This window comes from Rattus rattus, chromosome 3 (genome assembly GCF_011064425.1).
Source record: "Rattus rattus isolate New Zealand chromosome 3, Rrattus_CSIRO_v1, whole genome shotgun sequence".
NCBI lineage: Eukaryota > Metazoa > Chordata > Mammalia > Rodentia > Muridae > Rattus > Rattus rattus.
The window spans coordinates 75,390,987-75,463,075 of record NC_046156.1 but is presented as its reverse complement, the minus strand read 5'-3'; positions in this window follow the sequence as shown (position 1 = coordinate 75,463,075).

Genomic DNA, 72,089 nt, shown 5'->3' with positions numbered 1-72,089 from the left:
TAATGTATAAGCAAATATATTATAATTTAAATAAAATATATAGCTGTAATATATGAGCAAAATCCCATAAAGTAAACAAATGAACAAAGTATTATTTGACAAATATCCACAATTATCATTGAATTCATTTTGTTTTGTAAATATACTACTGAGATGGAACCTGCCTTTAAGTAGGTTTATTGTATTAGAAAGTACAGTCTTTGCTACAAGAGGAGGATATTAAATACAACTAAGACACAAATAATTTGATCCAAAATAATAGCATGTGTACATGATACACTTAAACAATAGTTGTACAAAAATTGTAGAAGTAACTACTCTTTGATCAGATTTAAAGTCCACTCCATGGGATTGAAACCATGTCTGAAACTGGGTAGCTATAAACCTGATTATTATAGACCATAATGTTACAGGAAAACTCAACACTAAGGTTGTGATATGAGAACATGGCTGTAAATGATACCTAGGAAAATTCAGCTATAGGTCAGTGTCTTGTTTATCCATCATCAGAGAAGCTACACCTTGTTGTAGATAGGAACTTATACAGAGACCAAGATATAAAAGTTGTCAAAAACCGAGAGACCTTGGAACACTAGGTCTTAAATGGAAAGTCTTCATCAATCTTCTATCATCAGGGTTCATGGAACTACTTCGAAGAGGATTCAAAAAGATTATAAGAGGTAGAGGTGGGTATAAGACACCAAGGAAACAGCACTATCAAAACACAGCAGGAATGATGTATATATGAACTCAGAGAGACTATAGTAACATGCTCAGTGCCTATCAAGTTTCAAGCTAGATGAGTTCTCCTATCCATAACTCAGAAGCTGTCTCCAACTCACAGAGGAAAAAATTGTTCAACATTATAACAATTCTCAATCTTCTTTGGCTACCAGTATGTGTGAAAGATCAGTACTTTCAACAGATACAACAGTGTCATATTGAAGACCTTTCTGTGAGATGAAGAAAAGTGATTTCTGTATGATCCAAGGTCAATTCATTACTTGAGTTAGTAATCACATTGCCGAAGACAGTATTATCTGAATCAACACTCAGTTTTAATTTTATGAGAAAGCTGTCCTGATCACCTTTATTTCATTTTACAGAAAGACACTTAGATATAATTATTTTTCTTTCTATAGCTGTTACAGGTGAATAAAAATATGTGTATGTTTCAGACTATTTGTATGGCTAGAGAATGACTAAATTCTATTTCTCTCTGTTTAATTTCCCACTCCTTTTAATTACATTTTGCAGCACATAAAACTATCACTGAATTAGTCTTGAAATCATCATTTGAATATTTCAATATACCTACATAATCTAACATACTTTAATTTGTCAATTATGTTATTTACTATTCAGAGCTCTCCTTTTGGGAATAAGTATAATTCAGAGTTAATTATAATTAAGGGTATTTTAATGTCAACATTTAACAACTTAAAGCCACAATGATGAATCAAGTCTGAATGCTGTTAGAGAGATGCCCTTGACAAATATATAAGCCAGCACATCAACTGGATTGGCAAAGGATAAGACTGACAGTTGCCATTATTTGCTGTGAAAATGGTTACCATGAATCTCTGCATTTTATCTTATTTCAGTGGAGTGTGAGTTTAAGTACCTAGAGTAATTATCTGAAGGCTCAGCAGATTGGACTTTGCCTTCTCATCTGCACTCAGTGACACTGTGAACAAAAGAAGATAAACATAAGAAGGAAAGAAAATAAAACACTGATACAGGAAAAATATGCTGTTTCTTAATTCTACGAAAAAGGTGGTTTGTGTGACAGATAACTATTGAGTTCAAGATATATCAAGATTGTACATGGCTGGAACATAATTGCTTTGAAGTTCTTTAGTTCTCTTTCATATGATCTTAGAACATCTTTAAAAAAATCAAGATCATCATATGAAGGCTGATTAAGAGCGAATTATTGTAGCCCATCTGTAGTCATTAGCTGCAGATGTAGCATCAAAAGTAGAGATCTCTAGTGTAACAACACCATAATAGAAAAGACGGCCCACTTTGCAGAACTTAAATAGATATAATAATGCAACAAAACATAGCTGCATGACCCTTTTCCCTTACTGCTTTTAATATTCTTTCTTTATTTTGTGCGTTTGATGTTTTGACTATTATGTGATGGGAGGTGTTTCTTTTCTGGTCCAATCTATTTGGAGTTCTGTAGGCTTCTTGTATGCTTATGGGTATCTCTTTTTTTAGTTTAGGGAAGTTTTCTTCTATGATTTTGTTGAAGTTATTTACTGGTCCTTTGAGCTGGGAGTCTTCACTCTCTTCTATAGCTATTATCCTTAGGTTTGATCTTCTCATTGAGTCCTGGATTTCCTGTTGGACCAGTAAAGGCAGACCTATCAGAATTACACCAGACTTTTCGCCAGAAACTATGAAAGCCAGAAGATCCTGGACAGATGTCATACAGATCCTAAGAGAACACAAATGCCAGCCCAGGTTACTGTATCCTACAAAACTCTCAATTAACATAGATGGAGAAACCAAGATATTCCATGACAAAACCAAATTTACACAATATCTTTCTGCAAATCCAGCACTACAAAGGATAATAAATGGTAAAGCCCAACAAAAGGAGGCAAGCTATACCCTAGAAGAAGCAAGAACTAATTGTCTTGGCAACAAAACAAAGAGAAGAAAAGCACACAAACATAACACATCCAAATATGAATATAACAGGAAGCAATAATCACTATTCCTTAATATCTCTCAACATCAATGGCCTCAACTCCCCAATAAAAAGACATAGATTAACAAACTGGATACGCAACGAGGACCCTGCATTCTGCTGCCTACAGGAAACACACCTCAGAGACAAAGACAGACACTACCTCAGAGTGAAAGGCTGGAAAACAACTTTCCAAGCAAATGGTCAGAAGAAGCAAGCTGGAGTAGCCATTCTAATATCAAATAAAATCAATTTTCAACTAAAAAGTCATCAAAAAAAGATAAGGAAGAACACTTCATATTCATCAAAGGAAAAATTCACCAAGGTGAACTCTCAATCCTAAATATCTATGCCCCAAATACAAGGACACCTACATACGTAAAAGAAACCTTACTAAAGCTCAAAACACACATTGCACCTCACACAATAATAGTGGGAGATTTCAACACCCCACTCTCATCAATGGACAGATCATGGAAACAGAAATTAAACAGAGATGTAGACAGACTAAGAGAAGTCATGAGCCAAATGGACTTAACGGATATTTATAGAACATTCTATCCTAAAGCAAAAGATATACCTTCTTCTCAGCTCCTCATGGTACTTTCTCCAAAATTGACCATATAATTGGTCAAAAAAAGGGCCTCAACAGGTACAGAAAGATAGAAATAATCCCATGCGTGTTATCGGACCACCAAGGCCTAAAACTAGTCTTCAATAACAATAAGGGAAGAATGCCCACATATACATGGAAATTGAACAATGCTCTACTCAAGGATAACCTGGTCAAGGAAGAAATAAAGAAAGAAATTAAAGACACTTTAGAATTTAATGAAAATGAAGGTACAACATACCCAAACTTATGGGACACAATGAAAACTGTGCTAAGAGGAAAACTCATAGCGCTGAGTGCCTGCAGAAAGAAACAGGAAAGAGCATATGTCAGCAGCTTGACAGCACACCTAAAAGCTCGAGAACAAAAAGAAGCAAATACACCCAGGAGGAGTAGAAGGCAGGAAATAAACTCAGAGCTGAAATCAACCAAGTAGAAACAAAAAGGACCATAGAAAGAATCAACAGAACTAAAAGTTGGTTCTTTGAGAAAATCAACAAGACAGATAAACCCTTAGCCAGACTATTGAGAGGATACAGAGAGTGTGTCCAAATTAACAAAATCAGAAATGAAAATGGAGACATAACTACAGATTCAGAGGAAATTCAAAATATCATCAGATCTTACTATAAAAGCCTATATTCAACAAAACTTGAAAATCTGCAGGAAATGGACAGTTTCCTAGACAGATACCAGGTACCGACATTAAATCAGGAACAGATAAACCAGTTAAACACCCCCATAACTCCTAAGGAAATAGAAGCAGTCATTAAAGGTCTCCCAACCAAAAAGATCCCAGGTCCAGATGGGTTTAGTGCAGAATTCTATCAGACCTTCATAGAAGAACTCCTACCAATATTATCCAAACTATTCCACAAAATTGAAACAGATGGAGCACTACCTTCTATGAAGCCACAATTACTCTTATACCTAAACCACAAAAGACCCAACAAAGAAAGAGAACTTCAGACCAATTTCCCTTATGAATATCGGCACCAAAAATACTCAATAAAATTCTGGCAAACCAATCCAAGAGCACATCAAAACAATCATCCACCATGATCAAGTAGGCTTCATCCCAGGCATGCAGGGGATGGTTTAATATCTGGAAAACCATCAACGTGATCCATTATACAAACAAAGTGAAAGAACAAAACCACATGATCATTTCATTAGATGCTGAGAAAGCATTTGACAAAATTCAACACCCCTTCATGATAAAAGTCCTGGAAAGAATAGGAATTCAAGGCCCATAACTAAACATAGTAAAAGCCATATAAAGCAAACCAGTTGCTAACATTAAACTAAATGGAGAGAAACTTGAAGTAATCCCACTAAAATCAGGGACTAGACAAGGCTGCCCACTCTCTCCCTACTTATTCAATATAGTTCTTGAAGTTCTAGCCAGAGCAATCAGACAACAAAAGGAGGTCAAGGGGATACAGATCGGAAAAGAAGTCAAAATATCACTATTTGCAGATGATATGATAGTATATTTAAGTGATCCCAAAAGTTCCACCACAGAACTACTAAAGCTGATAAACAACTTCAGCAAAGTGGCTGGGTATAAAATAAACTCAAATAAATCAGTAGCCTTCCTCTACACAAAAGATAAACAAGGCCGAGAAAGAAATTAGGGAAACGACACCCTTCATAATAGACCCAAATAATATAAAGTACTTCGGTGTGACTTTAACCAAGCAAGTAAAGGATTTGTACAATAAGAACTTCAACACTCTGAAGAAAGAAATCAAAGAAGTCCTCAGAAGATGGAAAGATCTCCCATGCTCATGGATTGGCAGGATTAATATAGTAAAATGGCCATTTTTTGCAAAAAGCGATCTACAGATTCAATGCAATCCCCATCAAAATACCAATCCAATTCTTCAAAGAGTTAGACAGAACAATTTGCAAATTCATCTGGAATAACAAAAACCCAGGATAGCTAAAACTATCCTCAACAATAAAAAGGACTTCAGGGGGAATCACTATCCCTGAACTCAAGCAGTATTACAGAGCAATAGTGATAAAAACTGCATGGTATTGGTACAGAGACAGACAGATAGACCAATGGAACAGAACTGAAGACCCAGAAATGAACCCACACACCTATGGGCACTTGATTTTTGTGGAGCAAAAACCATCCAATGGAAAAATGATAGCATTTTCAGCAAATGGTGCTGGTTCAACTGGAGGTCAACATGTAGAAGAATGCAGATCGATCCATGCTTATCACCCTGTACAAAGCTTAAGTCCAAGTGGATCAAGGACCTCCACATCAAACCAGATACACTCAAACTAATAGAAGAAAACCTAGGGCAGCATCTCAAACACATGGGCACTGGAAAAAATTTCCTGAACAAAATACCAATGGCTTATGCTCTAAGATCAAGAATCGACAAATGGGATCTCATAAAACTGCAAAGCTTCTCTAAGGCAAAGGACACTGTGGTTAGGACAAAACGGCAACCAACAGATTGGGAAAAGATCTTTACCAACCCTACAACAGATAGAGGCCTTATATTCAAAATATACAAAGAACTCAAGAAGTTAGACCGCAGGGAGACAAATAACCCTATTAAAAAATGGGGTTCAGAGCTAAACAAAGAATTCACAGCTGAGGAATGCCGAATGGCTGAGAAAAACCTAAAGAAATGTTCAACATGTTTAGTCATAAGGGAAATGCAAATCAAAACAACCCTGAAATTTCACCGCACACCAGTGAGAATGGCTAAGATCAAAAACTCAGGTGACAGCAGATGCTGGCAAGGATGCGGAGAAAGAGGAACACTCCTCCATTGCTGGTGGGATTGCAGACTGGTACAACCATCCTGAAATCAGTCTGGAGGGTCCTCAGAAAATTGGACATTGATCTGCCTGAGGATCCAGCTATACCTCTCCTGGGCATATACCCAAAAGATGCCCCAACATATAAAAAAGACACGTGCTCCACTATGTTCATCGCTGCCTTATTTATAATAGCCAGAAGCTGGAAAGAACCCAGATGCCCTTCAACAGAGGAATGGATACAGAAAATGTGGTACATCTACACAATGGAATATTACTCAGCTATCAAAACAATGACTTTAAAAAAATTAAGTAGGCAAATGGTCTGAACTGGAATATATCATCCTGAGTGAGGTTACCCAATCACAGAAAAACACACATGGTATGCACTCATTGATAAGTGGCTATTAACCCAAATGCTTGAATTACCCTAGATGCCTAGAACACATGAAACTCAAGACGGATGATCAAAATGTGAATGCTTCACTCATTCTTTAAAAAGGGAACAAGAATACCCTTGGCAGGGAATAGAGAGGCAAAGATTAAAACAGACACAGAAGGAACACCCATTTAGAGCCTGCCCCACATGTGGCCCATACATATACAGCCACCCAATTAGACAAGATGGATGAAGCAAAGAAGTACAGGCCGACAGGAGCCGGATGTAGATCTCTCCCAAGAGACACAGCCAGAATACAGCAAACACAGAGGCGTATGCCAGCAGCAAACCACTGAATTGAGAATAGGACCCCAGTTGAAGGAATCAGAGAAAGAACTGGAAGAGCTTGAAGGGGCTCGAGACCCCATATGTACAACAATGCCAAGCAACCAGAGCTTCCAGGGACTAAGCCACTACCTAAAGACTATACATGGACTGACCCTGGACTCTGACCTCATAGGCAGCAATGAATATCCTAATAAGAGCACCAGTTGAAGGGGAAGCCCTGGATCCTGCTAAGACTGAACCCCCAGTGAACTAGATTGTTGTGCGGAGGACTGCAAGGGGGGGAGGATGGGGAGGGGACCACCGATAAAGAAGGGGAGGGGGAGGGGGATGTTTTCCCAGAAACCGGAAAGGAAATAACACTCGAAATGTAAATAAGAAATACTCACGTTAATAAAAAAAAAATAGCTGCGTATTTATTCTATGAAGTACTTAAATAATGTATCTTATAATTTCCTTTCAATATAAAGATCTCTGTGATCAACCCAGCTAACAATGAAGGAAACCATATGCTTTAGTTTTTAACTGAAATTTTTTGGGACAGGTAGTTATTTTATCCATGAATTTGAGAAAAAATATGAACTGCATTTACTTTCTGAGAATTCAATCTTGTAAATGGTAAAATAGATGAAAATTATTCCTTACAGAAAATTGCTCAGAGATATATAAATTTCAAAATTTTGTCCCTAATTCAAGAAATTGATAAATTTTGAATGGAAAATATTAAGTGTAATATAACAGGAGGCAGAATTATGAATGAGCTAACCATGTTAGTACAGTTTGTATCTGAAACAACCCTTTGCTTGTATACAATGTACAAAAAAAATAAACCTGCATATTGTTCAATTGTGGGACTTTCTGTTAATCTTATCTATTAAATAAAGATTTTTAATGAGGTTTGAGTGATGCAATGAGTTTAGTAATCATTAGGAATCATTTTATTGATATTCATTTTGTTGAATGACATTTTTGGTGTACTCACTCATAAAGGCTCTGTCTTTGTCATGCCCCATCTCTTCAGGACTCAGGATCCCCACAGAAGAGGAAGCCGACTGATGATCAGAACCACTGGTAGCAGGTGGCTCCAAAAACAGTGTTTTCCAGATGCAACGTGTTGTTATACATATGAGCTCACAGAGATTGTGACAGTATGCACAAAACCTTCAGAAGCTCAAAAAGACAAACATTTAAACACAGAAAAGTAGTGGACTTTTCCATCCATATCCAAGAAGCTATTTGCAATTGATACCAGCCGGGAGAAGTCAAATTATGCTCTTCACTGGAGTCAAACTGTATATATTAATCACAATCCAGGGCAGACCTCATGCTCAAGAGAAGTTAGCCAACAAAAAACTTAACAAAAGACACGCTAATGAATTTTTTTAAAGTAAATCTGAGACATGTGAAAAGGTACTGTGCTGGCCATTTTTTTTAATTTATTTTTTTTTATTAACTTGAATATTTCTTATATACATTTCGAGTGTTATTCCCTTTCCCGGTTTCCGGGCAAACATCCCCCTCCCCCCTCCCCTTCCTTATGGGTGTTCCCCTCCCAACCCTCACCCATTGCCGCCCTCCCCCCACAGTCTAGTTCACTGGGAGTTCATTCTTAGCAGGACCCAGGGCTTCCCCTTCCACTGGTGCTCTTACTAGGATATTCATTGCTACCTATGAGGTCAGAGTCCATTTTTTTAATGTCAATTTGGTACAAGCCAGAGTCATTTGAAAAGAGGAAGGCAAAATTGAGAAAATGCCCACACTAGTTTAGCCTTTGAAGTAGTCTGTGATACATTTCCTTTATTGATGTTTCATATAGGAAGGCCCAACACACTATGGACAGTGATTCTCTTGGGCTTGTTGTCTTGGAGGCTACAAAAAAGGCCTAATGAACAAGCCTTGAGGAGCAGGTCAGTAAGCGGTGCACATCCGTGGGTGCTTCATCATCTTCACCCTCTCAGGTTCCTGCTCTCTTTATTTTCTGGTTTATATTTTTCATGATACATTGTGATGTGGACCTACAACCTGAAACAAAAGGTTTCCTCATCATGGTGCTTTTGGGCAGTGTTTTATCACATCAATGGGAACGTAATCAATATAGATATTGCTTTTCCTGGATACATGTTACACACATTTAGAAATACTTTGCCATACACTAGGTTGATATGATAGTCAAGCTTTCCACTCTTGTCACAAGGGTGTGAGACAATGTATATGATAATTTAAAAAGTTAATTTTGGCTCCCAGTTAAAGAGATTACTATTTAGTTAGATCAGCTGTTGTTGGGCCTGTGATAAGTTAGAACATCACAGCAGGACCTGAGTGTTACAAGAGCTACTCATTTCTGTGTAGCCTGGAAGCAGAGAGGGAGAAGAGGGCCTCAAAGCATGTTCAGCCACAGTATATTTTAAGGACTATTCCCAATGACCCAATTTCATTTCAGCAATTCTCATATCTTTTTTTCTCAATATTAAACATGACAACACAAAGTTTAATTCATCGTCCACTTAGTAAGAGAAGGTTATTCTTTTTTTTTTCATTTTTTTCTCCATCTTTATTAACTTGGGTATTTCTTATTTACATTTCGATTGTTATTCCTTTTCCCGGTTTCCGGGACAACATCCCCCTAACCCCTCACTCACTCCTTCTCTATGAGTGTTCCCCTCTCCATCCTCCCCCCATTACTGCCCTCCCCCCAACAATCACGTTCACTGGGGGTTCAGTCTTGGCAGGACCAAGGGCTTCTCCTTCCACTGGTCCTAAAGTGTCAACTTCTCAATATTACCACAGACTGGGAACTAAGCCTACAATATATGAATTTTTATGGGACACTTACATAAAACTTAGCAGTAATAGAGTACAAATGAAATTATAAATGATGCAAATGCCTTAAATAAAAAGAGTGCTAAATAATCTCCAGAAAAATTACAAGATGAAGGAGTATAAATCTTTAAAATACCAGACAGCATACACCAGCTAAATGAGGCTCCCAATACATATACAGCAGAGGACTGCTGCGTCTGGACTCAGTCAGAGAAAATACACTTAAGCTTCAAGAGACTTGTTGACCTAGGAAGTGGGCAGGGTTTTTGGTGTTGGAGTGCTAGGCAGGAGACATACTCTTGGAGACAGGGGTAGGAGGTATGGGATGTGGAATACTCAAAGGGTGGACCAGGAAAGGGATAAAGACTGGACTGTAAAAAAATTAAACTAAATTAAAAAGCTGAAAGAAAAAATAAGTAATTCAGGTATATATAATATGCAATTCTTTTTTTTTTTTGTTCTTTTTTTTTGGAGCTGGGGACCGAACCCAGGGCCTTGTGCTTCGTAGGCAAGCGCTCTACCACTGAGCTAAATCCCCAACCCCATAATATGCAATTCTTATAATGTGTATGTATTCTGTGGATTCAGGGTAGAGCATTAATCTACATGTATTCATATTTAAAAACCCAATGCTGTTTTTCACATATAAATATCACATATAAAGACAGGAGTTCTTAATCCCTGGAAAATAAAGAATGAGAATAATGTGTATAGGGACAGTCCTAATGATTTCATTTGTGTTTTAGAAAACTAAGGTTTCCCTCTGATGAAATACTGTACTTTTAATTTTATAATACCTATTGTATTCATTCCTGTTTTTATCAAGTTTTCCTCTGTATCTTTTTTATTTTCCAAGAAATCTACACTATTTTAAGTATATATGTGACAGACTCAGAGAATTATTACTGACATTGTCTTGCAAACTAATATGTTATTTTATAAGAAATGTTTTATGTGTAATTCACTAGCTTGAAAAATTTATTTCCAGAGAATGTCTCATGTTTAAAGTGATTCAACATGAAAATGATACACATTGAATTCATACTTCTAGAAAACATTTATGATGAATTTTAAATGACTGCCCTGAAAGCATTTAAAATATTTAGCATAATATTGTTTTAATATAATGACCCCATTATTATGATTCCCCACTCCAGAATTCTGCTTTTAAAATGACATAAAGAAAATCAGTTGTGTTTTCAATTAAATATTCAACTGAGAGGATCCATAATTAAAACAACCATGGAAGAATGCATATAGATATATTCTTGTGGCTTAAGGTTTACATTTTATTTTATTTCTGTGATTAAGGATGTTCAAGTATTTAATATTGAAGCAATAATAATTTTTGAATTGATCATAAGTCTAAATGTATATCATGTCAATAAAAGATCTTTAACTTGCAAACACAAAATTTAGTATAAAAAAGCATTTGAATTATAAAACCCATATCAATTTAGTATTGAATTTTGTTTTCATGACATGGGGAAATATATCAATGTGATATGTTCCCAATTTCTCTCAACTTTATCATTATAAATATAGAGTTAAGTTGGATAATGATATAGAAAAATTGCATGAGGTGTTAGGGAGGCTTAAGTCAGGGCAACCCTTGTGCTACCCTGGTAAACATAATAAGACCCATCCAACTCAAACAAAAGAGTGCAAAATTAAAATATCCATGGAGTAATTCAAGAGCTTTCACTCTGGATTGCAAACATAATACTAGTGTTTTTTCATGAAAATAGCAAAGTTTGAAGAATATTTTACCTTTTGCAATCCTTAACACTTAAAGACTACGGAAAATAACAATATTCAATAAGCAAACCCAATTATGTAATTGAAACGAAGAGAAAAACTGGAACTCAAAGACTGTCAGCTTTTGGTGTGTTAGAAGCACTTAGGTAGTTGTACTTACAGACAGGAGACTAAGCATGGCTATCCTCTGAGAGCTTCTACCAGCAGCTGTCTGAGACAGTTACTTAGAGCCAACCATTGGACTGAGGTAAGGGATCCCTATGGAAGAGATAGGGGAAGAAATGAAGGAACTGAAGGGGATGATAACCCCATAGAAAGACCAACAATCTCAACTAATCTGGAAAACTGGGAGCTCCTAGAGTCTAAGCTACCAATCAAAGAGCATACATGCACTGGTCTGTGAATCCTGGCACCTACATAGCAGAAGACTGCCTTGTCTAGATTCAGTTGGAGAAGATGAGCCTAATCCTGTAGGTACTTGAAGTGACAGGGAAGGTAGACGCTAGGGAAGGAGGGTAGAACCCTCTCAGAGGCAAAGGTGTGGGGAGTAGAATACAAAAACTGTAGGAGGGGCAATAAGGAGGTAGAGCAACATCTTGAATGTAAATAACTAAAATAATTATTTTTTTAAAAATGGAAAAAAATCAGACAATTCTCAAATAAGGAAATAATAGGGAGTTTTTCATTAGAAGAAACTGGGTAGAACATTTAGGAAGGTGTGATACACAACAGTGTCAAATAATACAGAGAAAGCATGTTTGCAAAACAATTTTTCTTCAAAAGCTATTTTTCCTCTACCTTCTCTAATTAAGTAATGCTTATGACATTCTTAAAAAAGCAAAGTGTGCCTAATTAAACCATGGAAATATTTGCTAAATACTTACATCTTAGACAGATACCAGATATTTTTTATCCTAAGCAGAATCATTAGAAGTAAGATTTAATCTGATTGAATTCTAAAATCAGAAGCATAAAGCTATATATTACATTCAAAGTAATTTTTATATAAAAGATAAAGAATACTTTATTAAGAAGACATATATTTCTGATACATAAAGAGAATTAATTAATGGTTAATATTTAGATGAAAGAAAGTTGAATTATTAAAAAGGAAATTTATTATGTGAACCCAGGACTTGTCTGTAGTTGTAAAAGACTAGAAACTTTAATGATTGAAACTAGATTTAAATGAGTAAATCTTCTTATCTTTCATGAGATATTTTAGAATGTGATGCTACCATCTAATCCTAGTATAGAACTATTTCCTTAGTGAGAGTGAGGCAAGGGAAAGAATCAATGTTCACGTCCCAGTTGTCAGAAATAATTATATTAATCTCCTTCCTGTTACTAAGGTGTCATCATGTTCTGGTTAACACTAAGGAAGTGAAAGAGGATCTGACAGTTCTTAATCTTTGTATCCAACTCAAATAGTTACACTCAATAATCAGCAACCTATGATGTAAAACAAATGTTTCAATTCTGTTTCTATTAATACATCAAACTCCAAAGAGAAGATGATTTATCAGGAAAAGTATAAGTTGGCTTGTAGTCTTATGAGCTGGTATTTCAAATAGAATAGTATTGGCAATGTAGAAGGACAAGAATAATACTAGAAGTCTGTATTGGAGGAAGCAATTACATGGAAAGCAGTGATTCTAATTGCATTCTAAGGAAAGGATTTGGATATTTCATTTTGTTTTTTACTTGTTTTTGTTTTGCTTTGTTTTTGTCTCTGTTTCTGCTTTCGTTTTATTCTTTGAGAGTGTTCCTCAGTGTAGGCTGTAGCCCCCGCTGTCCTGATACTCATGCTGTAGTACAGGCTAGCCTCAAACTCGGGGGACTGCTTTTCCACAACCTTGAATGCAATGAAAAAGGCAAGTATCACCAGGCCAGTCAGGGATTGCTATTACCACACCTCACTGGGGAGACATTCACTGTTTCCAGGGAATTTGCTTTGATCCCTTATGAGGGCAGCTGTTCAAATGAATAATAAAAAAAAGTTCATTAAAGCACACATCACAAAGGTCCAATCACTTCCCACATTGCTTCCCTGGGAAATGAACCTCTGAGAAAAAGTCTTGAATAAAATCCTAATAACAGCAATATTTAAAAGAGTTTTAGTGTCTAATAGAAGATCACAATGACTAGCAATACAGAGACTTGAAAAACTCCTAATAGGATAAATCACTAACAAAGATTGTATGGAAAAGGTTTGTGTCTGAGTGTGACAGGAAGGCTTTTGTCAGGGTATTGTTTTGGATTTGGGTACTGATGTATTGATGAGGAAATATGAATAAAATATTGGGAATGCTATAAAGATTTTACAAAATTTTGGGAGTACAAAGCCTGCTGGTTTTTAAAACAATCAGAAATCCAGACTGACCAATCAAAAGGAAGGAAAATTACCACAAAAAAGCAACAAAATAACAGGAATCAATGAACACTGCTAAGTGATAATTCTGAAGATTAATGGCCTCTTTTCCCAAATAAAAAGACACATACTAGCAGATAGAATTTAAAAACAAAACAAAATAGTATCTGTCATCCTTTTGCATCCAAGAAATGCATCTTACCATTAATAGTAGACATTTTTCTAGGGAAATGGAAAAGTATATGCCAAGAAAATATCCTCCAAAGCAAACCAATGTAGCCATTTTAATATCTGACAAAATAAACTTCAAATCAAACCAAATCAGAATAGGTAGGAAAGGATACTATATACATATCAAAGAAAAATTCCACTAAAAGATATTATAATTCTAAATGTATTTACCAACAAAACAGCACCCAAGTTCAAAATAGAAACACTAATATAGCTATAATCACGTTATGAACCTCACACAGTAATTGTGAATGACATAAATACCCAACTTTTGCCAATAGACAGAGCATCCATTCAAAAACTGAATAGAGAAAGACTGGAATTAAATGACACTACAAATTAAATGGACTTCGTAGATATTTATAGAACATTTTATGCAAACAAAATATAATATACATTCTTCTCAACACATCATGGAACTGTCTCCAAAATTTACCACATACATGGATACAAGAAAAATTTCAACAAGTACAATAAAATTGAAATAGGATCCTATAGTCTATCAGATCATTATATATTGATGCTGGATATAAAAACAAAATAAAACAAACAAACAAAAATATCCCACTCCTTTTTGGTGTGCACTCCTGCCGGGGCAGATCTGTATGTCTACCCCTGTCAATACTCCATAGTCTGCATGTCTCTGAGGTGATCTGCTACAATCAGGGACACAGGGAACATGATCCAGCCAGAGGCACCAAGGCCAGTTATAACCAGAGAGAACCAGATGGAGAGAGTCAAACATAAGATCGTAAGCAACAGAAGCCAATATACTGTGGCATCATTACAACCCAGCTGTTCTACTACAGCAAGTCCTGCATACCACCAACACACCGAAAAAGCATAATGCTGACAGAAAATTACATCTCATGAAGATAGTAGAGACCTTAAAGAGGATATAAGTAACTCATTTCAAGAAACACAGGTAAACAAAATCAAACAGGTGGTGGAAATAAACAAAGTAGTCCAAGACCTAAAAATAGAAGTAGAAACCAAATGGCAGCAACCCTGGAAATGGAAAACCTATGAAAGAGGTCAGAAGCTACAGGTGCAAGTTTCACCAACAGAATATAAGAGATAGAAGAGTGAATCTCAGGCATAGATAATACCATAGAAGATATTGACACAATGGTCAAAGACATTACAAAGCATAAAAAGTTCCTAACCTAAGATTCCAGGAAATCCAAGACTCAATGAATAGACCAAATATAAGAAAAATAGGAGTAGAGGATAGCCCAGATTCCCAGCTCAAAGAACCAGAAAACATCTTCAACAAAAACAGAGGAAAACTTCCCCAACCTAAAGGAACAGATTGCCATAAATGTGCATGAAGCCTACAGAACACCAAATAAATTGGACCAGAAAAGAAAACACTCACATCACATAATAACCAAAACAATAAATATACAGAACAAAGTAAGAGTATTGAAAGCTGTAATAGAAAAAGGCCAAGTAACACATAAAGGCAGACCTCTCAAAATTATATCAGACTTCTCAACTAGACTCTAAAAGCCAGAAGTTCCTGGATAGATGTCATCTAAACCCTAAGGGAACACAAATGCCAGCCCAGGATACCTTTCCCAGAAAAGGGCTCAATCATCAAGAGGAAGTCTCAATTCTAAACACTTATGCTCCAAAGTCAAGTGCACCAACATTCATAAAAGAAACAAAGCTCAACACACATTGAACCTCATACAATACTAGGAGGAGAATTCAACACCACACTCTAAGGAGTAGAAAGGTTATTTAAACAGAAACTAAACAGAAACAAAATGAAACTAATAAAAGTGAACCAAATGGTCTTATCAGCTATATATAGAAAATTTCATCCTAAAACAAAAGAATTTACCTTCTTCTCAGCATCTGATGGTACCGTCTCCAAACTTGACTGTACAATTAGTCACAAAGCCTCAATAGATTAAAGAAGATTGAAATAATCCCATGATCCCTGTCAGATTACCATGGTCTGAAGCTAGACTCCAATAACGAGTAAAACAACAGAAAACCCACATACCCATGGAATCAGAACAACTGTCTACTCAATGATAAGTTGGTCAGGGAAGAACTAAAGAAAGAAAGAAATGACTTTCTAGAATTCAATGAAAATGGAGAAACAGCCTACCTAAACTTATGGGACACAATGAAAGCAGTGCTAAGAGAAAAATTCATAACGCTAAGTGCTCTTTTAAAGAAATTAGAGAGATCCTACACTAGCAGCCTAACAGCATCCCTGAAACCTCTAGAACAAAAAGAAGCAAATACTCCCAAGAGTATAGGGCAGGAAATAATCTAGCACAGGGCTGAAATCAACCAATTAAAAACAAATAAAATGGTACAAACAGTCAAAAGAACTAAAAGACAGTTCTTTGAGAAACCCAATAAGATAGAACAAAGTTTGCCAAAAAAGGACACAGAGAAACTATTTAAATTAACAAAATCAAAAATGAAAGGGGAGACATAACAACAGAAACTGATCAGATTTTAAAAAATTATTAGATATTAAAATAAAAGACTACTTAACAAAACATGAAAAACCTAGATGAAATGAAGGACTTTATAGATAGATACAATTAACCAAAGTTAATTCAAGTGCAGGTAAACTATTTAAACATGCCCACATCCAATAAGGAAATGCAAAACATCATTAAAACATTCCAAACAAAAAAAGTACAAGACAAGATGTTTTTAGTGCATAATTTTACCAGACCTTCAAAGATCTAATGCCAATATTTCTCAAACAATTCCATAAAATAGAAAAAGAAGGAAATGAACTTAATTCACTCTATGAAGCCAATGTTACTCTGATTCCTAAACCACACAAAGATCCAACAGAGAAAGAGAACTTCAGACCAATTTTGCTTGTGAATGTCAATTCAGGATCACATCCAAACCATCACTCACCATGATTAAGTAGGCTTCATCCCAGGGATGAAGGGGAGGTTCAATATACAAAATCTATTAATGTAATACACTATATAAACACACTCAAAAAAATCTCATGTTCATATCATTAGATACTGAAACAGAATTTGATAAATATAACACTCATCCATGCTAAAAATATTGGAGAGAACAGGAACTCAACGCCCATACCTAAATGTAAAAAAGCAATATTTAGCAAACCAATAGCCAATATCAAATTAAATGGGGAGATACTTGAAGCAATCTCACTAAAATCAGGGATAAAACAAAGCACTCACTCACCCTATATCTATTTAATATATTCTAGCTAAAGCAATAAGACAACAAAAGGAGAACTTGGCAAAGAAGAAGTCAAGGTACCACTGCTTGCAGATGATATTATAGTATACATAAGCAGCCCCAAAAATTCTACCAGAGAATTTCTATAGCTAATAAACAACTTAAGCAATGTGGTTGGATATAAAATAAACTCAAACAAATCAATAGCCTCCACTTATACAAATGATTAATGAGATATTTTCTTTCTAACAAAATAGGGATGGAACAGACTTCAAAATACTCACAAATAATATAAAATATTTTGGTGTAACTGTAACCAAACACATAAAATCTCTGTGTGACAAGACCTTCCAGTTTCTCAAGAAATTTGAAGAAGACCTCATAAGATGGAAATATTGTCCATGCTCACTGATTAGTTAGATTACCATAGTGATAATGACCATCTTACTAAAAGCACTCTACAGGTTCAGTGCAATTCCCATCAAAGTTTCAACACAATTCTTCACAGACAATTAAAGTAAAATTCTGAACTTCAAATGGAAAAAAAAAACATGGATAACAAAAATGATTCTTAACAATTAAAGATCTTTGTTGGGGATTTAGCTCAGTGGTAGAGCGCTTTTTTTCCTAGCAAACACAAGGCCCTGGGTTGGTCCCCAGCTCGAAAAAAAAAAAGAAAAGAAAAAAAAAAAAAACAATTGAAGATCTGGGGAAGTTACCATCCCTAACCTTGAGCTGTGTGACAAAGGAATAGTGATAAAAGTTGCATGGGATTCGTAGAGAGACAAACAGGCCAATCTATGGAATATTAATGAAGAACCAGTAATAAATCCACACATTTATGAACACGTGATCTTTGACAAAGAAGTCAAAAATATGTATGGAAAAAAAGTATTTCTATAAATTTTTCTACTCTACCTGGCATTTTCTACATAGAAAAATGAAAATATATCCATATTTATCAACTTGCTTAGAGCTCATATCCAAGTAGTTCATGGACCACAACATAAAACCAGATCCACTGAATTTAACAGAAGAGAAACTAAGAAAGATCTTCGAACTCATTGGCATCTGGGAAAATAGAACATATCTTCCTGAATAGAATTCCAATGGCTCAGGTTCTAAGACCAACAATTGACAAATGGGATCTCATGAAACTGAAAATCTTCTGTAAGGCAAAATATACTGTCAATAGGACAAATCAGCAACCTACAGATTGGGGAAAAAAAATCTTCACTAATGCCACAACCAATACAGAGCTAATACCTAAAATATATAAAGAACAAAAGAAGATAACCTCAAAACAAAAAAAAAAAACAAACAAACAAACCAAAATAAATAACCCAATCAAAAATGGGATGCAGATCTAACCAGAGTATTTTCCACAGAGAAATCTTAAATTGTCAAGCAGAACTTAAACAAATGTCATCAGGGAAATTGCAAACAAAAATGACCCTAAGATCCTACCTTACACCAATCAGAATGGCTACGATCAAAAACTCAGGTGATGGCAGATGCTGGGGAGGTAGCAGAGAAAAAGTAATATTTTTCTTGCTGGTGATTTTGCAAACTTGTACAACCACACTTGAAATCATCTTGGAGATTCCTCAGAAAATTGGAAAGGGAACTACGTGAAGACCCAGCTCCAATATGTTCATAGAGGCCTTATATGTAACAACCTGAAGCTGGAAACAATCTAGATGTTTCAAAAAAATAATGGATATAGAAAATGTGTTTCATCTACACAATGGTATACTTTTCAGCTATTAGGAACAAGGACATCATGAGTTTGCAGGCAAATAAATGGAACTAGGAAATATTATCCTGAGAGAAGTAACCGACACCTAAAAGGGTATGCACGGAATTTCCTCACTAATTAGGCCAAAAACTACAGAATACCTAGGATACAACCCACAGAACTTAAGTTTAACAATCAGAAATGCCCAAATGAGGATACTTTAATCCCACTTAGAAGGGAAAAGAAAGGTAGAGGGAAGAAAGGACAAGGTGAAAGAGGGGAAAAGCGGAATAGGATTAAATATGGTAGAGGAAAAAGGAGAGAAGCTCTTAGGGCCAGAAGAATGAATAGAAATATGCAACCTTGGGTTCAGGAGAGAGGAATCTCTAGAAAGAAGCAGAGACCTGAGAGGTGAGAGACTCTCTGGACTCAATAGGTGTGACCTTAGATAAAATGCCCAGCAGTAGAGAATGGAACTGAAGAGTCCATCACCAGTAGACAGATAGGGCTACAAGTATAGTGATATAGTTACTAACTCACTGTCAAAATTTCTGATCCAGAACTGTTCCTCTCTAAAAGACTTACAGGGACAAAAATAGAGACTGAAGGAAATGGTGTCTAGTGACCAGCCCAACATTATGAATGCCAGAAGATCCTGGGCAAATGTCATACTGAACCTTAGAGAACACAAATGCCACCCAGGCCTACTATATCCAGCAAAACTCTCCCTTAACATAGATGGAGAATCCAAGACATTCCATAGGAAAACCACATTTGCACATTATATTTCCACAAATCCAGCCCTATAAAGGATAATAGATGGAAAACTCCAACACAAGGAGAGAAACTACACCCAAGAAAAAGCAAGAAAGAAATCTTTCTGCAAGGAAACAGAAGGAAGAGAGCCACACAAACATAAGCACACCTCAAAGAACAAAAGTAACATGAAAAAACAATCACTATTCCTTAATATCTTTTAATGTCAATGGACTCAATTCCCCAGTAAAAAGACATAGACTAACAGACTGGATACCTAAAGAGGACTAAGAATTTTCCTGCATACAGGAAACACACTCCAGTAACAAAGACAAACCTTACCTCAGAGTAAAAGGCTGAAATTTTTTTTTCTAAGGAAATAGTCCAAAGAAAGAAGCTGGAGTGGTTATTCTAATATCGAATAACATTGAATTTCAACCAAAAATTATCAAAAAAGATAAGGATGAATAATTCATATTCCTCAAGGTAAAACCAACCGAGATGAACTCTCAATCCTGAATATCTATGTTCCAAATGCAAGGGCATCTACATTCATAAAAGTAACCTTATTAAAGCTCAAAGTACATATTGTACTTCACGCATTAATACTGGGAGATTTCAACACCCAACTCTCATCAATGGACTGATCATGGAAACAGAAACTACACAGAGACATAGAGAAACTATCATAAGTTATTAAATAAATGGAGTTAACAGATATTTGTAGAATATTTCATCCTTACATAAAAGAACATACCTGCTTCTCATGACCTCATGGTAAATTGAACATATTATCAGTCACAAAACAGGCCTCAACAGATACAAGAAGATTGAAATTATCCCATGCAACCTATCTTGTCACCAAGGACTAAGGCTGTTTTTCAATAACAACAAAAGTGACAGAAAGCCCACATATACAAGGAAGTTGAACAATGATCTACTCAAAGGTAACTTGGTCAAGGAAGAAATAAAAGAATTAAAGACTTTGTAGAATTTCATGAAAATGATGACACAACATACCCAAATTTATGGGACATAATGAAAGCAGTGCTAACAGAAAAACTCATAGCTCTGAGTGCCTACAAAAAGAAACTGGAGAGAACATACATTAGCAGCTTCACAGCATACCTAATGGCTCTGTAACAAAAAGAAGCAAATACATCCAAGAGGAGTAGACTGCAGGAAATAATCAAACTCAGTGCTGAAATCAACAATATTGAAACAAAAAGAACTATAAAAAGACTCAACAAAACCAGGAGCTGGTTCTTTGAGAAAATTAACAAGATAGATAAACCCTTAGCCAGACTAACCAGAGATCACAGAGAGGGTATCAAAATTAACAAAATCAGAAATGAAAAGGAAGACATAACCACAGAATCTGAGGAAATTAAAATAAAATCATATTCTACTACCAAAGCCTATATTCAACAAAACTGGAAAACCTGGAAGAAATGGACAATTTTCTAGACAGTTACAAGGTACTAAAGTTGAATAAGGGTCAGATAAACGATCTAAACAGTCCAGACATAACTCTTAAAGTAATAGAAGCAGTTATGAAAAGTCTGCCAACCAAAAATTCCAGGACTGGATGGGTTTAGTGCAGAATTCTATCAGATCTTCGTAGAAGACCTCGTACCAATAAATTTCAAAATATTCTATAAAATAGAAATGGAAGGCACTCTGCTCAATTCCTTCTATTAAGCCACAATAACACACCTAAACCACTCTAAGATCTTACAAAGAAAGAGAAATTCAGACCAATTTCCCTTATGGATATCAACACAAAAATACTCTATAAAATTCTGGCAAACCAAATCCAACAACATATCAAAACATTTATTCATCATGATCACAGGCTTCATCACAGGTGTTCAGGGATGATTCGACAAATGGAAATCCGTCAATGTAATCCACTATCGAAATAAACTAAAAAAATTAATGATCATTCCATTAGATGCTGAGAAAGCATTTGACAAAATTCAGTACCCCTTCAGGTTAAAAGTCTTGGAAAGATCAGAAATTCAAGGCCCATACCTAAACATAATAAAAGTAATTTACAGCAAACCAATAGCCAAAAGCAAACTAAATAGAGAGAAACTTGAAACAGTCCCACTAAAATCAGTGACTATACAAGGTTTCCCACTCTCTCCCTACCTACCCAATATAGTATGTGAAGTCTTATCTAGAAAAATTAGATGACAAAAGAAGGTCAAAGAGATACAAATTTTAAAGAAAGAAGTCAAAATATCACTATTTGCAGATGATATGTTAATATAATTAAGTGACCCCAAATATTCTACCAGAGAATTTCTACAGCTGACAAACAACTTCAGCAAAGTGGCTTTATAAAAAAATAAATCAAACAGATCAGTAGCCTTCCTCTACTCAAAGGATAAACAGACTGAGAAAGAAATTAGGGAAATGATACCCTTCACAATAGTCACAAACAATATAACATACCTTGGTATGATTCTAATCAAACAAGTGAAAGATCTGTTTGACAAGATTTTAAAGTCTCTGAAGAAAAAGCTGAAGAATATCTCAGAAGATGGAAAGATATCCTATGTTCATGGATTGGCTGGAATAATAGAGAAAAAAATCATCATCTTGTTGAAAACAATCTACAGATTCAATGCACTCCTCATAAAAATTCCAAATCAATTCTTCATAGAATTAGAATATTTCCAAATTTTATTTGGAATAACAAAAAACCCAGGATAGTGATAACTATCTACAACAATAAAAGAACTTCTGTGGGAATCACCATCCCTGACTTCAAGCAGTATTACAGAGCAACAGTGATAAAAACTGTATAGTATTGGTACAGAGAGAGGCAGGTAGATCAGTGGAATAGAATTGAAGACCCAGAAATGAACCCACACACATATTGTCACTTGATCTTTGACAAAGGAGCTAAAACTATCCAATGAAAAAGATAACATTTTCAATAACTGGTGCTGGTTCAACTGGAGAGAAGCATGTAGAAGAATGCTAATTGATCCTTTCTTATTGTCCTGTATAAAGCTTAAGTACTAGTGGATCAAGGACCTCCATATCAAACCAAATACACTCAAACTAATAGAAGAAAGAATGGGGAAAAGTCTCAAACACATGGGCACTGGGGAAAATTTCCTGAACAAAACACAATGGCTTATGCTCTAAGATCAAGAATTAACAAATGGGACCTCATAAAACTGCAAAGCTTCTGTAATCCAAAGGACACTGTCATTAGGACAAAACAGCAACCAACAGATTGGGAAAAGATCTTTACCAAACCTACATTTGATAGAGGGCTAATATACAATATATTCATAAAGTATTCATGAAGTTAGACTCCTGCGATCCAAATAATCCTATTAAAATGAACTGGTTATAAAGCTAGACAAAGAATTCTTAGCTGAGGAATTTTGAATGGCTGAGAAGTACATAAAGGAATGTTCAACATCCTTAGTCAACAGGGTAATGCAAATCAAAACAAACCTGAGAGTCTACCTCACACCAGTCAGAATGGGTAGAATCAAAAACTCAGGTGACAACAGATGCTGGTGAGTATGTGGAGAAAGAGGAACACTCCTCCATTGTTGGTGGGATTTCACGATGATACAATCACTCTGGAAATCAGTCAGGAGTTTCCTTAGAAAATTGGACATTGTTCTAACTGAGGACCCTGCTACACCACTCCTGGGCATATATCCAAATGATGCTTTGACCTCAAACAAAGACACATTCTCCACTATGTTCATAGCAGCCTTATTTATAAGAGACAGAAGCTAGAAAAAAGCCAGATGCCCTTATATAATGATGTACTACTCAGCTATCAAAAACAATGACTTCATGAAATTAATATGCAAATGATGGAACTAGAAAATATCATCCTGAATGAGGCAACCCAGTCATGAAAACCACACACATGGTATGCACTCACTGATAAGTGGTTATTAGCCCCAAATTTGGAATTACCCAAGATACAATCCACAGACTACATGAAGTTTATGAAGAAGGACGACTGAAGTGAGGATGCTTCAGTCGTTATTTAAAGGGGGAACAAAAATATTCATAGGAATAGATTTGCATACAAAGTTACAAAGTTACAAAGTTACTGAAGAATGGCTATTTAGAGCCTGCCCATCCTGGGGATCCATCCCATCCATATCATATATATATCCAACAAAACTAGACAATATTGATTAAACTAAGAAGTGCATTCTGATTGGAGCCTGATATAGCTTTCTCCTAAGAGGCTTAGGCAGAGTATGACAAATTCAGAGGCAAATCCTAGCGGCAAACCATTGACCTGTAAATGGAGTCCACGTTGGAACACTTAGAGAAAGGTTTGAAGGAGCTGAGGGCTCTTATAACCCCATAACCGCAGCCAACCAGAGCTCCCAGGGAATAAATAACTATCCAAAGACTACATATAGACAGACCTGTGCCTCCAGCTGCATATATAACAGAGGATGGCCTTGTTGGGCACCAATTGGAGGAGAGTCCCTTGCTCTTGGCAAGGCTGGACAAACCCCCCCCCCGTATAGTGGAATGTCAGGGTGGGGAGGCGAGAAATGTGGTGTTTGGTAAGTGGGAACACCCTAATAGAAGTAGGGGACGGGGAGAGGATAGGGGGTTTATGGATGGGAAACTGGAAAAACAAATACCATTTGAAATACAAATAAAAAAATCCAATAAAAAAGAAAATCAGTAAAATTGATAATTCTTAACCAAAGGTTACAAAAAGACCCAAAGATATACACAATTGTATAATTTCAGACAAAATGAGGGACATACCACAGACACAACAAAAATCTATATTATCATGGGGATCCATTCTTGAATCTGCTTAGGTTGTCAAGAACCTAAGACTAGACAAGCCAGGAGTATATGGGAAAGTACTCTAGTCCTGCTAAGGAATATACAATAAAATAACCACTAACAATTTTTGAGAATACCCGTAGAAATAGAACTTGTTTTAGTTCAGTCATCATCAGAGAAGTTTCCTTTTACTGTACGAGGAAACTAATACAAAAACTCAGAACTGGAAACTATGACAACATTGAGAGATGTTGAAAGACTCAGTTTAGTTTCCTGAATAGGAGGTCTTCACCAAACTCCTCTTCTCAGGGTTATTGGAACTATGAGGAAGATAAAGCAAATGTTTCTAGGAGGCAGCGGTAACATGTAGTACTGAAAAACATGTCTTACCGACATGGGGAAATGAGTGACAAGTGAATGATCTCAAACAGACTGTGTCAGCATGAACAGAGCCTGCACAGGATCAAGGGAAATGGGTTGTTAGTACTGATGGATAAGGAGACAAGAATTCCCATCCCTAACCAGGAGACAATCTCCAATTTATAACCACTCACAAAAGAAAATATTCTTTTATTCAAGGGATTCTCAATAAATAAGGGAATCAAAATAAAAGGCATAGAATGGTAGCAAAACCAAGTCAATGATATTTTTGGAGGATTTTTAATTGATTAATTAATTAATACTTCATATTGCTTTATTTGGGCCTTTTTATCTCACTGCTCTTTTGTTTGTATATTATCTTTGTTAGTGTTGTGGGTTTTGTGGTCTACATGTGCATATGTGTGTGTGTGTGTGTGTGTGTGTGTGTGTCTGCATTTTAAAGAAATAGAAAAGATCAATTTGGAGTTAGTAGTATGGGAAGGTGGAAAAAAATCTGGGAGGAGATGATATAGGGAATATCATGAAACCATGGCTCCAGCTGCATATGTAGCAGAGGATAACATTGTCTGCCATCAATAGGAGGAGAAACCCTTGTTCCTATGAAGGCTCATTTCCCCAGCGTAGGGGAATGCCAGGGTGTTTAGGTAGGCATGGGAAGGGTGGGAGTAGAAGCATCTTCATAGATGCAGGGAGAGGGGTATGTGTGAGTGGGGAAAGGGGATAACATTTGAATTGTAAATACATAAAATATCCAATAATAAATATATAAAAGAAATATAGAAAATACTTTTCAGTAAGAATGAAAGTGTAACACAATGTATATGGAAGTGTTCTGAGAACAGATTGAAATATCTTTTTTTTTTTTTTTTTTTTTTTCCGAGCTGAGGACCGAACCCAGGGCCTTGCATTGCTAGGCAAGCGCTCTACCACTGAGCTAAATTCCCAGCCCCGAAATATCTTCTTTATATCCACTGATAGCTTGGTCTAGAAGTGGCATAGTTTGGCATAAATAAATCTATAATTAACTGGAAATTATCAATAAAAAAGTATGGACACTTCATGGAAGGCTGAAAGAAAATTCCTACATGAGTTCATGACAGAACATAATATGCTGCAAGCTTGCATATTTAAAAGCATTTTAGAAACTTGTCTTCCTCTGGTAGATTATTTCACAGGAAAAATAGACATCAACCTCTCTGCAGCTCTGAACATGAAATGGGAAATCTTTCCGCAACAGCTGCAGCTGGGCTTGCAAGAGGCAGAAGCAGTGATGCCATAACAGATGCTCTGCATCTCCCTCAGTGACAGAGCATATTGGCGATTTCAAGTAGGGCTGGCATCTCAGAGAAAGCAATTAGGTTCTTCCTGAGTGATGGTGGTGTACAAAACAAAGTAATTAGGTCAGATTAGAGCAAAGAAAGATAAATATCTTGCCCAAACAAAGGTCGGAGCTACATGACCACAATTACTTGGGCAGAAGGCAAAGCTGTTCATATGGCATAGGCAGTTCCATTTTAGTATCCTAACTTTATTTTACATATGATATTTATTGGTAATATTGGATATTTATTAATATGACATAGGACATCATTTTCAACTCCATATCACAGGACTAATTTGATGAGAGTATTTTGCTGTTGTTCTTTGTTTCTTTGTCAATGTTTGAGAATTCCATACATGCGCAAAAAGCATTTTGTTCGCATCTCCCCATCTGCCACTAATTATTTTTTTCTCCATTTTGTAAGCCCATTGAATAAAATTACTGTTTCCTGTATGTAAATGGGCTTTGGAATATCTACTGGATCATTCTCACAGGTGGAGCATCTCTGAAAAAATTGATTTTTACCTTGTCTATTAGCCAAAATTACCAATATTACCTCACCTAGGGATGGAATTTCATGAGACTTTACCTTAAAAATTTGGATATTTTGGATGTCACAACATTTTGCATATCTTGTTCTTACAGTTATAACTACTGTGAGTTCTTGTGTGTAATTATACTGTCATGCCTGGAAAATACAGCATCATCGTAGTGTCAACTGACTGTGGGTGTTCAAAAGTTCCTTTCTCCTCTTCTTTGATATTTTCTGGTGCTTAGCATTCGATACTGTGATGTAGATGTTCCATTTGAACTATGCATTACATATTCCGTTATTATCTTCAGAATGACTAGATATGGATCTCTATACTAATCATCATCTATTGTCAAAAGAGTCTTTGTTAATGAGGGCTAAAAGATATACTAAATTATAGGTATAATGTTAAGAATGTAGGGAGCATTTCAGTACTATGTTCATTAATAAAATAATAGTAGTAGGTTCTCACCTATTGACATGACCTATCAAATATAGATTGTTGGTCCAATAATGCTGCAAGGTATGGTTTTTACCTTGTTAATGGGACTTAATACAATTAGGAATGCAGTTTGTTGTTCCAATAACATTAGTGCCATGAGAGCACCAGTGGCCATAACTTTAAAGAAGCAATATGAAATGGTACTATAGAAGCTTTCTAAAATGCATACTTATAAAGAATGTTTAAATGTAATTACTCTAAAATGGAGGAAAAAAAACACTCTTCTAGAAACTATAGGCTATCAAATAATAAGCTCAGTGTCAGTATTGACTTTTTAAAGTTGTTGGTCAGTGGAGTTCTTTTGACCACACAAAATGATACAGACTATTAAAAACACAACAGATCTTAGAAGATAATTTAGGGATTTGAAACTTATTCTTTAATTTTTTAAAGATATAAATATTCGGTTGGAAGCTGTTAGATTGCACTTTAAGTCCTATTTAATTGTTGAGTATTACCCTCAGTAATACTTGCTGGTAACTATCCAAGAAGAGGTAATAATTTTTACAATTCTATCACAGGACATACAACTAAAAGAATGACTTCACTATTGACTTTTTCTTTGTGTCGTTAAAGAAAACAAAATTAAAATGACAATGATCATGTATTTTTAAGACTAGAAAATTGAAGCATGAAATTAGAAACTGTGAAATGTACAGATTAGGTAGTTAACATAATTTTTCCTTTTGTAGTTTCATCAAAAGAGATAAGATTAAAAGAACGAAGTAGATAATTTGCTACATTTAATAAACTTTTGTTTTTAGATAACTATTACAGTATATAAAGAATAAGTATGGTATAAGATTGGACCATAACCATAGCTTCATATTAAAGCATTTGCCAAGCAAAAGCAAGGACCTGAGATTGATATACAGTATGGCAAACATCAAAAAAAAAAAAAATAAAACAGAGAGGGAAAAGTGAGAGATAATATAAATATATCTAAAGTATAATTTAGGGTTCAGGTTTTTATAAGACCTAAAATGACATATAAAAAGTTTAGCATCTATCATAGACAAATGCTTCAAAATTAAGATATTCCTTTAATTCCAGCAATTTCCATGAAATTTCACACTCACACACACACACACACACACACACACACATTAACTAAAATCCTTACTACTGTTGAATTATGTGTGTGATTTAGGAAAATGACATTTATTTTAGCATGCAAACAGTCATCACGAGAAATATTGAATATTTATGTCAACATAAAGATGTAATACTGGAGCATAATAAAAAACAAAACTATTCAAATAAACTAACAGGAAAGTTTCATGGTACAATGGTATATCTGGCCTTCTCTTGACAGTGTCAGTCATTTTGTGCCATATGAAAAGTGACTAAAGATGAAACAGACGGAACTGAATGAATGCTTGGTTTTCATGAATAAAAGGTAAAAATCAAGTTGGTTCATTTTCCAAGATCTGAAATGTGTGGTAGACACATGCCAATTTGAAATAAGTAATATGGAAGTTATTAGAATGATTGAAGCATTCATTTTGATATACAGAATATTTCCTAATTATGCAACTACAGAGAGATGAAATGAAATTTGAGCCATGAAACATTAGAATTTGAGGTCTACTAGACTGGAATGGAGTTCACACACAGCTGCAGTAACATTCATGAATGTTTTACTAAAAGAATAAACAATTTATAAATGAGTCAAGTGCATCTAGGCCTCTAAAGAGCTGGAAAACAAAAACTAATTTTGTTCCCCACAATAAGAGAAATGATTCTCAAATCAAATCAAGCACTGACATTCAATATCTAATATAGTTTACGTTATCTACCATGGAAATTTAGCAGATAAATACAAATGGCATTGAGAAGTTTATGGAGACAACTTAAAATTTTAGTAGCTGCTATATAAGAAATAAGTTACATCTCTTTTTATTTCTAGACATTCCTTGACATAGGAGGTCAATGTTTTCCCAATGTGATAAGAATTTTTCAAAGATCTATACAATTTTCTTTGCGTTATATGTTGTTTGTAATGTTATGAATACAAAGATGTTATGAATATGCAGATAGAGCCTTCTGGTTGCTGCCCTCACAGAGAACCGAAGCCTATCCCCCAAAGAGCAACTTCAGGCCCGAGACCAGAGGTAAGAACAACTTTTCTGCTCCAAATGACCTGCCTGATGGACTCAGAACACCCAAAGGCAAAATTCCTCTGGAACCGAACACTCCCAGGTTCTAGGTGGCGCCCGAACCTCTCTGATTCCAACCCACAGCTCCCTGCTCCCAAACACTTTGGGAGAGAGAGCTCATCTGCAAGACATGTGGGCAATCCTGAGACTGCATGGCAGGAGAGACCACCACTTCTGTCTACCCTTTCCCACATCCCTGGCCCAAGAAGAAAGTGTATAGGGCCTCTGGGAACAGGAAGATAGGGACAGTCAAGCCGCAAGAGCCTTGTGGTCCAGACTGCGCCCCGATATGAAAGGACCCAGTCAAATAGCTCCCTGCACACAAATCCCACGGGAGGGAGAGCTAGACCTTCAGAGGGGTAGACATGCCTGGGAAACCATGGGAGACTACTCTCTGCTCACATTTCTGACTCTAGAGGAAAACACCTAGCGCCAACAGGGCCCCCTGCACAAAAGGACCCAGAAGTAGAGACAGGCACTTCTGGTTGCTGCCCTCACAGAGAGCTGAAACCGAGCCCTGAGGAGCAACTTCAGGTATGAGACCAGAGGTAAGACCAAATTTTATGTTCCAAGTGACCGGCCTGGTGGACAAAGTACACACTCCCACAGGAACAGCTGAAAGTCAGTGGACAGGAACGACTACACGCCTGGAATCAGAACACTCTGTTACCAAAACTGGCTAAAAGAAAATAGAAAAACAGGTCTACAGCACAACAGACACACAGGCCTATAGAACGGTCAAGCTACTGTCAGAAATAGCAGAACAAGGTAATAACAGAGACACCCTGACGGTGAGAGGCAAGTGCAGGAACCCCAGCAACGGAAACCAAGACTGCACGGCATCATCAGAGTTCAATTCTCCCACCAAAGCAAACACTGAATATCCAAACACACAAGAAAAGCAATATCTAGATTTAAAATCACATTTGACAATGATGATGGAAGACTTTAAGAAAAACATAAAGAACTCACTTAAAGAAATGCAGGAAAACACAACTAAACAAGTAGAAGCCCTTGGAGAGGAAATACAAAAATCCCTGAAAGAATTACAGAAAAACACAATCAAACATGTGAAGGAATTGAAAATGGAAATAGAAAAAATAAAGAAAGAACATAGGGAGACAACCCTGAATATAGAAAACCATAGGAAGAGACAAGTAGCCGTAGATACAAGCATCACCAACAGAATACAAGAGAGAGAAGAGAGAATCTCAGGAGCAGAAGATTCCATAGAAATCATCGACACAACTGTCAAAGATAATGTAAAATGGAAAAAGCTATTGGCCCAAAACATACAGGAGATCCAGGACGCAATGAGAAGATAAAACATAAGTATAATAGGTATAGAAGAGAGTGAAGACTCGCAACTCAAAGGACCAGTAAATATCTTCAACAAAATCATAGAAGAAAACTTCCCTAACCTAAAGAAAGAGATACCCATAAGCATACAAGAAGCTTACAGTATGCCATATAGATTGGACCAGAAATGAAATTCCTCCCATCACATAATAGTCAAAACACCAAATGCAAAAAACAAAGAAAAAATATTAAAAGCAGTAAGGGAAAAATTTCAAGGAATATATAAAGGCAGACCTATCAGAATTACACCAGACTTCTCACCAGAGACTATGAAAGCTAGAAGATCCTGGACAGATGTCATACTGACCCTAAGAGAACACAAATGCCAGCCCAGGTTACTGTATCCAGCAAACCTCTCAATTAACATAGATGGTTTTCCATGACAAAACCAAATTTACATAATATCTTTCTACAAATTCAGCCTTACAAAGGATAATAAATCGTAAAGCCCAACACAAGGAGACAAGCTAGTCCCAAGAAAAAGCAAGAAATTAATCATTTTGCAACAAAACAAAGAGGAGAAAAGCACACAAACATAATATCACCTCCAAATACGAAGATAACAGGAAGCAACAATCACGATTCTTTAATATCTCTCAATATCAATTGACTCAATTCCCCAATAAGACACAGATTAACATAGTGGAAGTATAATGAGGATCCAGCCTTTTGCTGCCTACAGGAAACACAATTCAGAGACAAAGACAGACACTACCTCAGAGTAAAGGGCTGGAAAACAACTTTCCAAGCAAATGGTCAGAAGAAGCAAGCTGGACTAGCCATTCTAATATTGAATAAAATCGATATTCAACCAAAAGTCATCAAAAAAGATAAGGAAGGACACTTTATATTCATCAAAGGAAAAATCCACCAAGATGAACTCTCATTCCTAAATATCTATGCTCCACATACAAGGTCACCTACATACATAAAAGAAACCTTACTAACGCTCAAAGCACACATTGCACCTCACACAATAATAGTAGGAGATTTCAACACGCCACTTTCTTCAATGGACTGATCATGGAAACAGAAATTAAACAGAGACATAGACAGACTAACAGAAGTTATGAACTAAATTGACTTAACAGATATTTATAGAACATTCTATCTAAAACAAAAGGATATACCTTCTTCTCACCACCTCACTGTACTTTCTCCAAAATTGACCATATAATTGGGCACAAAACAGGCCTCAACAAATACAGAAAAATAAAAATAACCCCATATAAAATAATAAAGCTGGTCTTCAATAAAAATAAAGAAAGAACGCCCACAAATACCTGGAAGTTGTTCTACTCAATGATAACCTGGTCAAAGAAGAAATAAAAAAGAAATTACGAACTTCTTAAAATTTAATGAAAATGAAGGTTCAACATACCCAAACTTATGGGACACAATGAAAGCTGTGCTAAGAGGAAAACTCATAGCTTTGAGTCCCTGGAGAAAGTAACATGAGAGAGCATATATCAGGAGCTTGACAGCACTCCTAAAGGCTCTAGAACAAAAAGAAGCAAACACACTCAGGAGGAATATAAGGCAGGAAATAATCAAACTCAGAGCTGAAATCAACCAAGTAGAAATGAAAAGGAATATGCAAAGAATCAACAGGACCAAAACCTGGTTCTTTGAGAAAATCAACAAGATAGATAAACCCTTAGCCAGAATAACCAGAGGACACAGGGAATGTCTCCAAATTAACAAAATCAGAAATGAAAAGGGAGACATAACAAGAGAATCAGAGGAAATTAAAAAAAATCATCAGATCCTACTACCAAAGCCTATATTGAACAAAACCTGAAAATCTGGAGGAAATGGACAATTTTCTAGGTAGATACCAGGTAATGAAGCTAAATCAGGAACAGATAAACCATTTAAACAACCCCATGAATCCTAAAGAAATAGAAGCAGTCATTAAAGGTCTCCCAACCAAAAAGAGGCCAGGTCCAGATGAGTTCAGTGCAAAATTCTATCAGACCTGCATAGAAGACCTCATACTAATAACTATCCAAACTCTTCCACAAAATTGAAACAGTTGGAGTGCTACCAAATTCCTTTTATGAAGCCACAATTACTCTTATACATAAACCACACAAAGAGCCAACAAAGAAAGAGAATTTCAGACCAATTTCCCTTATGAATATTGACTCACAAATACTCAATAAAATTCTTGTAAACCAAATCCAAGAACACATCAAAAAAAATCATCCAACATGATCAAGTAGGCTTCATCCCAGGTATGCAGAAATGGTTTAATATACTGAAAACCATCAAAGTAATCCACTATATAAACAAACTCAAAGATAAAAATCACATGATCATTTCATGAGATGCTGAGAAAAGCATTTGACAAAATTCAACACCCCGTCATGATAAAAGTCCTGGAAAGAATAGGAATTCAAGGCCCATACCTAAACATAGTAAAAGCCATATACAGCAAACCAGTTGCTAACATTAAACTAAATGGAGAGAAACTTGAAGCAATCCCACTAAAATCAGGGACTAGACAAGGCTGCCCACTCTCTCCCTACTTATTCAATATAGTTCTTGAAGTTCTAGCCAGAGCAATCAGACAACAAAAGGAGGTCAAGGGGATACAGATCGGAAAAAAGAAGTCAAAAATATCACTATTTGCAGATGATATGATAATATATTTAAGTGACCCAAAAGTTCCACCAGAGAACTACTAAAGCTGATAAACAACTTCAGCAAAGTGGCTGGGTATAAAATAAACTCAAATAAATCAGTAGCCTTCCTCTACACAAAAGAGAAACAAGGCCGAGAAAGAAATTAGGGAAACGACACCCTTCATAATAGACCCAAATAATATAAAGTACCTCGGTGTGACTTTAACCAAGCAAGTAAAAAATTTGTACAATAAGAACTTCAAGACACTGAAGAAAGAAATTGAAGAAGACCTCAGAAGATGGAAAGATCTCCCATGCTCATGGATTGGCAGGATTAACATAGTAAAAATTTTACCAAAAATTTTACCAAAAGCAATCTACAGATTCAATGCAATCCCCATCAAAATACCAATCCAATTCTTCAAAGAGTTAGACAGAACAATTTGCAAATTCATCTGGAATAACAAAAAACCCAGGATAGCTAAAACTATCCTCAACAGTAAAAGGACTTCAGGGGGAGTCACTATCCCTGAACTCAAGCAGTATTACAGAGCAATAGTGATAAAAACTGTATGTTATTGGTACAGAGACAGGAAGACAGAACAGTGGAATAGAATTGAAGACCCGGAAATGAACCCACACACCTATGGTCACTTGATTTTTGACAAAGGATCCAAAACCAACCAACAGAAAAACGATAGCATTTTCAGCAAATGGTGCTGGTTCAACTGGAGGTCAGCATGTTGAAGAATGGGGATCAATCCATACTTATTACAAAGCTTAAGTCCAAGTGGATCAAGGACCTCCACCTGGAACCAGATACACTCAAACTAATAGAAGAAAAAGTGGGGAAGAATCTTAAACACATTGGCATTGATGAAAATTTCTTGAACAAAACACCAATGGCTTATGCTCTAACACCAAGAATGGACAAAAAAGATCTCATAAAACTACAATGCTTCTGTAAGCAAAGGACACTGTTGTTAGGACAAAACGGAAATCAACTGATTGGGAAATTATCTTTACCAATCCTACAACTGATAGAGGGCTTATATCCAAAATATACAATGAACTCATGAAATTAGACTGCAAGGAGAAAAATAACCCTATAAAAAATGGGGTTCAGAGCTAAACAAAGAATTCACAGCTGAGGAATGTAGAATGGCTGAGAAGCACCTGAAAATATCTTCAGTATCTTTAGTCATAAGGGAAATGTTAATCAAAACAACCCTGAGATTCCACCTCACATCAGTGAGAATGGCTAAGATCAAACACTCAGGTGACAGCAGATGCTGGCGAGGATGTTGAGAAAGAGGAACACTCCTCCATTGTTGGTGGGATTGCAGACTGGTACAATCATTCTGGAAATCAGTCTGGAGGTTCCTCAGAAAACTGGACATTGAACTACCTGAGGACCCAGTTATACCTCTCTTGGGCATATACCCAAAATATGCCCCAACATGCAACAAAGACACATGCTCCACTATGTTCATAGCAGCCTTATTTATAATAGCCAGAAGCTGGAAAGAACCCAGATGCCCTTCAACAGAGGAATGGGTACAGAAAATGTGGTACATCTACACAATGGAATATTACTCAGCTATCAAAAAAAAGACTTTATGAAATTCATAGGCAAATGGAGGGAACTGGGAAATATCATCCTGAGTGAGCTAACCCAATCACAGAAAAACACACATGGTATGCACTCATTGATAAGTGGATATTAGCCCAAATGCTCTAATTACCTTAGAGCCACAGAACACATGAAACTCAAGAAGGATGACCAAAATACGGATGCTTCACTCCTTCTTTAAAAGGGGAACAAGAACACCCTTGGCAGGGAATAGGGAGGCAAAGTTTAGAACAGAGGCAGAAGGAACGCCCATTCAGAGCCTGCCCCACATGTGGCCCATACATATACAGCCCCCAAACTAGATAAGATGGATGAAGCAATGAAGTGCAAGGTGACAGGAACAGGATGCAGATCTGTCCTTGAGACACAGTCATAATATGGCAAATACTTAGGGGAATGCCAGGAGCAGACTACTGAACTGAGAACAGGACCCCTGTTGAAGGAATCAGAGAAAGGATTGAAAGAGCTGAAGGGGCTTGAGACGCCCATATGTACAACAATGCCAACCAACCTAGAGCTTCCAGGGACTAACCACTACCCAAAGACTATACATGGACTGACCCTGGGCTCCAACTGCATAGGTAGCAAATGAATAGCCTAGTAAGGGCACGGTGGAAGGGGAAGCCCTTGGTCCTGCCAAGGCTGGACCCCCAGTGAATGGGATTCTTAGGGGGAGGACTGTAATGGGGGAAGCATGGGGAGGGGAACACCTATATAGAAAGTGAGGGGGAGAGGTTAGGGGATGTTGGTATGGAAACCGGGAATAGGAATAACATTTGTAATGTAAATAAGAAATACCCAATTTAATAAAGATGGGAAAAAAAGAAAAATTAATAGAAGAGAATTTTAAAAAGTCTCAATTGATATTGGGTTGTAAATTTAATAAAAAAAGTGTCTGAGAAAATAAAAGGCAGGCTAATGATGCTTACCCCCACAAAAAAATTGAATATGCAGGTAGAAATTGAAGAATAAACCTATTAGTGTTTTAGGTTAGCTGAATTTATTGTAATAACTGGTCACCCTCCAGTCTGTTTAGTTTCTTTTCTGCACATTATAATATCTGCATTATTGCATGAAAAATATAATGGAGTTATTATGAAAATTTTAATATATTTCAGAGGTTATACATCTATTTTTGGTTTAGCACAGAGCTTACTTAATCCAATATTGGGCTTTTAAGGTACTTTTAGGTCTCAACAATTAGAAAAATCTCAATGAAAATTGTTTGGGCTCCTTGTCTTTGTTAAGATTAGATGATTGTTCTCAATTTTGTGATGTCCTCCTAAGGTCAGTTCAGAAACATGTGCAAGCTAAGCATTTCAAATTAAAGGAAATTAATCTACATAAATTTACTCTACCAATTTTAAATACCACTAGATATAAAATATATATTTTATTGCATTGGAGTTGTATCTATAGAAAATTAACACTTTCAGCACAGATATGTTTGAAATATTCTTGATAAAATACAGAGGATGGATGAGAAGAATTAAATAAAAATGAAAGATATTTAATTGCAATCTTCATTAGGCCAAAGAAGTCACCTACAAGAAGGGATAGATAGACTCATACTTGTAGATGAGAAATTTCTAAAGCTGTTAGTATTTTTTCATATAATCTAGTTGTATCAAATTATATTAATGTAATTACACATAAATGCTTTATTATTATTGTTAGGTGTTTGTCTCCAAAATTAAGCACCTAATTGATACTCAAAATACGGGCAATAGTATATATTTTATTACTTCTAATCATTTAGCATGTTTTTATCATAAATTTCCTAATAAAAATATCATGGCAATTCATTTTATTTCCCACTATGATGATAAATCACATATGCTCTATCCACTGTATTTTAGCCCTCACCTCATATTCTTGTTTTATTTTCCATAATGAATTAAATGGTAGTTTTTCATATAGTTTTGAAAATTGTTAATTATGTGCTTCACAACATATATTTATTTCTTCAGAGTGACATATAATTATGTGATATGGTTAAGGTAAAATAACCTAGAGTGATAACTCCTCAAAAAGCTGAGAGTGTAACAAAATATAAATAGGAAACAGAAGAGGCACAAAGCTAGAGCAACTGCACTTAAAAATTCCCAAGGCAGTAACTCCATGACAAGCATGTAGGAAAATTTCAAATGTAACAGAAATGGTAAAAGTGAAACACTTTAAAAATTATAATTCTTAATTGATGAATTCACATCTCCCTCATTTCTACTCCGTCCTCTATGAGTAAGATGCTTTTGATTATGTAGTTCGTGAGCTCAAAATTGCTCCTCTTGATGTCTCACACTGTAAGTACAGCAGTAGGAAGACCAGATAAGAAAAGTTTCCCTGTGTCCAAAGGCAATTTGATTCAGAGTTCTAGGTCAATTTTGGTTAGAATGAGAAGCTGCTGGAAAAATAAAACAAAATGTATTCAACCTGAGCATGGATGCTTGGGCCTGTGTTTATTTGTGAGAACTTCCATTTTGAGTCACACAATTTTTTTCCTCAAACTCTAGTGAGAGTAAGGATTGAAACTATCAATTCTAGGCAAATCTTCTAATCTTTAAACTCCAATTATTTAAATTATTTTGAACACTTAAAATTTTCCTTACCACAATTGTTGGTGTTGATTTTGATTATTTTCCTGCATATTGAAATTTTGAATGATCATAATCTTGTATCATCTACAAACCATATGTTGTGTTCTTTGAATCTGTATTGTTTCATTAGGAAACATTTTGCTTTTGTGTAATTTTCTTGAGGAGCTGTGAATAATATCTTATCCTAAGACAGTGCAACAATACAAGACTGCAGAAATGACTTCACTCAGTTATAGGCTAGCAAGTTTAACAGTTAGCAGTAAGTTTAGCAGTTAGCTACAGAAGTGTATGGAGAGGTAACTTGAAACCAAAAGACATACATATTTGCATCACTGAATATCTCAGCTCAGTAGAAATGATCATTTAAAAATGCAGAAGCTGGAAAGAACCCAGATGCCCTTCAACAGAGGAATGGATACAGAAAATGTGGTACATCTACACAATGGAATATTGCTCAGCTATCAAAAACAACGACTTTATGAAATTCGTAGGCAAATGGTTGGAACTGGAAAATATCATCCTGAGTGAGCTAACCCAATCACAGAAAGACATACATGGTATGTACTCATTGATAAGTGGCTATTAGCCCAAATGCTTGAATTACCCTAGATGCCTAGAACAAATGAAACTCAAGACAGATGATCAAAATGTGAATGCTTAACTCCTTCTTTAAAAGGGGAACAAGAATACCCTTGGCAGGGAATAGGGAGGCAAAGATTAATACAGAGGCAGAAGGAACACCCATTCAGAGCCTGCCCCACATATGGCCCATGCATATACAGCCATCCAATTAGACAAGATGGATGAAGCAAAGAAGTGCAGACCAACAGGAGCCGGATGTAGATCGCTCCTGAGAGACACAGCCAGAATACAGCAAACACAGAGGCGAATGCCAGCAGCAAACCACTGAACCGAGAATAGGACCCCCGTTGAAGGAATCAGAGAAAGAACTGGAAGAGCTTGAAGGAGCTCGAGACTCCATATGTACAACAATGCCAAGCAACCAGAGCTTCTAGGGACTAAGCCACTACCTAAAGAGTATGCATGGACTGACCCTGGACTCTGACCTCATAGGTAGCAATGAATATCCTAGTAAGAGCACCAGTGGAAGGGGAAGCCTTGGGTCCTGCTAAGACTGAACCCCCAGTGAACTAGACTGTTGGGGGGAGGGCGGCAATGGGGGGAGGGTGGGGAGGGGAACACCCATAAGGAAGGGGAGGGGGGGGGGATGTTTGCCTGGGAAACCGGGAAAGGAATAACACTCGAAATGTATATAAGAAATACCAAGTTAATGAAAAAAAAATGCTGACTCTCTAGACCTCCATGCATAAGGTGCAGGCCTCTAGGCCCATCAGAGATCCTCTCCTCCCCAGACATTAATTAATTAATTAATGTGTTGTAACATTGGTACAGAAACTTGTGAGTCTTAAAACTTGGAGAAAATCCTGTTCTGGAAATTTCTTTAACTTCCGTGTTCCCCCAGATTTAGCCCTCCTGGAAATCCTGTTTTCTCTGAGAAGAAATGGTTCCTCAGTCTATGACTACTACACTGACAGTTCTGGTGGCTAGTGAACATGAATGTTTAGCACACAGAGATCTACTCTCAGTACTGCATTTATGTTTAAAGTACTAAATAAAACGGGTAGTATGTGTTGAAAGAAGTGAAAGTCAATTAGTTCCAACACCTTTGAAGGAATTGAAACAGCATATTGCATCATTTGTAACTTTTACCTAACACCATTCTAATGAATACTACCACCTCCAACGTGTTTAATAGTTTTACAACTGCCCTCTATTCTATTTATTTCCCTATGGAAAACAATTCAAAATAGACCAAATGCAATTAAGCTGTAAAGCCATTATGATTTTGTCTCTCTATGTTTATTTGATGTTTAAGAGAAAATATGCTCACTTAATCAAACATATATAAAGGCACATCTGCAATTTGGATAAAACTCCCTTTATTTTAATGCTGCCCCAGGCATATGAGAAACAAACAAAACTACAAAAAGTCATTGGATATAGGTGTCAGACAATCAGAATAGCAGAAATGAAATCAGAAATCCATCTGAAGAGGTTTCTTTTGTTTCAGAGGTATTTGTCTTAGATTTGGCTTTTTCAGCAGCAACCTTAGAGGTGACAGGTGATCAGAGAACTGAAGGTCACTATTGTTTGCCCATTATCTTTATTTGTTTGTTTGTTTTTTTTTTGTTTTTTCTCTCTCTCTCTCTCTCTCTCTCTCTCTCTCTCTCTCTTCCTCCTTCCCTCCTTCCTCCTTTTCCCCCCTCTCGCCACATCCCAAATGCTGCCCACTCCCATTCTACCCTCATCAAGCCCCTTCTCCCCTTCCCCTTCTTTTTCTCCTCTGATAGGGTGGCCCCCTGCTTGTCTACCCACCCTGGCACCTCAAGTCTCTGCAGAATTAGGTACATCCTATCCCACCAAGGACAGACAAGGCAGCTCTGGTGGGGAAATGCTTCTACAGTCAGGCTGAAGCTTTAGGGACAATCCTAGCTCTAGTTGTCGGTGGGCCTATATGAAATGGAGCTGCATGTCTGACACATATTTGCCATTGGCCTCGGTCTAGAGGGTGTATATTGTTTGGTTGGTGACTCAGTCTCTGAGGTCTGCAGGAGTCTAGGTTAGTTAACTGTTGGTCTTCTTCTGAAGTTTCTTTTTCCTTCAGGGCCTTAAATCTTCATGCTCCTTCATTCCCTATCCCCATGTTTGGTTGTGAGTATCTGCATCTGTTTCAGTCAGTTGCTGGGTAGATTTCTCAGAGGACAGTTATGCTACGCTCATATTTGTAAGCATAGACACATATCATTAATAGTGTCAGGGTTTCGTGCTTGCCCATGGGATTGTTCTCAAGTTGGGTCAGTTATTGGCTGGAGATTACTTTAATCTATGCTCCTTTTTTGTCCCTGCTTTTCTTTTAGAGTCGACAAATTTTGGGTGGAAAGTTTTGTCATTGGGTTAGTATCCTTATCCCGTTACTGGGGATTCTACAGGAGGTGGCATATTGAGGTTCCATGTCCCACTATTAGGTATCTTGGCTAAGGCCAACCTTATTGACTCTGGGCAGTGTCTGGTACTTCCTAGAGATGCCTGCTCTAGACCCATGATTTCTCTTCTCTCTCATCTTCCACCTAGTTCCCTCCCTTTCTGTGCCTCTTATGACTTGTTTTATTCCTTCTCCTAAGTGAGATTCAAGCATCCTTGTTTTGGCCTTCCTTCTTGCTTAATGTATTTGGGTCTATGGGGTCTATTCATGTGTAACCTATGTTTTAGCAGTACCCACTTATCAGTGAGTACATATCATCCATGTCCTTTTGGATATGGGTTATCTCACTCAGGATGATATTTTCTAGTTCTATCCATTTGCCTGCAAAACTCAAGATTTTCTTTTCTTTAATAGCTTAATAATAATCCATTCTGTAAATGAACATCATTTTCTGTATCTACTCTTCTAAAAACTCCAACACATTTTTACAGACATTGAAAAAGCAATTTTCAACTTCACATAGGAAAACAAAAAGAAGCAAGCAAGCAAACAAATAAAACGAAAACACAGAAAAGGTAAAAGAATCCTGGACAATAAAAGAACTTCTGGAAGAATCACCATCCCTGATCTCAAGCTGTATGACAGAAAAAATAGTAACAAAACTGCAATGGTAGTGGTCCAAAAACTGACAGGGTGATCAGTGGAATCAAATCAAAGACAGAAAAAACGCCTTACACCTATGGACACTTGATTTTTGACAAAGACACCAAAACCATAAAATGAAAAACAGAAAGCATATTCAACAAATGGTGCTAGTCTAACAAAATGTGTTCATGTAGAACAATATAAAAAACATCTATATTTATCACCCTGCACAAAACTCAAGACCAACTGGATGAAGACCTCAATAAAAATTCAGATTCATTAAATCTAATAGAATAGAAAGTTGGAAATAGCGTTTGGACACTTGGTAGAGGAGAGAAATTCCAAAACAGAACAGTGATGACTCATGCCTTAAGATCAGCAATTAGTAAATAGGACTTCATTAAACTTAAAAGGTTCTGTAAGGCAAAAGAAATTGTCAATAGGAAAAAAAATACCAGCATACATATCTGACAGAAGGCTAATATCCAGGATATATAAAAAAACTCAAGAAGTTAGATTCCAACAAAATAAATAACCCAATTTGAAATTGGGGTACAGAGCTATACAGAGAATTCTCAAGTATCTGAGAAGCCATTAAAGAAATGGTTAACATCCTTAGTCATCAGAAAAATACAAATCTCTGATATTCCACCTTACACCAATTGGAAAAGGCTAAAATCAGAACCTCAAGTGACAGCACATGCTGGCACAGATGTAGAGAAAGTAGAACACTCCTTCACTGCTGGTAGGACTGCAAATTATACAGCCCTCTAAAAAGCTATCTGGTAGTTTCTCAGATAATTGGAAATAGTTCTACTTGAAGACCCAGTCATACAGCTCCTGGGGCATGTACCCAAAAGATGTCCCCCATACCACATAGTAGCTTTATCTGAAATAGCCAGAAATTGTAAATAACCCAGATATCGCACTATATTCTTACAATAGGCCTGGTTCAGAAAGGGGAAAGTTGGTTATGTTCTCCATCCAGCGCAGGACTTTCTCAGAAGTTAGTGAGATCTTGCATTTGCAGTCCCTGGAATCCAGCCAAGCATTGTGCATAGTCCAGCCATTACAGGTATTTCATTTGCTGCTTCAGAGCTCACATTGTGATTCAGTGTGGCAGGAGCAGCTATCACTTAGCATGGACTGACATCAGATTTCTACTTTAAATGAGAAAACAGAGTTTGAGAACAATTACTGGATAGATCTTAGGTTTGTAGGGTTTGTGTTAATATCTATCTTGTCCCAACGTTGCAGCAGCAGCTATTTTTTTCCAAACACTTGTCATAACTTGTGTGACTCTAGTCTTTTATATGGCTCTAATTGAAGTTAAATTAAAACAAAAAGCTTTAAGAACATTTTAAGTCATGTAAATTATATTCTAATAGTATTAGTAATAATTGCATAATTTATATAAATTGTAAAATATTTTATTTCTGTGGAAGATTTAATGAGTGAAATAACATTTATAAAACCTGGAATGAAACCTTTTGGGTAATTAAACAGGGTAATTGCCATTCCTTTACTCCTTCATCCTTCTAGACTTTTTGTATTTTCTCCATTTATCCTCCTCTTCCTTGCCATTCTTCTCCTAAGTATCTTTAATTTCAAGTAAGAGATTGCACTGAAACAATAGGAGAAAATGTTAATGAAAACCATATAACTCTTTTTGAAATAATCTAGTTTTATACTTACTATGTGCTATTTCCTGGTTTCAGTAAATCACTGTAAACTACAGAAAAAGAACTCAAAAAAATTTTGTTTCAAATCATCTAGAGTCTGTTACTCTGTAAAATGTTCTCCACATCCAGATTTATACTGAGAATATGAACTTTCACAGGCCTGTTAGTTCAGGTCCACATGTGTTTCACTGATAAAATATATGTAGGAGCGTCAGTTTATAGAGCGGCTTTACCAGTTTCAAAAGCTCTCAATTGCTGGAATCAGCATGCATGAAATGAAACATAGTTGACAGGAAGAATAGCAAATTCAAAGACCAGATTACAAACTCAGAATAAAACAGCAGGTAGAGGAAATAGCACTAAGGAAATAAAAATGAGTATATACTGAGATTTCTTGTTGATGTGGAGCAGAGTCTATACACTGCTGCTGACACACACGTGTGTGTGTGTGTGTGTGTGTGTGTGTGTGTGTGTGTGTGTGTATGCGTGTGATGTATGCTGAAGTGAAAAGTCACCAATTCAATGAGTCTTGCTCCACAGATCTCCAGTCTTTCTTCTTGAGACATTCTCTTTCAGTAAATGCACAGGTCACTGTCTAGATTGATTAGTCAGTGAACTTCAAGGATCTACTTGTTTACAAATCCAATTTAAAGAGTCCAACACCCCATGCATTAGGTGATGGAAGAAAATTCTCATGTTTATGCCAGAGGCAATTTGCCACTGAGCCATTTCTCCAGCTTCCAATATTTCTCAAATGTCATTTTAAAATTTTAAAATATTATAACTTTATATGTATCATGTCTTGTCTTTATGTACATATGAGCAGCATGTACATGACTAGCAATCACACATGCTAAATCTTCTAAAACTGGAGATACTAAAGGTTGGGATCCATCATGTGGGTAATAAGCATTGAACCTGGATCATCTGGAAGTTGAAGTATACCAATGAGGCACCTCTCCAACAAAAACATACTTTTGTTTTTAAATTACAATACTGGAAATAGAAAATGCTATAGAGTTGATTGACTTATCAAAAAATTCCTTTCCATTGTTTAGTTGTTGGTCAGGTACATACATTAATTATTTTGTACACATTTTCGCATCATGTTTCTGTAATAAAATTTTATCATGGTATAGCAGAGGCCTTAATATGTAAATATGTAAATATGTAAAACAAAGTTACATGTTAATATAATGCCTTGAAATTTTATGACTCATGGAAAATGGTCTTGTTCAGACAGGTTTGATTTTAACTGTCCATACTGTATCATCAAAATTCATCCTATGATTATTATATCTCTATGTGTGAGTGTTAATTTGCTTTCCAACATTTCTGTAATATCTTTGACCATATATCCTTTTTCTAAACACCTCTCTCTCTCTCTTTCTCTCTCTCTCTCTCTCTCTCACTCTCTCTCTCTCTCTCCGTTTCTGTCTCTGTCTCTGTCTCTCTGTTTCTCTGCTTTTCTTACTTTTTGTAAATTCCACCTGCTTAATCTACTTAGGAATTTGCTAAATAAAGGACTGATTCTTGTGTGATGGCTATTATTGGTGATGAACCTGACTACCTCTGAAATTAACTAAAATTGAAGTGTGTAAGGCCACATCTCCTGGTGGCAGCTAAAGAAGGATGACTTTGCTCTTTGTCTGCTTATCCCTGCTCTCTGTCAAGTTTATATCTGTACTGGCAATAGAGCCTAATTCTTCAGGATCCAGGAATATACTGAAGTCCAGTATAGGCATACAATCTCATAGACAGAAAAACTACTGAACTATTGCACTTTCCATTTGAAGATAGCAATTGTTGGACTAATGGGACTACAGCCATTAGGCTACTCTAATATAATAAATCATCTGTCTCTCTCTCTTCTCCCTTTCTTCCCAATCTCTCCCCCTCCCCCTCTCTCTTTCTGTGTGTATAGTATGTATGTATGTATGTATGTGTATGTATATATATGTGTGTATGTGTGTGTGTGTACTCTCAGTCTATTTGGTCTGTTTCACTAAATAATCCTAAGTAATACATTCTAGTTTTCCTTTTGTTCTAGGATAAAACATTCTAACCAAAAGAAACTTACAGTAGAAAGTATTTCTTTGCCTTACACATCCATCTCACAATAACTCACTGTGGTAGGTATTAACAAAAAAAAATCAAGTCAGACATATGAAGGCAAGGACCTTGGAAGAATGCTGCTCTCTTATTTGTTCTCTAGGTTGCTTTTTCTCATTGTGCCTTTTCCTGCAGCCCAGCACCATCTGCCTGAGAAATGTCACCTATAGTTACCAAGACCAGCCCAAGACATATTCAAAGGCTCTTATGAAACAATAAAGGGCTCTTAAGTTCTGCTTTCTTGTCTATGAATGAAGGTAGCATGACTACTTTGACATTTGGAGCCAGTACCTCAGAGGAATTAAGGTTGAGGATTTGTAGATCCACCTTTTCTTTTGGGGTTATGATTATCAGTTATAAGGTAGATGTGTTTAAGGAATCTTGTGTTCTTTTTGTTAGTATGCTAGCATTATAGATTATTTAACAAACTGTATCAAAATTAAAACAAAACGTACTTTAAGATTGAAAAATAAACACTATTTAATCTCCACGAAGCTGAGTCTATCATTAGAGAGATGGCTGCATTTTTAGGGATGAAGACTGGAAGAGGAGAGAAGAGTTAACCTCCCAAGTCCTCCTAAGGAAAATTACTGGTTCAGTTTTAACTTTTACCTCATGGATATAATGTTTTAGCTTTTTTCACTTCCCTTTTTCATAACGTTGACCTGGCAGAGGGAGTTAAAGACATGCAGAGCAAAAAAAGCAAGCGTGAATGTCAAATGGGAAGACCAAAATTGCGTTTTTCAGAGACAGCATCTAAGCACAGAACTAAACAGCACCAGAGTATTTGGCAGCACTGTCTGCTGTGTTTTAGTAAAATGGGAGCTGATAAAGCTCTAGTAGCATTCAGATTTGAGCAGTTGAAACCTGAATGCACAGAAATGAAATGAAGGAGGGAGTAAGAATGAAAGAAATGCTTGAGGATGGGGAAAGATACTCTAGACATTTGCCACTGCGGTGTTGTCTGAATTGATGCCTACAGGTCCGCTACAGGCACTACTTAGCTCCAGCCCATCTTATAGGGGTAGCATGACTGACTAGCGAGCGATGGGTGCAGGGGAGCTTCTATTTGCCGTTTCAATACTGTTTTTCCCAAGCGGCAGTGTTACAGCCTTTATTACAGAAGCTTTCAGATGATGGAGTAATTTCTGCACACCTTTAATCCTTCTGAATAGAATTCTTAAATACAATTTCGAGATGGTCAGAGTCTGACAACAGGTACTTCCTAATCGTTTGGCCTGAGAGCTTGGGAATATCTCATCTACATTTTGCGGGGCGTGGTCCTGCTTCTACGTGACTGATCTGTTTAAAGCCTATGTGCTCTGTGGTTTGTCCTCACCTGTGGAGGAGAGGCTTAGGGAGTTTTTCTATATGACTGATCTGTCTTGAGTCTACAGTGACCTGTGGCCATGTCCTCACCTGTGGAGGAGGGGCTTGGGCCATTGCCCTTTGTGACTGATCTGTCTCAAACCTCTCTACAGGGGTCTGTGGGGCCTGTAGCTATGTGAGAGGGGCCTGATCTCCTGGAAGACTGGGAATGCCCCTGTCAACTGTTATGGTCCTGGAGGATTTGACCTATCTCTACCAGAAATCGGTGTACCTTTCATAGCCAGCCACCCCACAATTTTCCATCTTGTCTGGAGGCTTTGCATTATAGTCTAGGTTTCACAGTTTTTGTGAACTATATCACTTATGCCCATGGTGACTTTTGTGACATAGCTATTTATGAGTATTTTCTGCTTCTGTTAATATCCCATTATCCATTATCTTTCAAAAACCCCAATAAGACTCATTCTTTAACAGGTTTGGTTTCTGTGGTATCCATACACTAGTCCTTTCTAAACTCCTTATCAGGGCTGAGTAGACATATGTGTTGTGTCCACTTAGAAAAGTTATGGGCTATGACTTGTAAAAATCCAGAGCAAAATTACGTGATACATAAAATAATCCAAATAATAATAAAATATGTACTATTCAAGAGTTTCTTTTCGATAATATGAAAACCTTTCTAATTGAATATTTAATATGAGATATGTTTGAGTGTTTTTATTTAATTGTTTGAACTATCCTAATTTTTGCCTATAAGGAAATGAATCAAGGGTCTGGAGGATGTTCAGCAAAAGTCCTTTCCAAGGACAATCCTAGTCTTCTCTTAAATTTTAACACAGAATCTTTCTAAGGTTTCTTGGCTGACCTCAATTTTTTTCATAGCTCTCCTTCAGCCTTTAGAGTAGCTGATGAAGGGATCAAGGGTTCTACCACACTTAGCAGTAATATTTAGAGTTTACATGTTTTTATGTTAAATGCATATTCTAATAGCTTACATTGAATGCAAAATCAATCCTATCTTATAGTCATATAACATCTTTTTCTAGGTGGTTCAAATCCAATCCTGTTTTAAAACCAATGTGTTTACAAAATCCTTTACAGTCATTTTTATGGTTTATTTGATTCAGTATTCTTCTACTTCTCTCACTACTTATATTATTTTCATCCTCTGACTTACACTGTCATTGACTGTCACTCTGAACGTGGGTTTATTTTTTATTCCATATTTTTTATTTGATATTTTATTTAATTTACATTTCAAATGTTATCCCCTTTCCTGGTTTCCACTCCCTAAACCCCCTATTCCATCTCCCTACCCCTACGTCTATGAGATTGCTCCCCCAGTCACATATCCACTCCCACCTCACCACCCTGGCATTCTCTTACTCTTCAAAAATCCAAGGGCCTTCCTCCCACTGATGCCAGATAAGGCCATCCTCTGCTACATGGTTGGCTGTTTAGTCCCTAGGAGCACTGGGGGGTTCAGTTGGTTGAGAATGTTGCAAACCCTTCAGTTCCTGAAGGTGGTTTTATGTTTCAGTTCCCTTTAATGGTTGTTGATATTTCTTAAACTAGGCTTTGTTTACTCAAAAAAAGTTAGGTTTACTGCAGTAATAAATATAATAAATAAATTCATATTTCAATTATTAACATAAATTTATCTTCTACTTTTATTTTATAAAGTCTCCACAAGACTCCTTTTCTTGGTAATGGTAGGACTTAGAAGTGAGAAGGAGGGCTATGATGAGAATGTAAAGTGAAAAAAAATTATAGGGAAAAAAATCTCTCATTTGTCAACTGTCGATCTTAGAGCTCTAGGAAAAACAATTGACAAGTGGGACCTCATTAAACTGAAAAGGTTCTGTAAGGCAAAGGACACTGTCAATAGGACAAAATATCATCCCACAAATTGGGAAAATATTTTTACCTACCCTACAATGGATAGAGGGCTAATATACAAAATATACAAAGAAGTTAGACTCCAGAGAAAAAAATAGTCCTATTAAAAATGGGAGGGGGGGGCAGGGCGGCAATGGGGGAGGGTGGGGAGGGAACACCCATAAGGAAGGGGGGAGGGAAGGGATGTTTGCTTGAAAGCGGAAAGGAATAACACTAAAATGTACATAAGAAATACTCAAGTTAATAAAAAAAAAAAAAAAAGAAAAAAAAATGGGATATAGACCTAAACAGAGAATTCTCAATGGAAGAATGGCTGTGAAGACCTTAAAGAAATGTTCGACATCCTTATTTATAGGGTAATTCAAATCAAAACAACCCTGAGATTTCACCTCACACTAATCAGAAAGGCTAAGATAAAAAAACACAAGTGACAGCAGCTGCTGGCAAGGATGAGGAGAAAGAGGAACACTCCTCCTTTGCTGGTAGGACTATAAGCTGGTAAATCCACTTTGGAAATCAATCTGGAGGCTCCTCAGGCAATTGGAAGTAGTTCTATCTGAAGACCCAGCATACCACTACTGAGCATATGACAAAAAGATGTTCCTGTAGCAAGGACCCATGCTCCATTATGTTAATAGCAGTCACATTTCTAATAACCAGAAGTTGGAAACAACCCAGATGTCCCTTAACAGAACAATGGATATAGAAAATGTGATACATTTACACAATGTAGTACTAAGCTAATAATAACAATGACTTCAGGAAATTTGGAGATGAATGGATAGAACTAGAAATTATCATCCAGCAGAGGATGGCCTTGTGGGACATTAATGTGAGGAGAGGTTTTTGGTCCTGGAAAGACTTGATGCCCCAGTGTAGGGAAATGCCAACGCAGGGAGGCAGGAGTGTATGGGTGGGTATGGGAGCACCCTCATAGAAGCAGAGGGAGGGAGTATGGGATAGGGAGTTTTCAGAGGGAAAACCAGGAAAGCAAATAACATTTGAAGTGTAAATATATAAAATATCAAATTTAAAAAAATAAGAGTAGGCAAAAAATAAAAAAATAATATATAAATCACCAAGTACAAACTAGGTTGCACCTATTAGCCTAGATCAGCAGGTAGAGGGCAGCAGGATTGACACAGTTTAAGACAGTTTGGTTTACATAATATGTTTCAGGTATAGCTCCAGGATACATAACAAAACAATAGGCTATATTGTAAATAGTTCATATATAATTACTTTTTCTCAAGTGAAATAAACATGTAAAAAGTATCATATAAGAAGCTGGCATAGGGAGGTATTCAGCATAGCTAAGCCAGAGCAGTACCATTATGGGTCTGCTCTGTCCCTTCCTCCTTTGTGTATCTATATTTTGTAATTTGTTTTCAAATCAATCCATTCACTTTACAATTAAAAAATGTATAAAACAAACAAACAAACAAAAAAGAAACAGAAAAGAAAATATCATCCTGAGTGAGGTAACCCAAACACAAAAGAACACACATGATATGTACTCACTGATAAGTGGCTATTAGAATAAAAGCTCAGGATACCCACGATACAACCCGCAAAACCATATGGAGCTAAAGATGAAAGAAAACCAAAGTGGAGATGCTTCAATTCTTCATTGAACAGGTAACAAAATGATAATAGTTGATAGAGAGAGGGAGGAAACTTAGAGGGAGAGAGGAGGGGTAGAGAAAAAGCAGTGAGGATCAAGTATTGGAAGGTATAGGAGAAAAGAACAGAAGGTTAGGACATTGAGAAGAAACAGGTAGCAGCGGGGAATGGGGAACTGGGTTAGCCACTAAAAAGTCCCAGACTCCAGGGAAGGGCGAGGACCCAATGGCGATGAGTTTAGCTGAAATAACCAACAAAGGGGAGATAAAACCTGTAGTGACCACTTCCAGTAGAGAGGCATAGCCTCCAGTTTAGGGATGGGGCCACTAATACTGCTCCAAAAATTTAACCCAGAAATGTTCCTGTCCAAAGGAGAGACAGGGACAAAAATTGGAATAGAGACAGACGAAAGGCCATTCAGAGAGCACCCTATCTGGGATCTATCCCATCTGCAGACACTAAACCACCACACTATTGCTGATGCCAAGAAGTGCTTGCTGGCAGGAGCCTGGTATGACTCTTCCCTAAGAGGTTCTATGAGCACCTGAAATACAGATGCAGATACTCACACCCAACCCTTGGACTTTGCCCAGGGACCACAATGGAAGAGCTAGGGGAAGGACTGAAATCCCCTAAAGGGGATTTCAAACTCATAGGAAGAGCAATATCAACTAGCTGGACCACCCAGAGCTCCCAGTGACTAAACCACCAACCAAAGAGTATACATGGAGGGAGCCATGGCTCCAGATACATATGAAGCGGAGGATGGCTTTATGCGACATCAATGGGAGAGAAGGCCCTTGGGCCAATGGAGGCTTGATGCCCCAGTATAGGGGATGCAAGAGCAATGAGGCTGGAGTGGGCGAGTGGTTTGAGGATCACCCTTATCAAGACAAAGGGACCCGAGAGAGGGGCATGGGAAGGCGAGTTTGTGAAAGGGTAACCTGGAAGAAGGTTATCATTTGAAATGTAAATGAATGTCGTGATCCATAGATAAAAGCAAAGATATAAAAGAAAATAACCGTATATCTCCCCTTTTATCTTATAAAATCCATTTTAAATTATTTATTTTATATATTAATTATGCCAGTGCAGATTTCCCTTTGCATGGTTAAGTCTATATATCATTTATTTTAAAAACTTTATCATCATCATCATCATCATCATCATCATCATCACCACCACCACCACCACCACCACCACCACCACCACCATCTGTATAATAATGTGTAGAGTTGGATGTGCCAAGCTTCTCTGAGCAGGTGAGAAGAAAACTATGTTGAAACAATTCTCTCCTTTGACTCTTACCTGGTGATAGGGATAGGAAGGATGCCAAGTTGGAGCTATTTGGCTGCCAGGAACTCACTACACCCAAACAATTTGCCCAGAGACACAAGACCCAAAGGCAATTAGACACTATTCTGATCCAAACTGTCAGTGAAGTGGCAGCTAACACCAGCAGAGAAAGCCTTGCTTGACTTAAACTGACAGAAGAAGCCCTGAGCATGATTGGATCAGTCAAGGAAACAGGCTAGAGTCCTCAGGAGCTGACAGTTGCCCTAGTGATGAGATTTCTGTGACAACATCTATTCAAAGGCTCCTGGCAGAGAACTCAGGGTGAATCTATACTGATACCGTGATACTCAGAGCACTACTGCAGCCATTAGACACTGACAGGTAAGTACCTTCTTCTCCATGACTACAGTAGTTAGAAGCTGGGGGAACCTGATTGTTGACATTCGGAGAGCTCCCTATTTAATGTTATTAATAACACTTAATAAAAGTTCATCTCATTTTTAATGAGATGTTCTGTTTGAAGTTAACTTGCCTCATTCTTTGAGAGGACATGACGGGAACTTCATTGGTGGCAGAGTGGTCTACACTGCTACCTTACTAGATTCTGAGGCTTAAAACTTAAGTTTCAGGCTGTGGGCAAATGACTTCATGCTAAGGCATCACCATTTCCACAGGCTGTAGTCTTCTTGTTAAGATAAAAGTATGCATCTTCCTTAGGGTTTCATAGGAGAGAAATGTGTGTGGTATTGGCTGGAGTGAGGTTGGAACTACTCAGGTGTTCAAATAGCCACCCCACTGGAACTGAGCTAAGTGGAAACTGGAGTTAATGAGATGAATTAATTTTATTGGATATTTATTCTTAAGGATTTAATGTTAAAATAGCATGCTGGCTTCAAATATGAAATATAAAATATTATCTGGAGTCTTAATTTTTTTTTACAAAATGGGTATAAATTATTAACTTTATGATATAGCCATTCTTTATATTTCTATATCATAATTTTCTCATGAAGTGTGTGTGTATGTGTGTTTGTGACAGAGAGAGAGAGGGGAGGGGAGAGAGAGAGAGAAAAAGAGAGAGAGAGAGAGAGAGAGAGAGAGAGAGAGAGAGAGAGAGAGAGAGAGAAATTTATGTATCTTCACTTCAAGTTCTTTATGTAACATAGGTTGACATTGGCCATCTAATTCTCATGTTTTGGTCTCCCAAGTGCTGAGATCCTGGTTGGCACCACCAGGCCAGGGTTCAGGGTCTGCTTGCTCTCAACCCAGGATTTGTGTGTGATAGGGAAGCACTCTGCCAACTAAGCTGTATTCTAATTTCTATAATCTATCTTTTTTCTTTGTGGTTTTATTTTTAAGTATTATAGAACACACACACATAATTTCTATCAAAATCTTCTTTTGTATTTATAGATTATAATCCCACTATTATGCTATAGAAATTTAATATGAAATTTGTTACTTATTTGTTCATGGTTTTTGATTTGTTTTTAACTTTACCCTGCCCTGGATTTTGAATTTTTGTATGTAGTTTTTGTGTGTGCATGTGTATGTGTGTATGAATTAGTGCATTACATGTGCATGAGTATCTGGTGCCTTTGGCTGTCAGAACTAGCAGTGGGTCTGCTGGAACTCGAATTATAGTCAGTTGTAAGCCATCATGAGCAAGCTGCCAACCTCTGTAAGAGAAGGAAGTACTCCATGGGAGGAGAAACTTATCCATTATCTCATGTTTGATTCCTTATGACTGTCCTATAGTGGTAGAAGAATGTATACTATTCAGTCAAATTATATTAGCTATAGAAAACACTTCTATACCTAATGCTCAGTGAACACTGTGGATATGAAGTGGAAAGACTGTAAGAGCCAAAAGATTGTGGCATTTTGTCAGAAGCTATACCCATGACTTCTGAATAAATGAGCTAAAGAAGACACACACCAATAGATATTCCAAAGTGAAAGGACTAATGTGCACAGGACTCAACCTTACACAACAAACTACAGGCAACTAAGGAGTCCTGAGAGCAGGAGAAATAGCCTTCTCTAGGAAGAGAACACCAGGTGGTTATCTAATACCAAATGATCAGCCCTGAAAATATAAATAAAAGTAAAACTAAATATAAGATTGATCAAGATACATACACACACACACACACGTGTGTGTGTGTGTGTGTGTGTGTGTGTAAATAGACATACATGAAAAAAATTTAATAAAAATTAGTGAGAAAAAAGTCACCATAAATTTGAAATAGAGCAGGGAGGGTAAAACGGAAAGGTTTAGAGAGAGGACAGAGAAGGGAGAAATGATTTAGATTAAAATCTGAAAAAACAAAATATTCACATAGAAGGCATAATGATAAATTCTAGAAATTTAAGCTATTTGTCTAAATGTGGTTTGTAAGATTAAATCATGCACACTTCCAATATATAGCATAAAGAATTAACAAAATTGCTTTGTGAAAATAAATTGTGAACATACTGTTAAATGCCAGTAAACCTGTTTGAGATTAAAGGGCTCATTCTTTGGATCTTAATTTTCTCACAAAGAGCTTCCCTTAATCAGAAAATGCCACTTCGATTAAACATGAAAGATTATGGTCCACATACTGGAAGCCAATAGGATTTCTGTCTACAAACCTTCCTCTTGACTATCAGGCCACTATGAATTTCATAAATTCATGTATCACTTCTTTCCTTTCTCTCCTTTTTGAACATGACAGTGAAATAGCCAACGCATTAGTTAACTAGTTTAAAGTTTACAATGGGGAACACGAGATGATATGAGCCTAATAGAATTGATAATATTTAACTAACCAAAAACAACAGCAACAAAACAAAACATTTTGTTCATTATTACCTAAAAGATTTGTCATTATACACCAAAATGTCCAAAGCCAAATACACGATGACCAAACTTTGACAATAACATTATAATAAAATAACAATTCAATTTTCTGAGAAGTGTTGACAATGCAATCAAGCATACATGTGAGTTTTCAGTGTTATATTTTTATCTTGTAAAGAATCATATGGTATCTTTGCTTAAAAGTCAGTGAATATTTATTTAACTGAGATTAAAATCTTTCTATACGAGTTTGTTTACTTTGAATTATTTCAATTAAATTTAAAAACTGGAAGAGCTTGAAGGGGCTCAAGACCCCATATGAACAACAATGCCAAGCAACCAGAACTTCCAGGGACTAAGCCACTACCCAAAGACTATACATGGACTGACCCTGGGCTCCAACCTCATAGGTAGCAATGAATAGCCTAGTAAAAGCACCAGTGGAAGGGGAAGACCTTGGTCCAGCCAAGACTGAACCTCCAGTGAACATGATTGTTGGGGGGAGGGTGGTAATGGGTGGAGGACGGGGAGGGGAAACCCATATAGAAAGGGAGTGGTAGGGGTTAGTGGGATGTTGGCCTGGAAACTGGGAAGGGGAATAACAATCGAAATGTAAATAAGAAATACTCAAGTTAATAAAGATTAAAAAAATAAATAAATAAATAAAATCTGGATGTTAGACTTCTATATAATAACAGTAGTATTTTTATATTTTTCACTCCTAATTATAAGACACAGCAATGTAAATTATGTAATGTTTTAAAAGATGGACCAATTCCATGTGATGTGTAACACATAGTCATAATGCCATACATTGATTGTAACAAATATCATATGATGAGAGATGCATTTCTTATAGTAGACTATTGAGTATGATAAATATTAATTATAATTTCCTATGTGATTATTGACATGATGTGGCCACAAAGAATTAAATGAGGCCAGATTGAAGGGTCACAGCACAACTGAGGCTGTGGCAATTTTATTAAGCACAACCAGACTTTTTATACCTTTATCACAAAGGGCAAACAATGGCAATTGCCAGGATCAATACAGTTATAGTTCCAGAATACAATGATGTTTCACAGTTATACAAGGGTACATAAGATTAATATCTAAGACCAATTGTTCTTTCAGGCTCTCATGATTAGTAAGGGAACATACAGAAAAACACAAAGAAGCCTGAATGTTTCACTGCCTGGGTGAATGCATGGGTCTCTCAGGAACTGGAAGACATGTACTTCAGGAGCCATGGACTTTAACCTGAAAAACCAATGACATATGCCTGTCAAGGTAAGCCAACTCCATAGTTCCCTGCAAATAACGATACTGTTTAATAAAAATCAACTATATCAAAGTTAGAACTCTTGCCTAGTATTACAGAGAACTTCTCAAGCTCATTTTGCTCACAAAGTGTATCAGTTTGCCTCTGTTTATCAATTAGGTAATAGTAACTTTCCATCCATGTGGCTGTGATAATCGGTGTCTTATATGAATCTGCTGATGTAACATTCAAGAGGTTACATATGGACTTTCCTTTAATTTTTTTTTTTTTGGTTCTTTTTTTCGGAGCTGGGGACCGAACCCAGGGCCTTGCGCTTCCTAGGCAAGTGCTGTACCACTGAGCTAAATCCCCAATCCCTCCTTTAAATTGTTTTAAGAAGAGAATTTGTAAGTAGAAGAGGCAACCACAGGCCTTGTTTCTCTTTGGCTTTTACTTGACTAATTGCATACTTTAATTCAACTTTTAAGGAGGTAGAAAAATGGGGACATATAACTGCAGAAAACATGGCTTTATGCTTTTATTGAAAAGAAAGATTTGATTCCAAATTGGTACTGCTTCTACATGCTACAGTAGAAGTCTAGAAAATAAGTAAATGTCATGAATGGAAAATTTCCTTTAATTGGAACTACAAAAATAAAATTCTAAAGAAGAAATACAAAATTAATAATTTACAAAACTTTGGTAAAAGCTCTAAATGTGAGTTTAAAGGAAATTCTGGAAATAAGTAAGATATTAATAGGAAATTTTATGGAACTGTTATAAAAGAACAGAAATACAAAAAAAGATAAAATAACAAAAAAATCCTAACTTTAACCTTAAACTCCCATCCTTTATTTTCTCTTCTCTGACCGTGCTGCTTCCTTCTGTAAGTAGAACAGAGTTATAATCAAAGGAAAAAACACAATAATCTTTTTAAAGATAAAGCCCACATAATTGAAAAAATACACAAAATCTAACAAAAAAACTTCCCATTTGAATAGATCATTTTCTGTCAATCACAAAGGAAACAATCTAACTCTCATTTGCTGTTTTCTTTCACCACAACATCCTCCTGTTTCAATAAAAGAGGTGAACACTTCACATTTTTTATCATTGGCAACTGGGAGGTTTGAGTTGGACCTCTACTGGGACCCCTTGAATGAGACTCACAGAGGTGGTGATCAATGTAAAAGCAAGAGGAATTTTATTGTCCCAACATGTTGGGGCTGTCCCACTTCATGAGGGAGATAACCCTTAGCAAACTCTTAACAAGGAGCTATATACCTTTGATAAGGGCAGAATTCAAACAATGGTAACTAGGCAGGGTACTATTGATGGGGCAAGTGACTTTCAAACTGTCTTTTGGTGAGTAGACTGTCCAGAACTTTCCAAGGGGTGTCAGTTGGGAGTCAAAAAGGGGTAAGTTGGGGGGGGGGTCACAGGTAACTTTGTTCAACAATTTGGCTTGCAGCTCTTCAAGGAACTAAACTAGCTTTACTCCTCCTGGAAGGTACAGGTCTTTGTGCTCAGAGGTTTATGGTGGAATTTTCCCACTGGCCTTAGATTAATCCCAAATCTGGTTCTTTCACAACTAGATTCTGTGATAAAAGTTCGTCATAACTAAGTCCATGTAACCATTTGTTTGTTTGCCATTTTCTGTTTTTTTGTTTTGTTTTAATGTAGGACAAACCATTGTATCCCTATCCTTTAAAATACCTAAATTATAAAATCTGTGATTAATTCTTATTACATTTTCAAAGTATTGAATGATAAAACTAGAGTTCTTTTAATTCCTAATTTACCATGTCATATATATATATATATATATATATGACCTTTAGAATAATTTTGACAGCTACTTATATTTTTTAAATTTTAATTTTATTTGTTTTACACGCTCCAATGTCTGCTCTCACACCACAGTCCATTCCTCTTCCATTTCAGAAAAGGGTAAGACTTAATGAATGTCACCAGCCATTGCATATCAGTTGCATTAAAATTAGGCACATCTTCTGTTGAAGCTAGATAAGGAAGCTCAGTTAGGGGATCTAAAGTCAGGCAATGAAATCAAAGACAGCATCTGCTCCTGCTTTAGGAGTCATCCATAAAGATCCAGCTGCACAACTGTCACATAAAATGAAGACCTAGGTCCATTCCATTTTTTTTTCTTTTTTTTTTTTTTCGGGGCTGGGGACCGAACCCAGGACCTTGCGCTTCCTAGGCAAGCGCTCTACCACTGAGCCAAATCCCCAACCCCCGGTCCATTCCATTTTTGCTCCCTGGTTGATAGTTTACTCTCCATGAGCCCTTATGGACCCAGGATAATTGATTCTAAGGGTTTTATTGTGGTGTCCTTGACCTCACTGGCTCCTAAAATTCTTCTTCCCTTCCTTTCATGGGATTTTACAATCTCTGCCAAAAGTTTCCATTAGTTTTTGTGTAGCTACAAAATTATAGAAAAAAGTTTAAGTCTTCATCTTAGCCAAGACTAGAAAATATATAATTTTAAAGAGTATCTCTTCAGAACAGGGATGGTGATTACCCCAGAACTTCTTCCAATGGTAAGAATTTTTATAGCTATCCTGGGTTTTTGTTTTTCCGTATAAAATTGAGAATTGCTCTTTCTATGTCTGTGAAGAATTGTTTTGGAATTTTGATGGGGATTCTGTTGAATCTCTAGATTACTTTTGGTAGGATGGCCATTTTTATTATGTTAAACCTAACAATTCATGCAAGATTTCTCAATTCTCTGAGCTCTTCTTTGATTTTTTTTCTGTTTTTCTATTTATTTATTTATTTATTTATTTATTTATTTATTTATTTTTACACTCCAGATTTTATTACCCTCCTGGTCCACATTTGTATTCCAACTGTTCCACATCCTATACCTCCTATCCCAAACTCTGTCTCCACAAGGATGTTCCCTTCCTAACCAATGCACCAGACCTCTAAACTCCCTGGGGCCTCCAGTCTCCTGAGGGTTAGGTGCAACTTCTCTGACTAAACCCAGATCCAGGAGTCCTCTCTGTATATTCATTGGTGGTCTCACATCAGCTGGTGTATGCTGCCTGGATAGTGATAGTGTGTCTGAGAGATCTCAGGAATCCAGATTAACAAATACTGCTGCTCCTTCTACAGAGTAGCCCTTCTCCTCAACTTCCTCGAGCTTTTCCCTAATTCAACCAGAATGGTCAGTAGCTTTTGTTCACTGGTTATGTGCACATATCTGCACCTGACTTCTTTCTTGAGAGACTTGAAGTGCTTGACATACAGAACTTTTACTTGTTTGGTTATATTTACACCAAGAAAGTTCACATTATTTGTGACTATTGTGACATGTGTTGTTTCCCTGTTTTCTTTCTCAGTCTATTAATCATGTGCATAAAGGAAGGCTATTGATTTGTTTGAGTCACTACAAAGCAATAGTGAAAATACTGTGTAGTATTAGTAGCAAGACAGACACGTTTATCAAAGGAATAGAATTGAAGACACAGAAATAAACCCACATACCTTTGGACACTTGATCTTTGACGAAGCAGCCAAAAATCTATAATGAAACAAAGAAAGCATGTTCAATAAATGATGCTGGTCTAACTGGGAGTCAGGAGGTTGAAAAATAAATATAGATCTATATTTGAGACCATGCACAATGCTCAGTCTCAGTGAATCAAGGACCTCAAAATAAAACCAGATACACTGAATCGAATAGAAGAGAAACTGGGAAAGAGTCTCTAATTAATTGGCACTGGGGTAAATTTCCTAGAGAAAACTCCAATGGCTCATACTCTAAGATCAAGAAGTGATAAATGAGACCTCATGAAACTGAAAAGCTTTCATAAGGCAAATGAAGTAGAAATTAGGACAGATTCAGTAACCTATAGAATGGAAAAAATTGTCCCTAACCCCACATCTGATAGAGGGCTAATATCCAAACTATATAAAGAACAAAAAGAAACAAGTACATCCAAAAGATGTAGACAGCACAAAACAATCAAACTAAGGGCTGAAATTAACCAAGTGCAAACAAAAAGAACTTTACAAAGAATCAATAAAACCAGGATCTGGCTCTTCGAGAAAATCAAAAAGATAGATACACCCTTAGTCAGACTAACCGGAGTGCACAGAGAGAGTCAGAAAGAAAAATGGAGATATAACAGCAGAAAATGAGAAAATCTAAAGCAGTCATCAGATCCTACTACAAAAGTCTATATTCAAGAAAACTGGAAAATCTGGAGGACATAAATAATTTTCAAGACATATAGCAGGTACAAAAGTTAAATCAAGACCAGATAAACCATCTAATCAGTCTTATAACCCCTAAAAATATAAAGACAGTCATTAAAATTCTCCCAACCAAAAAAAATCCCAGGTCAAGATGGGTTTAGTTGAGAATTCTATCAGACCTTCACAGAAAACCTAATACCAATTCTCTTCAAACTATTCCACAAAATAGAAATAGAAGGAATACTGCCCAATTCATTCTATGAAGCCATACTATGTTTGTACATAAACCATACAAACACCCAACAAAGAAAGAGAACTTCAAAGCAATTTCACTTATGCATTTCAATGGAAAAATATTCAATAAAATTCTAGCAAACTGAATCCAGGAAAATATCCAAACAATCACTGATCATAATCAAGTAGGTTTCATCCCAGGGATGGAAGGATAGTTCAATATACAGAAATCTATTAACATAATCTACTTTATAAACAAAATAAAAAACACATGATTATCTCATTAAATGCTGAGAAAGCATTTGACAAAATTCAACACCCCTTCATGATAAAATTGTTGGAAATGTCAGGAATTCAAAGCCCATACCTAAATATAGTAAAAGAAATATACAGGAAACTAAATAGAAAGAAAGTTGAAGCAATTCCACTAAAATCAGGAACTACACAAGGCTGGCCACTCTCTCTCTATCTATTCAATATAGTACATGAAATCTTATCCAGAGCATTCAGACAACAAAAGGAGGTCAAATGGATACAAATTGGAAAGGAATAAGTCAAAATATCACTATTGTCAGATGATATGATATTATACTTAAGAGTGACCCCAAAAATTTCATCTGAGAACTCTTACAGCTGGTAAACAACTTCAGCAAAGTGGCTGTATATAATATTAACTCAAACAAATCAGTAGCCTTCATCTACTCAAAGGATAAACAGGCTGAGAAAGAAATTAGGGGAATGACACCCTTCACAATAGTCACAAACAATATAACATACCTTGGTATGACTTTAACCAAAGAAGTGAAAGATTTGAATGACAAGAACTTCAAATCTCTCAAGAAAAAAATTGAAGAAGATCTCGGAAGATGGAAAGATCTCCCATGTTCGTGGATTGGCCAGATTAATAAGGAAAAAATGGTCATCTTGCTAAAAGCAATCTACAGATTCAATGCATTTCCAATCAAAATTCCAAATCAATTCTTCATAGACTTAGAAAGAGCAATTTACAAATCCATTTGGAATAACAAAAAAAGTCAGGAGAGTGAAAAATATCTCAACAATAAAAGAAATTCTGGGATAATCATCATACCTGGTCTCAAGCTGCACTACAGAGCAATAATGATAAAAACTCCATAGTGTTGGTAGACAGGCAGGTAGATCAATGGAACAGAATTGAAGACCCAGAAATGAACCCACATGCCTATGGCCACAAAAGAGCTAAAACCATCCAGTGGAAAAGACAGCATTTTTCAACAAGTGTTGCTAGTTCAACTGGAGAGTAGCATGTAGAAGAATGGAAATCAATCCATTCTTATCTCTTTGAATAAAGGCTCAAATACAATTGATCAAGGACGTTCACATAAATCCAGATACACTGAAAGTAATAGAAGAAAAAATGGAAAGGGGCCTAGAATGCATGGGCACCTGGAAAATTTTCCTGAACAGAACACTGATTGCTTATGCTCTAAGATCAACAATCAAATAATGAGACCTCATGAAATTGCAAAGATTTTGTAAGGCAAAAGACCATGTCAACAGGACAAAATGACAACCAAGAGATTGGGAAATGAGCTTTGTAAATCCTATCTCTGATAGAGACGTAATATCTAATATATACAAAGATCTCAAGAAGTTAGTTCACAGAACCAAAAACCTTATTAAAAATAGGGTACAGAGCTAAACAAAGAATTCTTAACTGAGGAACATCAAATGGACACAAAGCACCTAAAGGAATGTTCAACATCCTTATTCATCAAGGAAATGCAAATCAAAACAACATTGAGATTCCACATCACACAAATCAGAATGGCTAAGATAAAAATCATAGGAGACTGCAGGTGCTAGAGTGGAATTAGAGAAAGAGGAGTGCTTCTTCATTGTTGGTGGGATTGCAAACTGGTACAACCATTGTGGAAATCTGGTGGTTCCTTAGAAATTTGGACATAGAACTACCTGAGGACCCAGCTATACAACTCCTAGGCATATACCCAATTATGTAACAAGCACACATGGCCCATTATTTTCATAGAAGTCTTATTCATAATTGCCAGAACGTGGAAAGAGCCCAGATGCCTTTCAACAAAGAAATGGATACAGAAAATGTGGTACATTTACACAATAGAGTACTACACAGCTATGAAAAACAATGACTTCATGAAATTCTTAGGCAAATGGATGGAATTAGAAAATGTCATCCTAAGATAGATATCCCAATCAGAAGAGAACATACATATCATATACTGGCTTGCAAGTAGATATTTACCCCAAAGTTTAGTATACCCAAGATAAAATTCACAGACCATATACAGCTCAAGTAAAAGGAAGACCAAAGTATGGATCCTTCTGTCCTTCTTCGAAGGGGGTATAAAATATTCAAGAGAGGAATTACAGACACAAAGTATGCAGCAGAGAATGATGGAAAGGCCATCCTGAGACTGACACACATGGGGAATCCATCCCACATACATCACCAAACTAGGCACATTTGCTAATGCCAAGAAGTGCATGCTGATAGTAGTCTGATATAGCTGTCTCCTAAGAGGCTCTGACAAAGTCTTACAAATACAGAGGCAGATGTTCGCAGCCAACAATTAGACTGAGCATGAGGTCCCCAATGGAGGAGTTAGAGAAGGACTAAAGAAGCTGAAGAGGTTTGCAACCCATAGGAAGAACAACAATATGAACCCCCTAGAATTCCTCACCCTCCCCACAGCTCTGAGTGACTAAACTAGCAACCAAAGAGTACACATTGAGGGAACAATGACTCCAGATGCATATGTAGCAGAAGATGGGCTTGGTTGACATCATTGTGAGGAGAGGCCATCGGTCTTGGGAAGGCTTGATTCCCCAGCATAGGGAAATGCAAGGGCAGAGAAGTAGGCGTGGGTTCATGTGTGAGGGTGCATCCTCATAGACATATAGGGAGGGAGGTTTCCAGAAGGGAAACCAGGAAAGGAGATAACATTTGAAATGTAAATAAATGAAATATCCAATAATTAAAAAAAAAGAACTCATGAAACTAACATCCAAAAAACTTAAACAGCCCAATCAAAAATAGGGTATAAAGCTAAACAAATAATTCTCAACAGAGGAATCTTGAATGGCTGGAAAGTATCTAAAGAAATGTTCAAAGTCCTTAGTCATCAGGGAAATACAAATCAAAATTACCCTAAGATTCCACCTTAGACCAATCAGAATGGTTAACCTAAAAACTCAGGTGAGGACCCAGTTATACCCCTCCTGGGTATATACCCAAAAGATGCTCTAATATACAACAATGACAAATGCTTCACTATGTTTGCAGCCTTATTTCTAATAGGCAGAAGCTGGAAAGAACCCAGATGTCCTTCAATGGAGGAATGGATACAGAAAATGTGGTACATTTACACAATGGAGCACTACTCAGCTATTAAAAACAATGACTTCATGAAAGACATTGGCAAATGGATGGACTTAGAAAATATCCTGAGTGAGGTAACCCAATCTCTCTGTCTCTGTTTCTGTCTCTGCCTCTGTCTCTCTCTCTGTCTCTCTCTCTGTCTCTCTCTCTCTGTCTCTGTCTCTCTCTCTCACGCACGCACACACACACACACACACACACACACACACACACAAGCCACACATGGAATGCACCATTTTAAAATTGGATATTAGCTCAGATTACCCAAGATACTATCTGCAGAGCACATGAAGCTGTAGAAACCCAACAAAAGTTCAAATGCTTCAGTCCTTCTTAGAAGGAGGAACAAACACATTCATAGGAGGAGATACAGAGACAAAATTTGGAAGAGAGACTGAAAAAATGGCCATTCAGAGACTGCCCCACCTCGGTATCCAGACCATATACATACAGCCACCAAACTCAGGCAATATTGCTGGTGCCGAGAATTACATGCTGACAGGAGCCTGATATAGCTGTCTCCTGAGAGACTGTGCCAGAGCATGGCAAATATACAGATGAATGCTCAGTGCCAACCACTGAACTGAGAATGGCGTCCCCCTTGGAGGACTTAGAGAAAGGCTTGAAAGAGCTGAAGGTGCTTGCGATCCCATAAGAACAACAATATCAACCAATCAGAGCTCCCAGGGACTAAACCACCATCGAAAGAGTACATATGGACAGACCCATGGCTCCAGCTGCATGTGTAGCAGAGGGTGGCCTTGTGGGGCACCAATGGGAGGAGAAGCCCTTGGTCCTGCCAAGGCTGGATGCCCCAGTGTAAGGAAATGTCAGGATAGGGAGGAAGGAAGGTAGGTGGATGTGTGGGGGAACACCCTCATAGAAAAAGGGGGAGGGGAATGGGAAAGGGACTTTATAGATGGGAAATTGGGAAAGGTGATAACATTTGAAATGTAAATACAAAATATCCAATTTTCAAAAAAAAAAAGAAAAGAAAAGAAATGAAAGAAAAAAAGAAAAAAGAAAAGAAAACCTCAGGTGATAGCACATGTTGGCAAGTATTTGGAGAAAGCGGAATACTCCTCCATTGCTCCTGGGATTGCTAAGTGGTACAACCACTCTGGATATCAATTTGGAAGTTCCTCATAAAATTAGAAATATTTCTAGCTTAAGATAAAGCTATGCTACAGATACTTCACTGTACCACAGGGTCAGTTTCTCCACTATATTCATAGCAGCCTTTTCTATGATATCCAGAAGCTGAAAACAACACAGATGTCCCATGACAGAAGAATGGATACTGAAAACGTGATTTGTTTAAACATCGGATACTATTGAGCTACTAAAATAAGGACATCAAGAGTTTTACTGGCAAATGGACGGCAGTAGAAAATTTCATCCTGACTGCAGTAATTGAGACCCAAAAAGACTTGCATGGTATGTACTCACTGACAAGTGGATAGCAGCCAAAAAGTATCACATAATACAATATAATCCACAGAACTCAAGAAGATGGGCCCAAGTGAAGATGCTTCAATTCTACTTGGAAACGAAAAGAAAACAATCACAGGAAGAGAAGCAGCCTTAATTAACTCAAACCCTGGAGATCTCTCACCAAGCCACCAACCAGGCAGCATCCCTTAGCTGGTCTGAAGTCTCAGACTCATACAACAGAGTACTGCCTGGTCTGGCCTCAGTGGGAGGAGATGCCCCTACTGTTGAAGAGACTTGAGTTCCCAGGAGTAGGTAGGTCTAGTGGTGTATGTGGCAGGGACATCATCTTGGAAATATGGGGGAGGACATATAGGATGAAGATCTCTGGGAAGGTGGACCAGACATGGAGGAGGGCTATGACTAGCCTGTAAAAAATAAAAGTAAGGGAAAAATAAAAGCATGTCTTAAAGAAAGATAATGATAATTTAAAACCTTGCTTAGTCTGCCTAGATTGTTTTCAGCATCATTATTCTTTAAGATATTTATTTATTTATTTATTAATTTCATTACAAGTGCTGCTCCTCCTTCTAGTCCCTTCCTTGCTGGTCCTCTTTTTCCTATTCCCACTCCCCTTCTCCTCTGCGAGAGTGGGAACCCCAAAGTATCCCCCTATGCTGTCCCTAAAGTAGGAGCATCTGCCCAGATCTTACAAAGTCACATTAAGTTTTATGAATAATCCTAATGTGTTTCAGTACATCTCAAGTATAATCTACATCATTTGTTATTAGTTTTCTGCACCTGTATATATGTATATTCATTTCTGCTACTGGCTAAGGTCAGAGGTTGATGGATACAACTAGAGCTGTTGGGGCAACATAAAGATGTTTTTGAGCTCATGAAAGTGCTTACAAATAGAATTTCTTCATTTTGGACATTTAATTGTTATTATTAGAATTCTTAGATTTTTTTTGTTCTTAGAGTCTTAGAATTTATTACAAAAATATATCATTTAAATGCAAACAAGGTATAATTTTATCATCTTGTTCTTTGTTAATCATGTCTAGACATTTTGGCTTCTTAAAACTTCAATATATTTCTTTCTTATGATAATGATACTGCATTTCATGACATAGAGTGTGGGAACTGATTTCACGTCATTATTAATCTCCTTATGGGTGAAAACAGGGTGTTTGCAATGGGGAAACACATGTGTTTTCTTTCTTTTGTAAGATAGCTTGGGTTATGATTTGAAACCAATCACTTTCTATTTGTTTATAAGAAGATACCTAGGAGAAAATTATATTTATTGGTATGCATTATTTCATTCTGATAACTCAGTCTTTAACAGAAATTTTGATGAGTTACTATCCTATTCCTATTGCATAATCATTTTCTTGATTTCATTTATATATACATATATATATTTGCATTAATGTTCTAAGTCTTCTTGTCATACAGCTGTGATCTTATCATGCTTGTACACAACTCTCAGAGATGAAAATCAGGGAGAAAAGAATCAATGAATAATCCTGTTGAACTCCTGACATAAGGATTTCAGGAACCACAATTAACAGTGTTGCAAGATATTCCCAAGGGGTGAATAGTTGCTCTCATATTTTGGTGGCCGCCACAACTGCAAAATTGAAATATATCCTGCTCAATAGAAGCCATTTTGTGACTTATACTAAAAACCTATCTAGCTACCTAAACCATCTGGTAAGATTATGGAGCCCTAGTACAAAACTGCTTCCACTTTTCTAGTCCAGTGTAATGTTTAACTTCATTCTAAATACTTACTCTTATACCTACATTTTTTTTTGTTCTTAGTCCTCCTCAACAAAGCTTCTACCTACGTCAGTGACCATTACAGAAAGCTACAATTACAAAAATTCAAGTTAACTGATTCTGTGGTACCAAATATCAAATGGCATATTTACAATATTACTCCTATACTAAAATGTCCAGGGACCATCATAGAAGAGACAGTGGAAATTTTAAGATCTGGAGGGCTAGTTAATACACCATAAAACAGTGTCTTTTATATTTGACAGTGGAGCTACAACCATGAAATGTCAACAATATGATTACTAAAAGAAAACTTAAAAATAATGACCAATTGGCAAGTCAACATTGACAAGAGAAATCTTGAAAGACCTTTATACTAAGAACTTCAGGCAATTTGTATGACTACTACTACTTTTGGCACGAGAGAGAGAGAGAGAGAGAGAGAGAGAGAGAGAGAGAGAGAGAGAGAGAGAGAGAGAGAGAAACTTGACAGGGTTCATCTTTTAATCCATTTTCCAGTACCAAGTAGTCGCTTTTTTTTCTTTCATTTTCAGAGCTGGGACTGAACTCAGCGCCTTGCCCTTACCTGAGCAAGCGCTCCTATAATAATCCCCAACCCCGAAGTCGGCCTTTGAAGCATCTACAAGCAATAAATGAACTCAGCAAATTTTGGATTTATATGTCAATTGTTATATGTAAATATGATATAGTATATTAAATTGAAGGAGAACATGTAGCGAGACACAGAAGAGGTGAGGGGAGCCCAAGAAGATGGGAATGATATAAAGTACATATATATGAAATCAAAAGAATAGCATGGTACTGTTAAATTTTGAGGTTAGATTCTGGGTGCTGCCTCTGAACTTATAATTGCTTTCTGGGATAAAAATACAACTTATTCAAAATTTTCAGTAGTATTACTTTCCTGTAATACTTGATTTTTTAATTGTGGGCCTAATTATGACAGTTGTAGAATTATACCTGGCCTCAACTCTTCTATGACTTTTAGGCGAATTTTTTCTTTCAAACTAAAAAAGCAATCAGTCTTATAAAGAAGAAGTGAGCATTTGGAAAAGAAGTACAGTGGGAGATGTATACTTTATCAATTACCACTATATATTTAGGAGAAATTTCATGATGATTTTAGAAGCCTCCCTTATCTTCCTTACAAAGTCAATGGTCATCGAGACATACATTTAAACATATACCTGTTCAATTGAATCATTAGTATCTGTCTTGAAGTATCTGCCTGGGAAGCACTCAATTGCAATTGTCAGAAATAGGTTAAATGTCTTTATATTGAAACCCCATAAGTATTAGAAATAGTCAGGGTTACAAATGATTGTTCTAGACGCCCTGGGCTCACATCTCTACATAATTAGTTAGTTAATACCTATTGCAGCTTGGTTCTCAGTGTCTCCCAAAGAGTCTCACATGTGGAAAGTTGATTAATCAGCCTGGTTCTTACTGAGAGGTGGTGGAAACCTTGGGATATTTGCTCTGATTTTTAAGAAGGTTTGCCACAGTATCCTTAACTTGGAAAGTTGTCTTAGGTCCCTGACATTCCTCTAGCTTTTTGTTTGTTCACTGGAAAGTAAATAGCTTGCTTGCGCCATCCCTACTGCCTCAGGCAGATGACCGTGAGATTGGTCCAGCTGCAATCTTTAATATAAAATATGTAGTGTATTTTTTCCTCAAATGGAAATATAAACTTGTATTTCCTCCCAATTAATCATATGGATTGAAATTTGGGCGATAAAATGAACTGTGACAAACTCTGAAACTTGGTGTCACATTTGGTTAAAATGTATGACTCATTATTTGTTACACCAGATTAAACCAGGCCTGCATAACTTATAGATCAACAGTCTTCTTTTGTGAGAAAATGCAACGGCTTCTATTTTTCAAAGTATATTGTAATATTGTACTTCTGTAATCTTTTATTTAAATCAGTTGTGAATCCTGCTATCCTATATGCTACCCATTAATCTACTATTGTTTTTATTCAGGTGGACATACAGCAAATTTGGTTAATAAAGAAAACTGTTTAGAATTTATTATTTCATCATTAAGATAATAAGCTAATTATTATCTCCTTTGATATCTTATTTTTCAAAAAATTTAGATGGATTCTAGAGTAATGTGGTTTTAGAAGTGAGTGTTACAAAAGGATGCATATTATAAGAATTACCAAAGCCTATCTTACTTTACTTTTATATTCAGAAGTCCTCTTTGCTGGAGAGATGTCTCCATGGTGGAAACCTTTGCAGCTTTTACAAAGGAGCTATGTTGAGTTTGAGCACCCACAGGGTGACTCAAAATAATCTCTGTCATTCTGGTTTCAGACATCTGACACAGTCTTCTAGCTCCCCATGAACACCAGATCCAGACATGGTATACACACTTATATGGAGAAGAAGATCTCATATTCCTTAAAATCCAAGGTAAATTTGTCTTTTGGAATCCTACTCTGTTTTTATTTTAATTATTTGGTGTCTCTTCATATTTCAGCACTGCCTCTGATTCAATGTTAACTCATAGGCTGATTTTTTTACATTAATCTTTTGACTGAACTTCTCTTGGAGAGTACTAAGTGTGTAATGTTGCAAGACATTTTTAAATATAATGCAAACTGATTCTGGCTGTGGGGTAAGAAACTTTAGTCAACACCTTTATCTTATGCTTTTAAAAAAGTATCAGTTAGAGGTGAGTTAGATGAGTAATTTGGCCCTTCTATTTCTTGACTTCATACCTGCTTTATGAATTTAAAGCTAGCAACACCCATCACGGGTGCATGTATAAGGTATGGTACAACCCCAGTCTTCTACCTGTAGCCTGACAGGGATCATTTTGATCACATTATCCTCACTCATAAGACGAGAAAAGCAGGTCTGCTCATTTGAACTGCTGTACTTCTCATGCAGAGTATCCACTGTGACATAATTTTTAAGGATATGGTTAAACTTCCCTTCTTTTAATGTATCTATGTACCTGAAATGCTATGTTTTAGGTATATGTAGATGAAGATTGATCTCCACTCATGCTCTGTGTGTATGCATCCCCAGGCAATATAAATGCGCCATAATACATGCATGCCTTACACACACAGAAGCACATATGTAGCCAACATAAGTATAACGAACTACAGAAGTACCATGCCAGGTTAATTATTAATTTATATCTCCAAACATATGGCTTTTTAATTAAATATAGTCCTATGCATATGCTAAATATATATGTAAAATAGACCACTTTGTACTCATACTGCTATAATTAGAAATAAAGATATTGCTAAAATTTATTCTGATTAATTTCCTGTAAAATGAGCTGTTCAATTATATTTTATTCTATCTATCTATCTATCTATCTATCTATCTATCTATCTATCTATCTATCTATTGATCTATCATCTATCTATCTCTTACTTCCTCTCAAGGCCAAGAAATAAAATCAAACAAAGCAACAAAACAAAAAACTTCCACAAAAACCAGAAAAAATAAAAATCAAAACCAATTACCCCTTTTAACAAGGAAGAGGCTTAGAAACCTTAGGAGTCAGTATGTTCTCTATTGATCCAACAATATGGACTAGAAGGCTTGTTTTGCTGCTGTGTTTGATAACCGGATATTGTTCTACATTAAACTTTATCACTATTTGTGCATGTGTGTGTTTGTGCATGTGGAAGTGCAGGTGTGCTTGCATGTGTCTGTGTGTATACTGTGGCATGTGTGTGTACACACAGGACCATATTAATGCTTATAGATATTAGAGATTGATATTTTGATGTCTCCTATTAACTGTACGTCACCTATATTTTGTTGTTGTAAGTGATATTTTTGTTTGTTTTTGTTGTTGTTTTTATATGTATATATTTATATATCTTAGCTCAGGTTCTCATCATTTACACTTCCAACAACCTATATCCCAAGCACCATTCAAATAAATCTATATATTTAACCTTATATATTTAACTTTTAACTTTTTCACAAAATAGTACCAGGTTCACTTTTGCATTAATATCAGCCATCACTCCATTTTTTTCTAACTTTTAGAATACATTTCAACCAATCATATTTCATCATTAATTTTCAACCAATATTACACGTTTCTAACATATTGATCTTCTCTCATGTACCTATTGATTCAACTCATTTGCTTTTAATTTCTGATTTTTGACAAAGGTCAAGTTCTTTTAGAATTGTTTATTTTATTTATTTACATTTCGATGTTATCCTATTCCCAGTTTCCCTTCTCTAATGCCCTATCCTTCCTCGACCCTAACCTCATGAAGTGCTCCCCTACCCACCCTATCCACTCCACCTCTCAGACCTTCCCTAGGCTGGGTCATCAAGCCTACAGGACCAAGAGCCTCCTCCCATTGTCCCCAGACAAGGCAGACCAGACCTCTAGTACATAGCCAGCTAGAGCCATGGTACTCTTTGGTTGATGGTTTAGTCCTGGGGTGTCAGTTGCTCTAGATATGAGGACACATATACTGTATTTCATCACAGCCAGAACAGTTCAGAGCAGACAGTTTATAATAGCCAGAAGCTGGAAACTACCCAGATGTCCCACAACAGTGGAATGAATGCAGAAAATGCGATATATTTACACAATAGACTACTAGTCAGCTATTATTGAAAAATGACCATGAAATTCTGTGAGCAATGGATGGAAATTGAAAATACCATCACAAGGTGAACAGTCACCAAAGAACACACATGGCATGTGCTCACTGCTAAGTGGATGTTAACCCAAAATCCTTGGAATTAACCACAATACAACTCACTTGGACCATATGAAACCCAAGAAAAAGAAGACCACACCAACATTAACCGATGCTATCCCTAATCAGATTGGAGAAGAAAATAGTCTTGCAGTAGAAAGAGAATGGGATCTGGGAGGGAGAGAGGAGGGAGAAAGGTTCGGTCCCGATTGGAGAAGATTAGGAGAAGAATAGAGAGTCAACGAATTGAGTTCTTAAAATTACTGATGTCACTTCTTTTTAGATTTATTTTGTAGTAAAGGCATTATTACGCTGAAGTCATTGTCCACTAAACAATTAAGGTCATGATGTCTCTGAACAACTTTTTATTTTAAAACTTTGTATTTATATTCACTTAAGCCTTGTAAGTGTCATTATATGATATATATGGTTAAATGACTTTTCGAAATTACTGTGATAAATTACTCCTCCAAGTGATGGATTCTATGCCCAACATTTCCTGGCTGAAAATTTTTGAGACTCCATGCAATGAAGGGTACTGAACGTTTTTTGCTACTTTGTGGATTCCATACCAATTTACTTCAACAACATTCTCTACCCATATAGATCAATGCCCTTCAGCCTCTCATCACTAGATCCTTCCAAAGTATCCTGAACAAATACAGGAATTCATCTGAAGAAGTACAGAAAAGTTGTCCTGTGGAACCCTCTTCTTGCTGATCTCCATGAAATTCAAGGCTCCTCAGGTTCAGGAACCCCTGGGGGAGGATATCTATATTCCTCTCCTCTTCCACTTCAAACAAGGCCTTCCCAGTCACAAAAGGATAGATGTTTTCCTTTTTTTTTACAGATTGTAAGTCCTTTTTAAAAAGATTTACACATTTTGTTATATGATGTTCAACCAATGGGCTGTCTTTTCAAGCCTCCATCCCTAGGGGCATCAGATGTGCTAATTGACAGATGGTCAAAG